We start from the raw sequence: 72089 nt of genomic DNA, 5'->3' as shown, positions 1-72089 counted from the left end.
GGAGTTAGTGGGCACACTTTCATGAGGAAGCATGAGACAAAGTAGGAACCTTGCTCTGTCGACAGAAGTTTAAAACAGTTGGTGGGCATGAAATAACATAAATAAAAGGGAGATCAACAGATAGAAATGGAGGTTTAGTGTAATTGGAAAACCTAGAAGTCAGGGAGCAGTTGCAGCAGTTAGTCAGCAGTAGGCCAGAAATTTACAGGGGCGAGGGACGTCAACAACAACATAACTGCTTAGTTTTTAGATTCTCTTTCATCATTACGAGTAATTGAGATTGTAATTTAGGAGTAATAGTTATCATTGTAATCTGCACTTGTTAAGTGAGCATAGGTGATTTCAGTGTGAAATTATTTCTGTTTATTTAATGTACCTGATTACCATCCGTTGATATAGTACTTTCAACTTGATTTCTTGTTTGCCTTGCTGTCTTTGATCCAAAGAAGTCCTCATTCTTTTTTAAGGCATAAGAACTGAAACCATAATTGCTTGATTATTCTAGTTTAAGTTGTTCAATTTGAATTGTTGTTTGGTTGCTGTCGATCCAGCCCCAGCATAATTTTTACTAACAGTTTCAAAGAACAGCAAGTTGAAAATCTGCCATAGAAAACAGAAGAACATAATGGGTTTGAACGATACGGTTTTCAGAAGAACCTGTTAGTTTAATGATAAAGCTACTCCTAAATTATGCAATAATTATAAACTTCTTAACTTGTGTTGTTGATGATGTTGTCCTATCTTCAGCCAACATCATGGGTTTTGATATTCGTATACTCTTTTTGTGACCCATTATTGCATAATCTCACGCTTCTACACCATAACTGCCACTGTAACTGCCCCCTGACTTTGAATATTCAAACTCTGCCAAATATTGAATCTTCCCTCTCGACCTTCCTTTCCACCATTGTGGCGCATGTCCCTCATCATTATGAGAAAAAAATCGACAGAATATTGTCCACTAAATACAAGCACGATCCTTGCTAATTGGGCCACTGAACCACAACACTTAGCCACTCACTGTAACTGCCCCCTAACTTTGAATCTTCAAACTCATTCAAATATTGAACTTTCCCTATAATTTAATCAATAAATTCAATGTGGGGTAAACTTATTAATATTTCAAATACCCTTTTTCTGGATTGTAATGACTTAAACACAGTTGTTGTCCTACATTTTACGTAACCACAATACACAACTTATTTATATTGAAAACAAAATATACATTTCGGGTTTATAATCATAAAAATGAAAACTGCTCTTTTTTTTTATATAAAAAAGTTGACTCATATTTTCAGCTAAATTATGATTGGTTAGCTTTAAAAAATTTCTCTTTGTACCTATTTTTCCCGGATCCTGCCAACAGCTGCTCCATTCAATTGAGGACACATGGCAAGTCCACTTGAAGACAAGGGTTATCAACTAACATTGAATCTTGCATGCCACCTGACTTACATGGTGGAGTAGTTACTAGCAGTGATCACAGATTTAGTGGCCAGCTTCCAAGAGGAAACATGAATGAATTGGGAGTCTGTATCTGTCGAGGAAATGATAAAAGGACTTGGGGACAAGTGGCAACTTCAAGGATATGCACTTCGACAGGTACAAGTAAAGGTTTTATGTGGTTTGAAGACATGGAAATGATGGTGCAATTACAAAAGTTACACAGCAGCAGTTGCAGATTCGGCATATCATGGGGCTGTAGGAAACAAGAGCTATAAAGGACAGAAGGTTTGTAGAGAGAGAGGACATGAACAACAACACAACAACTTACTTTCTACATTGTAACTTCTGAGTAGTTTTTTCCCTTGTCATTTGTACTTTGTCACTAGGTGAACTTTCGTGATGTCAACCTCAAATCAACAAAGGTTTATCTTTTATGATTTGTTACCATCAGCTCATATCAGAAAGTTCATTTTACTTGTTTACTTTGTTACCATCGGTTCATCGAAAGAAGTCTTCATTCTTTTCAGGCCTTCGAACCAATACCATAATTGCTTGATTGTTCTTCTTTATACTGTCAACTTTGAATTACTGCTTGATTGCTGTCGATATAGGCCCACTATAATTTTACAAACAATAAACCCATCACTTTCATAGTTAACATGAAATTATTTCACAACTCCTGTTCGTAATTCGTAATTCATATAGCAATCGGCATAGAGATAAAGTAAACGAGTTCGTTGGGTTACTTTCTCCAAGTAATACCCAAAAATTAACTGATACTTGGATTATATACAAAATGCATGTTTTGGGGATGTAATTTTGTAAAACCACATGGACAAAATTCATATTTTACTCAAAAGACGAAATATAATAATAATTTACCGAAACAAGTCATAACAAATCAATACGAAGCCAAACATATCATTAGTTAATAAACCACACCGCAGCAACCCTTTAGTTAGATCCAACCAACTATAGAACAGAAACAAGAAACCTGCAATAGGAATCGTGGAATACAGACATAAGCCAATTTCTAACCCAGAACAATACACAAACAACAGACACCCATATATATCTCACCTTTATTTAGTTCTGAAAATGAAAAGTCACTGCAAACACAAATGACAAAATCACTCTAAATAATATGGGAAATTACTATTCCTGGCCTTGTACATAAGTAACATTGTGCCATTTCCTGGCCTTGTACGTAAGCAATTATTTACACGTTACATACAGCAATCCGTGCAAAATGAAAACTACATACATATCTACCCTGTTCTTGGCAATGATGTGTTTTCACTAGCTAGTACTGTGTACTTAATAAATTAAGGGAACAAGTAAATCATACAAATTATACAATTACCTGATTCACCTCATCAATTGTGGTCGAATCATTTTTGCAAACTTGTGCTTCGACATTACCGTATTGGCCCACAGGCTGTTTGGAATCAGTAGAAACATCGAAAAATAGATGTCGTTGCTTACTGTGTGGTGTACTTGGATCCACCAACCCAGTTTTGCAGCGAATGGGCAATGAGTCCGCATTGTACTCACGGTCAGTGATGTAGGTTGTATCTACATCTGAGTTACTACCCACTGTTCGGCTAAACCGAACCTTAGGGCACGTTCGCTTCGTGTGCTTAATGCATTTGCAATTCCCACATTTTCTTGGTCTTCGACAGTTGGACGAGGCCCATCCCGGGTTCCTTTTTGTCTTCACAAGATCTGGATCTTCTACTCCAAATTGTCATGGGATTGATGTTTCCCTTTGTCTCCATCCCCATCGTTGAGATTCCTCTCATATAACTCTTTCATTCGGTTCATCATCGGAAGACATGCATCCCTAACCTCTTTGAAACCTTCCATTGATTGGGAGGCATAGAAACACATTTCATCGTAGGAAGAACTCAATATCCCATAGCAGGCCATCTGTGTTGTTGTGCTATCAATTGAGGGTGGACGCCATTACTGGCCATCCTTACTTGCAGCCCTTGTCCATCTATGCAGCACACAAGTTGGGGGAATTTACATTAAATTTTTTACTTTCATAACACATATCATGTGATAGTAAGGTAGCCCCAACGACTCAAACTTCATGCAAGAACATCTCATTGCGGCATCCACTAGATTGTGTGTTACTATCCACGATCTATCCTTCACCTTGTACTTATGAATATAGTAGCATTTCTGACCATCCGGCAAAGGGAACATGTCCTTCACATTCAACTTCCCCTCTTCTAAGATTTCATCTTGGAACATTCTAAATATATTTCGGGTGAATAGCTCAGCTCCATGTCTCTCTATATCTCGCAATGGAGTAATCAATACCGGAAAAGTGTTATTTGTTTCAGCATCATCTCCAGCCTCGTTATACCTTATCCTTGCAAGTGCTCGATCATAATGCCTAACAAATTCATATAGCTTTAATTTGTGTTGGAGGAAGGGATTGAAATAAGCATTCATACTCTTCGAGCGCTGAGTGCTCTTCATCCCAGCAAAGTAATGTCCACGCATACATGCCTCAACCCACATATGAGGCTTCTCATATGTTTCCAACACCCAGCTGTTGTTTTAAAGTCCAAATTTTTCAACCATTCTCGTCCAGCCATCCTCAAACTTGCCTCATCCGTTTCCATCTCCATGCACTGCTTGAAAGCATGTGCAAAGCCATTTTTGTGAACATTTGAAACAGGATTTTTCGTAAGATGCCAATTACATACTCGATGTCTCGCGTCTGGAAATACTCTTCTAATTGCCTCTCGCATCGCCTTATCCCCATCTGTCAGTATGGACACAGGTGCTTTATTGCCTATCACCTCCATAAATGTTTCCAAAACCCACATGTATGTATCAATTGTCTCATTACCTAGCAAAGCACATGCAAATATCATGGTCGTGAAGTGGTTAATCACACCAGCCAACATGACAAAAGGTTTCTTGTACGCATTGGTTCTATAAGTTAAGTCAAATATCAACACATCACCAAACTTTGTGTAATCAGCCCGTGATTTTGAATCTGCCCAGAACAGATTTTGTAACTTGTTACCCTTACACATATCATACTTGTAAAAAAAACGTGGGTCAACATCAAGTTCTGTACATAGGTAAACCAACGCATCCTGCGCATCACCATCCTCAACTTCTGCTCTACGTTCGGCTTGAATATGGTTGTGCAGATCCGTACGGAAGAAACCAACATTTCATAAGACCCAAATTGATTTACCATATAGTCCATGATTTGGCTAGTCTTCACATCGACGTTGTGCATAGCCATTGCTTGAGCTTTGTTAGCACTGTTTAAACCGCGATGTGACCTCAGATACATCACACAGTGTTGTTCCACCAATTCATGGTTGTAGTCTGCGACGAAGTGAGTCACAACATACTTTCCCCCTTCACCAGCCTTTGGATCGTACTGTATGCGAAATTGTGCTTTGCAACCTACTCTTGTTAGTGCCTTGGGAGCTCTACTCTTCTCAGCAACACAGTCCAAGTATTTTGGTAATCTCTAACCTTCCATTGAACACAACCATAGCCTACTATCAACCTTTCCCTATTTATTTGTGTTAAATCTGGATTTTCGTATACTAAATTCAATGGCTTTAGCATACGCGTTATAGAAAGCTTCTCCATCTTCAACCGAATCAAATTTTTGTTCCAGAACAACACATTCAACATCACCAACTATGTCATTACGATGAGCATCATCAACCATTTCTTGTTTCACATTGGCTCCGCCATCTTCAACGTTTATGTTGGTTGCTTCTTCATTGCTCGGACCAGTTTCGCAACCATGACAAGGTTCCGCCTGACTTTTATTGATCAAACAAATGTCATTTGCTTCATTTGGAACATCATAATCAACACCTTCACTTTTAACTTCCGTTGGGGCCATATTGTACATGACATTAGTACAAACAATTACTTGATGACCAGAAAATGTTAACAAAAACACAAACATAACATTTTAACACGGTTGGATTGTTTGTGCAAACACAAACACTCAATTGAGAAAGAGAGATTAGTTGCCGATAGAGGGGTTTCCGTTTGAGTGAAGCATGGAGTGGTTGAAGTTAGGATGGGGGTTTAGTTAAAGGAAAATCACTAAAGTGAAGAGGCCAGAGAGAGAGAGAGAGAGACAGTGAGAGGGAGACAGCTCCATACCTCATATCTAGTTGCAGAGAACGCCTTCACTTCAGCAATGGAACCAACAGAGCCTTGTAGTTCCATTATTATTGGAAATCAACCGTTATACTATTCCCTACAGAGCTTCGTCAATGGAACCCGGCAAGAGCTTCTCGCTGTTAATGGAAATCAAGGGTTACACACTCAACCTTACACAGAGAAGAGAAGAGAGAGAGAGAGAGAAAGAGAGAGAGAGAGAGAGGGAGAGAGAGTGAGTGGGATGCAATCATGCAAATACGAGGATTAACCGGTTGCCCCAGTTTCAACTTTTTTACAATTAAACAATTCAATAGTCTTGATCAATTATTATAATCTAATGGCTAAAAATTGGGTTGCATATGGTGTGCAACTTAGAGAGGTTGCACACTTAAATAGTGCCCTTTTTTTTATTATATTGTGTTTCGCATGGTAAAAATTCATCTAACATGAGAAGTCAATGTTGATTTATTAATTTGATTCGACACTCATTAGTGGGAAAGAGCGATAGCCTCAGCATAAAAAATACTTAAATTTGAGTGTGTATGATAATCAAAAGAAAAATTATTCATTATCGTGTGTGATATAAAATCTACACTAATAATAATCAAAAAAAAAAATTATTCATTACCGTGTGTGACAAAAAGTCTACAAAGATGTTAGGCCACAATATCCCTATAGATTGTTTTGGCAACATAGTCAAAAGTCAATTTTTAGTTTTTAATTTGTTTTTAATCATATCACCTATCACATTTTTTATCAATTAAAAGATAAAAAAGTTTTTAATTTTTTTTTAATAAACTTCTCAAAACATCCCTATATAAATAAATAAATAAAAAAAATTAACTGCCGTGGGCCAACCAACTTGTATTATAATGATCATTATAATAATGATCATTATGGTACCATATTTCTGGATCAATTAGAACCCAGCTATATTATGCCTCATGAACAACATGCCTTAAAGGGTGAGAAGACAGATGAAAAGAGAATGTACGGTGTAATAAGGGGAATAAATTGGTAATAAAGTCACGAGGTGATTGTGGAAATTGGATTCATATCGCTTTAATATTTTAATGAAATTTATATTTTTATTCTATTATCAAATCATATTAAAAATTTTCCATCAAAATTAATAAATTATTAAGGAATTATTATTTTTACATCATTATTGTCCAAATTTTAATATAAATTTTATATATTTAAAAAAATTTCTAACAAATAATTAAAGCCGATTGTAAATTGCCACACAAAAGTCACCCAAGCACTTTTTTTAAACGCACACACTAAAGCCGTGTTGTGATTTCGGCCGACTCGTGCATTGCAAGCTATTTTAAGTCTCTTCTCTTTTAATAATGTCGCTTTATAGAGAGTTCTCCCTTTAATCTCTTTCTCGCGATAATATCAAAAAGCCGTCTTTCTTGAGTTATGGATTCTTAGGAGTTGGGCTCAATTGGCATGGACTTTAGCCTTTCGGTTGGGTATGGCAAGCCCAACGAATGAAGTAATGACAACGTGATGTCATTCGGCTCCGACAAACTATGCAAAAACTTCACGACAGCCTAACATGCCATTTCCGTTTCTTGTTTTCTATTATTTATTTTTTTTTAAATTGATTCAAAAAAATTGTTTGATATATTATTTTTATTTGGGAGTTTTTTTGATAAATTTATTTTCTAAGAGTTTTATTTCATCCAACCCATATTCTTTTTTACTATTCCATTAGGTCCAATTTGACATAAGAAGAACAAAATACAATTTTCATCTACTTATGTTCCATTTAGTTCACATTATTTTCTTATGTTTCAATAAGTCCTATGGGTGACATAATTACCAAAATACCCTTAATGTGAATGTTCACACCGTCAATATAAATGTTTATATCGTCAATGTGTAGGGGCCCGGCTCATGTCGATCCTCGTGGGTGCCCGAAAAAATTCGAGTTGGGCCGGGCCGGCCCACAAGCCAAAAAAATAGGTCCGACTCGGCCCGTTGATAATATGAATATTCACATTGACAAGTTAACATTCACATTGATAGGAATGTAAAATTGGCCTGCGACCCGTGGGCGGCCCGAAACCAGCCCGTCGCCCGGGCCGGCCCGTTCACAATATGAATATTCACATTGACATATTAACATTAACATTAACATTGACAAGAGTGTAAAATTGGCCCATGACCTGTGGACAGCCCGAAGCCCCGGGCCCGGCCCGACCCGTTGACAATGTGAATATTCACATTGATAGGAGTGTAAAATTAGCCCGCGGCCTGTGGCCGGCCCGAAACCCGCCTGCTGCTCGTGGGCTGCCCTGGGCGGGCTCGGTCCGACCCGTTGATAATGCACATATTCACATTGACATGTTAACATTCACATTGATAAGAGTATAAAATTAGCCCGCGCCCCGTGGTTGCCCAAAACTAGCCCACGGCCCGTGGGCGGCCCGGGGCGGGCCCGACCCGGCTTGTTGACAATGTGAATATTCACATTGACATATTAACATTCACATTGATAAGAGTGTAAAATTGACTCGCGTTCTATGGGCGGCCCGGGGCGAGCCCGATCCGGCCCGTTGACAATGTGAATATTCACATTGACATATTAACATTCACATTGATAGGAGTGTAAAATTGGCCCGTGGCCCGTGGGCGGCCCGAAGCCCGCTCGCTGCCTAGGGCGGGCCTGGCCCGGCTCTTTGACAATGTGAATATTCACATTGACATATTAACATTAACATTGATAAAAGTGTAAAATTAGCCCGTCACCCGTGGGCAGCCCGAAGCCCGGCCCCGGGCCGATGCGGGCCCGGCCCGTTAACAACGTGAATATTCACATTGACATGTTAACATTCACATTGATAAGAGTGTAACATTAGCCCGTGCCCCGTGGCGGCCCGAAACCCGCCCACGGCCGTGGACGGCCCGAGGCGGGCCCAGCTCGGCCTGTTGACAATGTGAATATTCACATTGACATGTTAACATTCACATTGATAAGAGTGTAAAATTGACTCGCGTCCCATGGGCTGTCCGAAACCCGTGGGCGGCCTAGGGTGGCACGGGTTTGGGTTCGGGCCTACCCCGGGTCGCGGGCGAGCTTCGGGTAGCGTACAAGCTTTACACTCCTATCAATGTTAATGTTAACATGTCAATGTGAATATTCACATTGACATGGGTCGAGCCAAGCCTGCCTTGGGCTGCGATCGGGTTTCGGGCCGCCCACGGGCTACGAGCTAATTTTACACTCCTATCAATGTAAATGTTAACATGTTAATGTGAATATTCACATTGCCAATGGGCCGGGCCCGCCCTGGCCCGAGGTCGGACTTCGGGCTGCCCACGGGTCACGGGCCAATTGTACACTCTTATCAATTTGAATGTTAACATGTCAATGTGAATATTAACATTGTCAACAGGCCGGGCCGGGCCCGCCCCGGGCCTCCCACGGGCAGTAGACGGGTTTCGGGCAGTCATGGGGCGCGGGCTAATTTTACACTCCTATCAATGTGCATGTTAACATGTTAATGTGAATATTCACATTGTCACGGGTCGGGCCAAGCCTGCCTCGGGCTGCGGTCGGGCTTCGGGCCACTCACGGGCTGCGGGCTAATTTTACACTCTTATCAATGTGAATGTTAACATGTCAATGTGAATATTCGCATTATCAGCGGCGCGGGCTTTTGGCCGTCCATGGGCTGCGGACCAATTTTATACTCTTATCAATGTGAATGTTAACATGTCAATGTGAATATTCACATTGTTAACGGGCCGGATCGGGCCTGCCCCGGGCCGCCCATGGGCCGCGGGCGGGTTTCGCGCCGCCACGGGACGGGGGCCAATTTTACACTCCTATTAATGTGAATGTTAACATGTCAATATGAATATTCACATTGTCAACGGGCCGGGCCGGGCCGAGTCGGGCCTGCCCTAGGCTGCTGTCTAGTTTTATACTCTTATCAATGTAAATGTTAACATGTCAATGTGAACATTCACATTGTCAACAGGTCGGGTCAGCCCCGCCCACGCGCCGTGGACGGGTTTCGGGCTGCTACGAGGCGCGGGCTAATTTTACACTCCTATCAATGTGAATGTTAACATGTCAATGTGAATATTCACATTGTCAACGGGCCGGGCCGGGCCTGCCCCGGGCTGCGGGCGGGCTTTTGGCCGCCCATGTGCCGCGGCCCAATTTTATACTCTTATCAATGTGAATGTTAACATGTCAATATGAATATTCACATTGTCAACGGGCCGGATCGGGCCCGCCCCGGGCCGTCCATGGGCTGCGGGCGGATTTCACGCCGCCACGGGACGGGGGCCAATTTTACACTCTCATTAATGTGAATATTCACATTGTCAACGGGCCGGACCCGCCCTGGCTCGCGGGCGGGTTTCGGGTCGCCCACGGGCCAATTTACATTCCTACAAATGTCAATTTTAAAATATGAATGTTCACATTATTAAATTGCTAATCGTTGAAAAAATATTTATAAGGGTATCAAAATTAAATATAAGGGCATAAGCGTCCAAAAAAATAGTGTAAATCAAGAAAATGGATTTTATGGAATAAAACTATACATACATGGGACTAAATGGGTTAAAAAATTCCTTCATGGACTTCTTGGGTTAAAACACTTCTAAATTGGACTTATCAATAAAAATCCCTTTTTATTTTCATAAAAGTAAAATAAATTTTTTAAAAATTTAGAAACATGAAAGAAAAGTATTTTATTATTTTATTTAAAAAATAAGTTTTCAATTTCTTCCTTCCGCTTCACAAGCATAGTCAAGAATTTAATTTATTTTTAAGATATTACTAAATTTAAATATGAATTAAGAGTTCATTTGGATAAATGAGAATTTTAAATTCAAAAATTTGAGATTAAGTTTTATACAAATATTGGGGAGTAACTATTTTATAGGTGAATTAGAAATTTTTTTAAAAAAAAAAAGATAAGTTGAGATAAAAATGATATATTTTAGTAGAGAAATTCTATAAAACATACCGTAAAAAAAGTGTCTATTATATGTCGTAATTATGATTTTCGTGGTCTTTAGTTATAACATATTATAGTGTTAGATATAATTTAGTTATAACTTCTTATGGTTGTTATTTTAGCTATGACTATATATCAAGTAATAGTTAGTTATGACTCATTCTGATATTAGTTTCTATTATAATTTTTTTATTATTTTTATTTTTTATAATTGAAGTTGTGTTACTTGATTATAATTTATATAGTGGTCATTTTAGTTATGAATGAAAAGAAACACATAGAGGATAAACTTTACATGTCAAATATAACTAACAATCCAATAAATTTCATATTTTCATTGAAATTAATTATGTTTGCATGTTAATAATGATAGACATCGCCATTATGTTGAAATTTTTATAGATAATAATATTACTTATCATAATGTCTTTATTTTCAATCAAAATAATCGTTATTGTTCTCATAATTTTAAAAATGTCATTAACATTTCACTTTAAATAATATTTTTTATAATTTTTTTATTTAAAATATTTTATTTATTTATTTTTTTAAAAAAATCTCAAAACCCAAGGGGGCATGTAACCCCCCACGGCCTTATGTGCCTTTGCCACTGTTCACAACTATCCACTCACCAGTTCCAGCCAACATCCAGTGTCCTCAAGAGACTCTCTGATAAATTTTGGTGAGTCTCTAAATACTCTTCTACAACTTTTAGTCACTCTCTTGTGACTTTCAATCAACATTCTGTAAATTTTAATGACCTTTAACAACACTCTGAACTCTCAATTAGTGATTTTAATCATCTTTCAACGACACTCGAGACAATCCTTTGTCTCATGCTACCATTTCCGACAACTTACTAAATATATATATTTTTCCTTTTGTTTTCATTTATATTTAAATATTTATTTATTCCATATATATTTTATTTTTTATATTGAAAATATTATCATTTAAATTATTGATCCGACAACCAAGATATCTAAGCCGTCATCTATGTAACAGAAAATAGTTAGTTATTATATATATGGGTTTGATTGAAATTAAATTTTGCGTACAAAGCATGCAAAAGCTCCATGAACAAGAGGATTTAAAAATGAATGAATAAATAAATAAAAGAATTTAGAGAATATCCAGGTCCAAGTATGATGGGAGCACACGAACTAACGTGGTTGCTGTTGCGTTCCTTTTATGTGTCTGTGTGTGTTTGGTGATGCATTCATATGATTGCCCAAGTGTAGGTATGAGTTTGCTCTATATTAGGAAGTGAGACCATGCCCAAAAAAGCATTTTGATTATGACATACAACTCTTAACTAATTTTATGAATGAGGAGGTAATTCTTTAGAATTTGCACATATATATATGTATTTTAGAAGATTGAGCAAGTTAGGTGTGCAATTACAATTGTTAATATAGAGATCGTAGATGGGTGAGAATGAAGAGAGAGAGATTATGTATTAAAATTTATAAAATAAAAAAGTAAGTATAGTTTTTCTTTTTTCTTTTTTAGACAGGGAAAATAAAATATAGTTTAACCCTATTAGATGTGATTTGAAAAGGATAAAATAGTTTATTAAAATGATAAATTAGTACTGAAATAATCTTTGGCATAATTTGATAAAGAGTAATACTATACAAATAAAAAATTTATATATAATTTTTATACATAATAATGTGGCTCATTATGAATCTTTCACTTGAAACAAAACACCATTGAAGATTGATTTATTTACAATAACGTCATTGTCACATAATTCCTGTCAAATTTTTTGTATGAATTTTATATTTATTTAGAATTTTCCTTTGATAAAGCAACATATGCCTTATTGTAAGATAGGCCAAAGTTGAAATACAATTAATTGGACTAGTTCTATTGGCCAATCATGTATACTTCTGTCCGGGAGGTTAATGGATGAGCAAAGACTGATACTTCTCCTCTGTTATGAGCATTTTTGTTGTATTGTTCATTTTTTTTTCTTACTATGAGACTCTTTCTTATGTTGGTTAATTGTTGGGTTTTCTTTAATCATTAGATCATGATTATTCATATGTAATTATTTTCATATTGTAAATAATCTCTTACCATTTGACCCATAAAAAAAGAGTCAAAATACAATTTCATAAAGAAAATCAAGCATGTGAAATAACACCTGTTTTTTTTTAATACTAAAATAGTTGAATTGTTCTAATAATATGACTAATTCTACAAGTAATTCCAATTTGACACATTAGTTAAAGTAGAAAAGATCTTTAATTCAAAGAAGTTAGCATGTTTGTTTGTTGAAATCCTGATTAATGTTATTTAAGGCAATAACCATCCACTATTTGGATGCAAGGTATTGAACCACAATCAGTATGAGGGAAATGGAAGTTAGATCAATCATATATTGGTGAATGTATTCAATGACATGTACTTTTATTTCTCTAAGTACATGGATTTTGTATTCTTAATCTTGACAAGTAATGGATTTCAAATTGATTGATAAATGCAATTAGAAGGAAATTCAAGCAGCAAAAACCAATAAAATGTTCAATTAATATAATATTTAAAAGATAAATTACATTAAACTCTACTGAGATTTGAAAAAAATATAATAAGTAAAATTCTTGTTATATTAAAAAATTCTTGTTTAATAATATAACTCAATCAAATAAATATTTCTTTCAGTTTATTTATTTATTTTTACGGACTAATTCAAAATTGAAGTATGATTTAAATTTAGAAAAATTAAAAAAATCAAATATAATATTAAAAATTCCAAAAACAAGTTGGAAGTAGTTAGAGTTGGTTTGACAATGACATTCTTAGGGCCTGTTTGGTAACCATTTCATCTTCAGTTTATATTTACAAAAATTTTAAAAACTGTCATAAAAACTTGTTTGATAATTTTTTTGGTTTATAAATGGTTGTCTCAGTTTATAAATTTGAGGAAAAAATGTAAATTCAAAAAATGAGTTTACGTTTTCAGTTTTCAAATTTTTTTTCAATTAATTTTTTTTTTCAAATAATTTATTTTCAATTATTTTTTTTTCAAATTTTTTTTTCAATTAATTTTTTTTTCAATTATTTTTTTTCAAATATTTTTTTCCCAATTAAATTTTTTTCAATTACTTTTTTAATTAATTTTTTAAATTTTTTTTCAATTAATTTTATTTTCAATTATTTTTTTTAATTAATTTTTTTTTCAAATATTTTTTTCCCAATTAATTTTTTTTCAATTATTTTTTTAATTGATTTTTTTCATTTTTTTCCCAATTAAATTTTTTTCAACTATTTTTTAATTAATTTTTTTCAATTATAATGTGTATGACCCCATTGTCATAAATAATAAAAATAAATATAAATATTTTAGGCTTGAACCAACATATTTTTTAGTTTATATTTTTAAATTTTTTTAAACATTTTGTTCAAACCAAACGTATTTATAATTTATATTTTTCTAAAAATAAACAAAAATTAATTTATAAATTTTTTATAAATATAAATAAAAAATATAAACCTTATTAAATGCTACCTTAGTAATTTTTTTTGTTATTTAAAACAGATAGTGAATTTGTTTAATATAAAATTTAACTTTTGAACTACTAGACCTATAAAAAATAAAAATAAAAATACTAACTAAAGGAACAAAATTCAGAAAATATCGCGAGACATTGAAATCACGGGGTTTAAGAACGGAAATATGCTTGGGTCCGAAGCAAAAATCGAACGTTCTCATCGGATTCCCATAGAGCCCATGGACGGTTTTCCAATGCAACATGGAACACCACAGTGCCCTAGTCCCACACCCATTCCCAGAAGTCAAGAAATACCACCGAATTGTGAAAAATTATTGGTTAATGGTAGGATACACGTGATCATACTATACATCAATCACAATTTATTATATTCTTTCAAATTTTTTAATCATCAAATATAAATTTGTAAACTTTATTCTTTTTACTAATTTCAATACTATTAAGATATAACATGTCAGTGTCTCAATACCAAGAAATAACTTCTTTCAAACTGTTCGTTCTCTACATAACTAATGTCATAAATTTTTGTTTGGTTGTAAATTTCATAATTAATTTTAAAATGATAATAATAATTTGACAAAAATAAATTAATTAGTACTTTGTAGGGGTGGGCGCGGGTCGGTTACGGCCACGAAACCTCCAATCCGCTATCCGTCCGCCAGATTGGCGGATTGGAGAAAATCAATCCGCATCCGTCCGCCAATCCGGCGGATGTGGATTGGGCGGATTGGCAGTTTGGCGGATGGATGCGAATCGGTTTGGCGGTTTAAAATTTTATAAATTTTCAACATAATTCAACTTGTGCACTTTCTCAAAAAAAAAAAAAAAACAAAAAAAAAGAAAGAAAATATTACAGTCAATGACTTAAAAAAGTATTACAATCACTGTATGCCTTATCTAAAGAAAAAAGTTTAAAACTTTAGAATATCACGATCACTGAATGCATCATCCACATATTATAATCACAGCATGATTCATCTACATAAAGTATTACAATCTGTGGTTCTTAAAATATAATAACAATTCAAACTACCAAAACCATGAACAGAACAGTAGTAGAGATTGTATGTCTCTGTATTGTTACATCTACATATGTTTTTGAAAACAAAAACCAACAAGCATATATCATATTTTCTATTTATTATTTTTAGATTTAGATTTAAAAACCAAAAAATATAGATAAATAATACGTTTATTTTTTTCAATTCAAAAAATATATTCAAGTTGAAAACTTTTTTTCAACAGAATATTTAAATTCTTTTTCAATTGAAAACACAAACATAATATTTAAACAAATTGAAAACACAAAATCTTATAAATTACTAGGGGTGCTCGTGGTTTGGCGGTTTGGCGGTTCGGTTGCGGCCAAATAAATCTCAAATCCGCCATCCGTCCGCCAAATTGGCGGATTGGAGAAAATCAATCCGCAACCGTCCGCTCGTCATCACGCATCCATCCAAAATGCGGCGGATCGGTTCGGTTCGGTCGGTTTTGGCAGATCGGTATATCCGCTGCTCACCCCTAGTACTTTGTCATATAAAAATAAATTAATAATAATTTTTATCATATAAAAATGATAAATGATTTTCATTTATTACTTTGTTCACTAAATTAGTATTTATTTATCTTTTAATTTAAAAAATAGATTTTAAAAACCAAATAGAGATTAATCTTATAAAATATAATTTGGAAAATTAGGATTAAGTTGAAATTAAACATTTTATGAATAAATTAATTCAATAGAGAATAGTTTCGAGAGAAAAAATGTAGGCTAACATTACTCTTGGTATTTTTTTTTTATAACTAAGAGTGAAATTTTTTAACATAACAAGTTAACACAAAATGAACAAAACACAGTCGAAAAATAACATGACATGATGCTGTAACATAAAAAAATAAAATAGGTAAAGTTATTGTAAAGTAATAATGATATAAATTTAAAATGATATGACATGATCCTTAACACCTGATTAGGGACTCATAAATTTTGATAAAATTCAGGGCCTATATGACCATCTTTGTAGTCTTACATAAGAGCAGATCCTATTTTAGATTTAGGATTTTCAAAGGTAAGAAGAAGAAAAGAAGAAACCTACATGGTGGTATGGAGTGGATGACTTTTAGATATAGATTTTTAGACGGGGAAGAAAAAAAATTAAAGTGATGAGGTGGTTCATAGTAAAGAACAGAAGGTCTGAGTGATGTAGAAGGTGAAGAATAGAGGAGGGATTGCAATGGCTCTTACCCAAGGGGAGGGGAAGTAGTGGTGAAGGGAATGACACTAAAGCTAAGTTTGGTATTTTTAAAAAGGGTAATGCTAGGGACACCAAATTTTCTACCAAATAAATGACCAAATGTCTCACATGAGTGTGGGGTCCGTAATTTTGTGGACCCCACACCCATGTGAGACATTTGGTCATTTATTTGGTAGAAAATTTGGGACCTCTAGCATTTTCCTTTTAAAAAAATTTAAAAAGTCAAAAAGTCACTATCCTATTTAAGTTACATCATCTTATTTAAGTCACATCATCTCTCTATCATATCATTTCAAACCCAATCCATACCCAACCTATATTTTATAAAAAGTCAAAAAGTGCACTTATTTAGAACACCCCAAACAATCCCTAAGAAGGGAGTGGAGTGGTGCCACCGATACAAGTACAATTGGCTGTGGTGAAGAGAGGATGGTTTCATTTTCATAGTTAATTTTTGGGAGCAGCTTGCATTCAGTTTTTAATCGGATTAGACGGTGTTATTTGATCTGTAAGAGTCCATCATGGGTTTTGTTTTGATAATTCGAACTGTTCAATGTGTATAACTCGTCGAATACTATATGATTGCAAAAAATTAGGTTGATCAGATATCGATAATTATGTGATCAAATCAGTTTGTATAAAAAAATGAACGGTGAATAATTAACGGTTGACAAAAAAACTGAAAAGATGAGATAACTATCGATATCCGATAAACCTGATTTTTTATAGGCATATAGTACTCGACAAGTTTTACATATTAAATGGTTCGGATTATAAAAAAAAAAGACCCATGGTGGGCCCCGACGAGCTAAAAAATACTGTCAAGTCCAATTAGGGACAGAAAGCAAACTGCTCCCTTAATTTTTTGTTTTTTTAGAATAAAAAATTATTTTTACAAAAAAAAAAACATGTGAAAATGATGATTTTTTTTAACACCAAATTAATTTGTATTTTTTTGAACTTTACTGTTCTAGAAAACTAAACCAAACGGATGAAAAAGATGTGTAATAGAATTTTCAATCTTTAATATTTTCTTCCATTAAATTTAAATTTGATTAAACAGTGATAAAAAAAATTATTTCCAATATTTTTATCAACTATTTATTAAATCAACAAATGATTATTTATTTTGATCAATTTGAAAATTTATCAAATATTTTATTAAATTTGAAAAAGATTTTGTAAAAAATTTAATAAAAAAATTGAAGTAATATCAAAGTTAATTTTTTATTCAAACATAAAATCAAATTAAATTGAAAAAAATAATAAAAATTTGGAAATATATACTTTTAAAAAATAAAATAAAATCATTGCGTAAATGGAAGGCACCACCTAGTAACTCTATTCAAATCATCATCAACACAGATCAACACTCGCTGGCTCCGACGAAAACCGCGTTTCATTATTTATTTACCGTCTTAACCGTGATGACGGAGATACAGAGAAATACAGAGAGGGAGAGAGGTGAAAACAATTTGACGACACAAGACGTGACGGAAGGTTTTCTCTGTGCAACTTGGACTAACGTATTCCCAAAACAGACAACACAACCGCAAACCAAACAGCGAACAGAGAAACAAAAAAGAAAGAAACACAAACGTAAACGGAGACTCCTTTCCTTTATCTCCCCCCCTCTTCATTATCCCTTCTCTCAATCGATCCCTTTCTCTCTCTATATCTACACCTCCCCCAATATATATATATATACCCCGGTTCGCCGGCGAACATTACATCGGTTTTCCGACCGAAACCCTAACACCATTTCAATTGTAAATCTTTAAATTATTTTTTAAATTAAAAAAAAATTCTTTTCTTGTGAAAAAATATTTTTTTGTATTTTAGGTTTGATTTTGGTTTGGTTTTGTTTGATTTGGTAGATAGTACACGGAAAAGAAGGTTTGAAATTTGTTGTTTCTGGACGTGTATTCACTTGTTTGTTATTGTAAGGGAACAAATTTTTTTTAAAAAAAAATAAAATTTGGAGATAGAACACGACGGGGAATTGAAGCGTTTTTGTTCTGATTCGGAGTTTCAGTTCGTGCGTTTTGGGGGTTTGCGAAGTTTTTTGATTTTTTTTTCTAGGTGTTGGGTGGAGATGGAGACACCTGTGAACTGAGGCTTGTGAATTTTCTAGGGCTTTTTCTTGTTCTTCTTTGTGGGGAGGGCATATAAAGGGACACAGTTTATGGTTATGATCGGTGTTAGAGAGAGTTTGGAGAATCAGAGGGTTTTGATTTCTGGGTTCTCTGTGTTGTTGTTTGGGTTCTGCTGTCGTTGCGGATGAGGAATGATGGCAAGAAACCGCAGGGACTTGTGCCGCGGCCTGGACGGACCAACGGGCTTATCCCGACTTCGTTTCGTGCTCTCTCCAGTTACTTGAGGATCGTCTCGTCCGGTGCTTCCACTGTTGCTTCCACTGTGAAGTCGGCAGCATCGGCTGCTTCGGCCATTGTGGACAGGGATAATAATGATGCCAGCCACGATCAGGTCCGAGTTTAAATTGATTTCATATCTATTATCAATACAGTGATGTATATGGCAACTTTATTTTTAGATAATGATTGAAATGAAACTAGTGTAATTTTCTCCTGAAATGATGATCCTATGCAATTATTGTTTCATGGGTTGAATCTTGAATAAGTATGTGGCCATTAGTTTCTGCTTTCAATTCTTTAATCATCTTAATTAGTTGTAAAGATTATATACCTATTAAATTATGGTAAAATTCTGTTATTGATCTGGTACCGCTAGAAAAATAGAGTAAGAATATTATAGGTTAGCAACCTAGATTATGAGGATATGAACCTGGATTATTACATGGTGGATATGTAATACAATACATGGAAGTTGTTAAGAATGGTAAGACATTGCATAGGAGTTCCATAACTGAAAACTAGAGAGCCAAGAAATAATCTATGGCATTTGATTATTGTTATATAACCTAGTACAATAGATTAAGAAAAGTGAAGATCGAAATTATGCAAAATGATCGTTTCTGGATGAAATTGCTGTGCATGCAAGTTTTGTTTGTTTTTGTTGGGCAACCTTCATTCAGTCCAATTGTTTGTCAAGAAGGTTAAGTCTTAATACTTCAGGGTTTTTGCAGGATGATTGACCAATTGATGATTTTCTTCTTACAATTGCAAGAGCACTTACACGTGCTTTGTTAAATATTGGTCAATTTTGTTGTATTATTCTGTTTGTTCGAGTTATTTGAGGATCTAATTTATGATATTTCTAAGTGCACTTTTCATGTGTTTATATAAACAGTCCACTGGACTTCGAGATGCATGCATTTGAGTTGACTTGTTGAGACTTTATTAGATTTTGAAGTGGACTTACCTTGTTTTTCTTGATAAGAGGACAAATATGAAGATACCTGCGGTTTAGTTGAGTTGTCGAGATATATTTATTAGGTTTGCACGTGGTTTTACCACCTGCTTGATTTGATAATTGGACAAAATTTCAATACACAAGCACTTTGATTGTGCTATCGAGATAAATGCAGAACTTTTGCACGTGGAGATACTATGTGTTTGTTCTGATAATCCGACAAGTTTTCTGCTGGTTGACTCACTGGAGATTCATCATATTTGTTAGTGGACTTTGCCACGTATATGTTTCAATAATCAGACAATTTTAGAGGTGTGTCATTTGTTGCTAGTGAGCTGTTTGGTTCTTGTAATTGGACACCTTTGACTCTTCTACCGTTGGTTTTTTAATCTTTTATTTATTATTATGTTTTTGGATGTCACATGAAGTGGGTGATTTTAGTTTGTTCTGTTGACACTGTATTGTTTTGTTAAGTTTATTGTTTTTTTCTTTTGGCCACAAGGTCTCAACCTTTCAAGTGACTTTCTTTGCATAGTTCTCAACTCATTAGTTCTCATACAAAGCATATGACCATAAGGCTTGTATACAACTTTCTTTTAAATTTACCCTTTAAAATCTATATATGAAAGCAAAAGAGGATTCACAAATAAATTCTTACACCAAAAATGAATAATTAAGCAATAAAGACATTTTGCGATTTCGTATTCCACTGTGGTGTTGAATGGACTGTTAATGGCGATGCACAGAGAAGTTATAGGTATGGGTATGCTTTACATTTGGAATAGATGATCTATCCCAAGGGTTCTTCACCTTGTACTTTCACGTCTACATTGAGTATACATCATCTCTGTGCATGTCCACATGCATGGGCAACAATATTTATGAGTGGTTTATTATAGTTAAAGTGCAAGCAGTCTTTCTCTCTTTGAGAATTAATTCTTCTGAGGTTCATTTTCACTATAAATTCATGTATTTGAGATCTAGGAGGGGAGATGACTTATTTGGTTCTTCATTTTTACAAATAAAAGGTGCTCTGGGCTGGGTTTGACAAGTTAGAATGCAAGGGGGGCATCACCAGGCAAGTTCTCTTGCTGGGCTATCGGTCTGGTTTTCAAGTTTGGGATGTTGAAGAAGCAGATAACGTGCGTGACCTTGTTTCCAGACATGATGGTCCAGTTTCATTTATGCAAATGTTACCTAAACCAATAGCATCAAAGATAATTGGCGACAAATTTGTAGATAGTCGCCCACTACTGGCTGTTCGCACAGATGTCCTTTCTGGAGTTCGGGATACAATAGCAACTCCATATAATGGGAGCACCTCAAATTGCCATGATCCACTGAATGGTGGTCTTATGCCAACTGTTGTTTCGTTTTATTCCTTGAGATCTCAATCTTATGTACATGAGCTTAAGTTCAGATCAGTTGTTTATTCAGTGAGGTGCAGCGCCCGAGTTGTTGCCGTCTTACAAGCAGCTCAGGTACATTCAATCATATACTTTTCAAGCATTCATATCTTCTCTCATATCAGAGCATGAAAGTGGAGTTTTGTGTGCTACAGATACACTGTTTTGATGCTGCTACGTTAGAGAGGGAGTATACTCTCCTTACAAATCCAATAGTTACTGGGTGTTCTGGATATGGAGGTATAGGCTATGGACCTCTTGCAGTGGGACCCAGATGGTTGGCTTACAGTGGAAGTCCAGTTGCAGTTTCAAATGCTGGGCGTGTCTGTCCACAACATCTTACCCCGTCTGCAAGTTTTTCTGGTTCTTCTTCAAATGGGAGCCTCGTTGCACACTATGCAAAAGAGTCAAGCAAGCAACTTGCTGCTGGGATTGTGACCCTAGGGGACATGGGATATAAGAAGCTGTCAAGATACTATTCTGAGCTCTTACCTGATAGCAACAATTCTGCCCAATCAGGGAGTCCTGGCCTTAAAATCAATGGGACTGTCAATGGCCATTTTCCAGATGCAGAAAATGTTGGAATGGTATATATTCTTTTTCTCAAGTTTGTTTCCACTTGTGTTGTGGTTGTAACCATTTTTAGCTGCTCTCTCTCTCTCTCTCTCTCTCTCTCTCTCACACACACACACACACACACACACGATAATGTCTTATCATGAATGCGGCTTTTCTAGCCTTGCTTCAGTCAAAACACAGTTCTGCTTTATAGAAATTTTGAGTGTTACATTTATTTGTTTCTGCCCTTATTTGAATTGGCGTCTTAGGATGAATATTTATCTCAATTATTGATCAGCACCTGATTTTCTCTGAGTTGTGCTGTTTTGGCTTTCTTGTGATGAAGTTACCTGTGAAGGGAACTGATTCTAACTTGATCCATTTGTCTCAATACATGTATCATTGTGGGAATTTACATTTTAAAGTCTTTTTGTTCTTACTATAACCTTCATTTTTCAGGTCATTGTCAGAGATATTGTCAGTAAAGCTGTTATCACCCAATTTAGGGCACATAAAAGTCCCATTTCATCGTTATGTTTTGATCCTAGTGGGATGCTTTTGGTGACGGCTTCAGTTCAGGGCCATAACATAAATGTATTCCGAATAATGCCTGGACTATCGGGAAATTCATCTGGATCAGATTTTGGTGCATCTTATGTACATCTTTATAGGCTACAACGTGGTTTTACAAATGCAGTAAGGCATTATATTTGTTTCATCTTTTGGCTTTAATGTGGAATTTCTAGCAAATATAAATTTTCTAATCTTTATTATTATTATTATTATTATTATTTTCTAGGTTATACAGGACATCTGTTTCAGTTATGACAGCCACTGGATTATGATAAGTTCCTCAAGAGGGACAAGCCATCTGTTTGCTGTATCTCCTTCAGGGGGTTTAGTTAATTTTCAGTCTTTTGATGCTTGTTTTACGGATAAAAATTGTGGATCAGGTGTTATGACTAAGCCTGCTGTACATTGGCCACCAAATTCAAGTTCACAGATGTTTAATCAACAGAACCTTTGTGCATCTGGTCCTCCTGTTACCCTTTCTGTTGTTAGCAGAATAAGGAGTGGAAACAATGGTTGGAGAAGCACCGTAACTGGTGCTGCGGCCGCTGCAACAGGGAGGATGAATTCACTTTCTGGGGCTATCGCTTCTGCTTTTCACAATTGCAAGGGCAATGATTTGCGTGCAGGTGCAAGCTCCTTGAAGGCAAAGTACCATCTCCTGGTTTTCTCTCCTTCTGGCTGTATGATACAATATGCGTTGCGGGCATCTTCTGGGCTTGATTCTGCCGCAGTTGTGTCTGGATTAGTTTCGTCTTATGACTCGGCTCCTGAAAGTGACGCAAGATTATTAGTTGAAGCAATCCAAAAGTGGAATATTTGTCAGAAACAGAGTCGAAGAGACAGAGAAGATAATACTGACATCTATGGTGAAAATGGATATTCAGACAGTAGTAAAATATTTCCTGAAGTAATAAAAAGGGAAAATAGTGGCTACCTTGAGGCTAGGGGTTCAGTTGGGAAAGTAAATATCAGTCCTGAGGACAGACATCATCTATTTATTTCTGAAGCTGAATTGCAGATGCATCAACCGCGGGTCGCATTGTGGGCAAAACCTGAGGTATTCTTCATGATGTGCAGAGAAGACTTCAATTTGTATTTGTTTTGCAAAATATGCATGTTTATTGGTGTGACAAGTGTGAATTAGTTCTTGTATTTTTAGCAGATATACTTCCAGTCTATGATAATGGATGACATCAAAATAGATGTGGATGATGCATCTGGAGGGGAAATTGAGATTGAGAGGATTCCTACTCGCATGATTGAAGCAAGGTCAAAAGATTTAGTTCCAGTTTTTGACTATCTTCAAACTCCCAAATTCCAGCAGGCGAGGTGTGCTGAGTTTCTTTTATTCCTTTTTATTCAGTAATTTCATTTTGTTTATTTTACCTGTGTTTTCGCTTTGTTGTTACTGTTTTTTGCACTTTTGTTGTTTAGTATGCCATTCTACGTGTTTCTGAAATAACATATTCCTTTTCCTTCTTTCTTTCTAGGACTCCTGCTTCAACTAGCAATACTAATAATGGGCGTCTGCTGCGTCAGACATCTGGGATGTCTGAAAATGGCAGGCTTTCGTGCAGGAGCAGCTCCGGCTCTCTCGACTCATATACTGATGGTGGTGTTACAGTCACTGAATTTCACAGAGCCATTGAAGAAACTAGGTGGGGAGGTTCGCATATGCCCACAGAAACAACCAAGGGCTTTGTAAATAATGACAGCCCAAAATCAAACACTCAGTTTGGGATTGTAAATAATAGAGAGAGCTCAATGATGGAGGCCCAAACTAAGTTTGTAAATAACAACATAGGCGGCCGAAAAATGGGGAATCAATTCAAAGATGAAGACGATGAGTTTGATTAGAGGTAAACTTCTACATTTCATGGCTTATACTGTTTGTAGGATCTAAGTTATTTGGTTTCTGGTCTTTTTCGATTGTTATGAGTTAATTGTATTTTAATATTTCACAGGTGCGCAGCTACTACTCTTTTGTTATCCCAGAAGGTTGCTTTAACAGTGTTAAAATTGTGGGTGCAAGTGTAGAGGAGTGAGTGAGTGAGGTGAAGTATGCTTGACCACAATGCAGAATTGTGGATAGTATGTTGTTCGGGTATGATCTTCTTCTGTTGACTCAGTAAATAACAGACACAATATATATAATGTTCCAATAATCAGCTGTAATATGTAAATAATAGCGTCACCTTCCAACTCTTTATTGCCGTTATTCTATTAATTTGAATTTTATTTGTTACTACTATCTTTGTGCACTTTAATTGGGAGGTGTTAAAAATTTCAATAGTTTCATATTTGGGTGCATTCTTTGTCAAGTTGCGTGGTCCATGTGGATTTAAGCACAAATTTAATGGTTGTATGTTTTTGTATTTATTTTTCTTTTGTGGGAACTTATATATAGTATTAAAAGGAGACAATTTCCAACAGAAAAAAAAAAAAATGTAAAAAGAGAAAGGAGATGATTTATTAATGCTTTCAACTCAGAGTTTTGGACAAGCAATGAATTAGAAAATAGGAAAGAAAAATTATTGGAAAGAGTTTTAGGTCAGGTTACTGTAGTATATCTGAAGTGGATTTGACCTTTTTTTTTTATTATATCCTTTTGTCATTCTTTTTACTATTTCAAGAATGAATATTTAGATTAAGGTATGTGGTTTTGATGTTTGTGTATGGCACGTTATAGCATTGCTTTTAACCAGTTAAAATAGTTGTAAATTAGAGTTTGGACCATGACGGATGATTAATTGGTAGATTCATTTAAGAGTGGTCCTTATTGTCTGGGGAATTTTTAGAGAAAAGTTAGAGATCATGAAAATGATCATGAAAGATTTATGATCCTTTGATTACCTTGATTAGTGTGTGGTGCTTTATTCTAAGTGTAATCCAAGGGTCACAAAATTTTTATGATTATTTTCATGAAATGTTTTTCATGATACCTAGCATTGTTGAAATTTTTACTCCTATTTTTAGTGAAAACTACCCTAATTTTTTATTTTAACTATGTTAGTTTTTCCAAAATGTTTTTGTTTTTCTTAGGGAAGTAAAATGAAATTCTTTTGAGCAGCTGTAAAATTTCTCGAATTAAGCGCTGGTGACATTTAAAGAAGTGAAGGACCACAAAAGGAAACAAACAATCACAAATCAAAAGATCATGTCATGCACAACCAGAGTTTTGAATTGCCTAGGGACTGAGTTTGGTCTATTCAATTATTCCTGTAACTTCCAATTCCAACACTTTTATCTTTTCTCATATCCTTCATAGGCTTTGCAATGAATCCTTCAACCTGTTGCTTAAGGAGGTTCTGTGCCTAGTGTTGCCAGTGGTGAAATAGAATACAGTTTTAACGGGCGTATTAGGATTTAGGATCTCAAAAATCCAGAGGAACTTCATGTTCCATTTTCCAAACAAAGCAAGTTTGCCTCCGTTTGGGAAGTGAGTTGGCTTTTTGGTTTTTTGACTATTTTAGCCTGGGCTATTTTAGCCTGGTTTGGGAAGGACTTTTTGACTTTTTTGACTTTTTTTGTGAGAGAGGATTGTAATGATTATGGGTTGGATTTGATGTTTTGTTTTTTGTGGCTAAAATAGCCTATTTTGTTTTTTGTGGCTATTTTAGCCAAAAAAACCTGACTTTTTTCTTCCCAAACGGAGCCAAAGAAATGAAAGCATCACAAGCACATGGTCACAATGCCCAATCACAAAAGCAACCAAAACTATCATATATAAAATAACATAAAATAAAAATAAGAGTAAGAGATAAGTAATCAAACAACTGAACAATCACACAAACACAAGAGCCCCAAGTCATAGACAAATACAATTGTCCGACCTGGGGAAATTCTACACAAGGGCAACTACAATATTCACTCAAAGTATTTACCTAAAATTCAATGTGTTACAAGAACTTGCAGAAAAGTAAACTAGAGAAAGTTAAACCTGCACTGAGCTTCAAAAGTGTGGTCTTTTGAGTAGACAAATGCCCAGCTCCATTCTATTTATTCTTGGCTTGCTAGTTACTACCAAGCAGCACAACAAATCTTGAAAGCCTGCACCATCTTCAGCGCTAACAGGGAATGAAATACTGCTGTAGACTTGATTCAGTATCTTCGTCATCCCACTCCAAATGGTTCCACCATTGCAATTTACCTGTTATTTCTTTTATGGTATTCGCATTTTGGATATTGAATGGCAACTTCTTGATTAGATTGCAATTGATCACTTCAAGTTTCTCTAGATGATGCCATGACTGGTGTTTCCCGCACAGGGTTGTTAATTTAGGAAGGTTTTCCAATTTCATTATCCGTAGGTTTGGAGCAAAGCAATTTGGAACCAATGTCTGGCTGGAAGTAGCATGCTCAACAAGCTCCTCTAACAACTTCTCAGATGACTGGCTTGAACTAGCATTCTCAAAGAGCTCCACAAATGCCTCACAAGAGCCAACTGCAACGAATTCTAGATTTTCTAAAGTCAGAACAAAACAAGTAGAAGAGAAAAGATATTTTAAGCGGTTGCAATTGAACACTTTTATTATTCTGAGTCTAGAAAACCTCAGATGGAGATGGTGAACTAGTTCTGAAACGGACTCTAAAATCTCACGACTAAGAGTAAGTTCCTCAAGATTCGGTAATAGGTCAATTTCAGGACCAATTACTCTTGCTGGTTGAAATTTTAGGTCACAATCTGCAATAGTTAGTGATTTCAAACCCCACTAAAATGATACTTTTCAGGCAAGTTCTTAGGCATCTTTTCCAAATTTGAATCTTTCACCAACCACTTCATCCGTTTCTCATATTGAGTAGCCCGACCAGACCACTTCGCTTCTGCTGCTTTTGCATTAGTTGGACCAATGAGACTATGGAATCTTTTTAATCTTTCTATCCAAGAAACATCGTTGAATGCAAGGTTATAGCAATTCAAGTTAATGAATAGAGATCATTCAAGGCATCGTAGCTCATCAAATGGCGTCCGTCCACTTCCTACATCTCCCATTGTATCCCAAGTGTAGAAACTATTTGTCATGTCTATAATTTCTAAATTTGATAACTGGGATATAATTCCATTAGGAATAAATGTCAAGCGAGTTACTGATAGATCTAACAACCTGAGATTGGTTAAATTTTCAATTCCTTCTGGTAATAACTCGAGATCAGTGAAAGAGCAATCAAGCACTTCCAACAAACGAAGATTTCCAACCGGGGGTAATTTCTTGAGTACCAACATCTTCGTAGTATAAGAGCCCGAAGTTTACTCAGCTGGAGAAGGGAAAGAGGTAGTGTACGGATGCGAGTTTCACTAAGATTCAAGACATTAAGTGCTTGAAAGCCAAGGAGGAATCCTTCTGGAACTGTCTGGAGAGGAAAATTATGTTGCAGAAGTAAACTTGATACCATTGGAAATTGTATTGTGGAGTCAGGCAGTGCTCTTATGTTGTTGCGCATGAAAGAAACTCGCTTGAAGGATTCTGACAATGTACCCTCTGAAATTTGATTCAAACCAGTTTCAGACTGAACTAGAGACCGATTATTACATCCATCCTTTGAGGAGGATGCAATCCATAGGGCAACATCATGAACTACGTCATGCATCTTCACTGTATCCATATTAGCACCTTTTTCCAATAGGCAAGAATCCTTGAGATTTTCAACCAAAGCAATTCCTCTATTCAGTGAATCCTCGTAGTTTTGTACTTCACCTACCAAACCTTCCGCAATCCAGCATTGCACAAGTTCATTTACTTCAATTGAACAATCCTCTGGATATAACGAGCAATACAAGAAACAAGATTTGATATCCATACATTGGAAAAATAAGGAATCATAACTCCACTTGAGGGGTCTGTACACCTTATTCTCAATTCCTTTGATGCGAGGTACCGACCTTTGCAAAGCATACAAAGCATCCTTCCACAAAGCAGCCTTAGTTGTCTTCCCCCTCATGGAAGCCCCAACAGCGATGATGGCTAGGGGCAATCCACTACATTCTCTGCTAACTTCCCTTGCAATCGGTTGGATACACGGTAGACTGGCTACCATCCCGACATTTTGAGTAAACAGTTGCCAAGATTCTTCCTCGTTTAGAACATCCACTTTAACATCTAGATCCGTCTTCATTTGTCGGCACACATCCAAAGACCGAGTGGTCAATATTATCTTGTTTCCACTACAGGAAATATGAGTTTTGACGACGTTCATTTAATGGCGTTTTATTAAACGCCGTATTTTATAATATTCGACGGCGTTTTTTAAACGTCACTTTTTTAAAATATTAAAACGGTACCGTTTCAATAACAGAAGGCGTCTTAAAGCGCCTTCAAATGTCGTCTCTCTTTCTCCCTTAAATGGGCGAGCCTCTGGAGCCCTAATCTCTCACTCACTCATTTTGTAGCCCTAATCTTTTACTCACTCACTCTCTCGTTCGCTCTCTCTCTCAACCCTCTCAATGGAACGATTCATCTCAATGGATCAATTCATCTCAGAATGATACAATCTCGGTGATTCATCTTGGCTATTTCGATTTTGATTTCGAAGTTCATCTTATTTGGAATCCTCACGGCTTCAAATCTCGCCTCTCTCAACCCTCTCTAAGCCCTTATCATTCTCACAGATTCATCTTTGAGATTCAGAGCTATTTCGATTTTGAATCTCCACCGCCAGCACCGTCTGCACCAGCTCGATTTCTCTGATTTCGATTTCATCTGAATCTCTGATTTCGATTTCGATTTCGAAGCTCCACCGCCACCACCATCTGCACCAGCGAGGTATCGATTTCTCTGTCTCTCACAAGCTCTTCCTTCGTCTCTCTCGATTTGGTTATTGAAATTGAAATTGTAACCAAGAACTATGAAATTGAAATTGATCGATCTGTGATTCCAGTTAAAAGAAAAAATCGATACGTGACTCAAGATTATAATTTTTATTTATTTATTTATTTTTTCAATTGTTGTTTCTTCTTTTGTTTTCTTTCTCGTTTCTTTTTTGGGGGTTGGTGTTTTGATATTTTTGTGGATTTTGTTCTTTAGGGTTTTCAATCGCTGTGAGAAGATAAGCGTCATAATTTTGAATAAAGAGGTACCCTCTCTCTCTCTCTCTCTCTCTCTCTCTTCCATGATCATCAGTGTTTTGTATGTATTTTGTTTGTGCATGTGAAATTTGTGTATATGTCAAGGATTGGATACATTTTTTTCTGTTGTATGTTTGATTTAGTGAACATTCAATATTTGAAGCATGTAATTTTGGTCAAAGATTGGCTATTCCTTTTCTTTTTTATCTTTTTTTTTCCTTTTCTTGGTGTTCTTGAATTGTCTCAAAGAGAGTCATTTGCAGATTTAATGGCTTAAATTGATGCCCCTTCCACCTTCGAAGTTTTTTTTTGGAATGGCCTTCCATTTTTGAAGTTGATCAAACATCCATATTACAATTCAAAGGATTCTGAAGAGTGAAGAGTAATGATGTGGAGATGATCTTTGTTTATGAAATGAGTCAATTAACTCATATAAGGCCACTATAGGACATCAATAATCAAACCTATTTGGATATTTGTCCTGTTTTAAGTTATTTGGGCAATGACTTTATGTTACAGGACAATCTTTTGTTTGTATGTTGTAATGGCTAGTGCAATTTGATGCATCAAATTCCATTTTCTTATTTAAACGTTTTTTTAAAGGAGCTTGTGTTGTGATCCCATCATCCCACATCAAAACACAGAGGCCTTGTGAATATAGGTCTGTTTGGACACCCCCCCTTGCAAGCCGATTTTCGTGGGTAAGTTCTACCCATAGGGTTTGTATCACTTTGTCCAAGGTGTCAACACATCTTTACATCTCTCGTACATATGAGAGAGGGAGAGAGAGAGGGGATGAGGAGGAGGAGGAGTTGATTTGTGTCTGAACACATCCTTTTCTGATCTGTTATGTTGAAAAAGTTGAAAGATCTCTGAATATACACTTATCCATTTACAATCCCATATACACTTTCCTTTTCCAGATTTTCTTTAGCTTGAGGTACAGATCTCCAATCTCTTCACTTTCTCTACCTTCAAATCTTGTGTGTAATATTTGGATTTATTTGTGTATTACATGTTTGTTTATATGCCAAGCTCAAGTTGAAGTTCTCTCTTTATTGTTCTTTGTTAGATTTCTATTTTTTGCCCCCTTTTTTTTCCTAGGTTTTGGAGTGAGAAATTTTGGGCAAGTTTTTGTTTTTGTTTTTTTTCCTTGATTTCTGAGCTGGGTTATATTTATTTTTATTTTTATTTTTATTTTTTGGGTAAAAATTTTATTTTTAAAAAAATTTCGTTTTGTGGTTCTTGCAGATCTCTATAGAAGCTAAGGAGCTTTGATCAGCTCTGTCTTATTCATCACTCTATTTTTTCAGGGCAGGTTAGTTTTGTTTTGTTTTTTTTTTTTTTGATGCATAAGATAGGTTTGCTTGCATACATATATACATATATTCCATACATATTGTTTGCTAAAACATGCTAATAGAGTCAATTCATTTTCAGACTAGCACAATACATTGCATGATTAAAAAGGAGTGCCAAAGAAAATAATTATTTCTGAAGGGAAAATAGTACTAAAGTAAATGAACTATGTAAGAAGCAGACCCACATTTTGAAGTTTCAATGGCCACATGTTGAACTCTCATACTACGAAATTAGTACTATTTAATTCAAGTCTACTGTCTGTGGTTCAAATTACCTCAAAGTTTAGTGTCTCCTGTTCTCTTTATATCCATGTGTGACAATAATTCAAGACATATAATAAATATTTAATTAACAAAACCATATTTGATGTCTTGAACTGTTACAGGTTTGTACTCTTTCAAGCCCACTCATATGTGCTCTCTACTTTAGTCAAGCAGTATGAGTTTTAATTGTTGAAACTAAGCTCTTCACTGTTAACATGTTATAATGAAAAGATAAGTGATTTCTAAAATGGGTTTAGGCGGTGTTTTTTTAACGGCGTTTTTTTAAACGCCACGTTTATTAATATTTAACGACGTTTTATAAATACGTTGCATATTCCTGTTCTCTTTATATCCATGTGTTATTTCCAGGCCTCGCTGAATTGCTCTCTTTGTTGAGCCCTATCCCTTTGCGTGAGTATCTAATTCTAATTTTGGATTAGTTTATACGAGAATCTTTGTGTATCTATTGTTTTGTTAATCCAAAGTTGAATCTATGGTATGGATTAGATTTGGAATAAAGCTGTAAAGTTTGTAACATTTTGTGCAAAAATCTTGGTGGGATCTATAGATTAGGATTGCTTAAATTGGATTTGTTTCTTATAATGAAAGTCTGGCAATGTGCTCTAGTATGGGGTTTAGTTATAATTTGTTTGTTTCTCCAATTACATTGGTAGCTTAAGGTCATTTAACAGTAAATTGTAGCCGTGTACGTGACTTGGTTAGCTTTCTAACTTAGCTGTTGTTTGATGTGTGGAGTTATAACATCAACTATAACTCTGATAGGTCTTTTGTAGCTTGACTTGGTTTCATTAACCTCTCTCCTGTTTTCTGTTGAATTTGCAGTTACGTGTCCGGGTATAAAAATCGATTCCAGAATTTTATTAGATATCTACGAGAAATAGGAGATGAGGTAAATTCCAGGGGTTCTGGTATTTTATACACAAATATATCCTTCATTTTCAGTGGACTGCTAATGTTACATTATTTTCTAGATGTAGTGATCATGTGACAATGGCTTATCTGGACCTGTTCCAGACAATGGCTCGTTTTCACTATTCACTCCCATCAGGTTTCTTGTTAGAGAGAATGTTGTTCTGTAGTGTCCTTGTCCTTGAATGATTGATGTAAAATGCTATGCTAATTTTTTGTGTACCTTCTGCAGTTTTGCCAGTTTTTCCACCATCAACAATCTCTTCTCCAAGTAATGTCTGTTATTATGGCTGATATTGCTATTTATTGTTTGGCTCAATGAATTTTGCTGTGGTTTTTCTTCCCATTTGGTCATCATGGACAAAGAAAACTTTTCTATGCTACTATTATTTTCTAGAAGCAGTCTATTAACTGCACAGATCCATAATTAAGAATTTAGTTTGCCAATGTTACCCCAAAAGTTGTGTGAGTTAATGCCTACTAGCTATATTTGAAGTACCTAATAGTTAATAGGATTTAAAGTATGAGGTCCAATGTTTGGTCTAGGAAGAGCTATAAATTGAGTTATAACTGCTTAATCCGCTCTTACATTAGGGAAAAGAAAAAAAAACTATCCATGGAACATTTGAACAGCTTGTGAATGCTCACAAAAGTTCAATTCCCGTCGTGGATCCTACAATTAATCAAAATAAAAGTGAAATTCAGTCACAATACATGGATAGAATGGAAGAGACTAGAGGGTCCTACCTTACTAAAGAAAATAGTGAGGGGGATATTTCTGTCAAAGGTCTGCCAGGAATACAACTGACAGAAGAAGAAGAGAAGGAAATTGGCAATGTTGGATGGAAGCCATTTTTGGATTACATCCTCGTCTCAAAGGGATCGTTGATGCTTTCTTCAGTTATAATTACTCAGATTGGTTTTGTTGCTCTTCAAGCTGTTTCAAGTTATTGGCTAGCTTTCGGCATTCAAATTCCTAAAATTAGTAGTGGCATCTTAATTGGAGTATACACTATAATTTCGACAATAAGTACCTTCTTTGTATATCTAAGGTCTTTATCCGCTGCTTTTCTAGTATTAAAAGCTTCCAAGGCTTTCTTTTCAGATCTCACTAATTCTATTTTCAATGCTCCTATGCTCTTCTTTGATTCCACCCCAGTTGAACGAATTTTGACCCGAGTAAGATTTTATTCTTCTTCAATCAATTCTAAAGTAACCATAGTATTTGTGTATCGTAGTGAAGTGTGATGTATTGCTTAGCTAGTTACTGATATGCACTTTTATATACATGCTTGTTATATGTAGGCTTCATCAGATTTATGTGTGGTGGATTTCGACATACCTTTCTCATTTGCCTTTGTGGTTGCTCCTTTAATTGAATCGGGTAACAATCATTGGCATTATGGCGTCAGTCACGTGGCAAGTTCTCTTTGTAGCATTCTTTGCTACAGTGGCTTCAAAATATGTTCAGGTGAGTTTCATTTTCCAACTTAATAGTAATATTTTTCTTATTTTCATCGATGAAAGGAAAATTTTAATTAAGAAAATTCTTTATTGACTCAAGGGATATTATCAAGCCTCTGCAAGGGAACTAATGAGAATCAATGGAACAACAAAAGCACCTGTCATGAATTATGCAGCCGAGACCTCACTTGGAGTGGTAACTATAAGAGCATTTAACATGGCAAACAGGTTCTTCCAAAGCTACCTAAAGCTTATAGACAATGATGCAAAACTTTTCTTTTACTCCAATGCAACCATGGAGTGGTTAATTTTGAAAGTAGAAGCACTTCAAAATCTAACTTTATTCATTGCTATTTTTCGCTTGGTTTTACTTCCCAAGGGTTATGTTGATCCAGGTATATCCATGGTTCAGTGGAATAATTCATTTATTGCTTAGAAATTTTCTTTTAGATTCTTAAAACATGTCTATTTTTGCAGGGCTTGTTGGACTCTCTCTTTCTTATGCTTTGGCTTTGACAAGCACCCAAGTGTTCATGATTCGATGGTATAGCAGCTTGGCTAATTATGTTATTTCAGTGGAACGAATCAAACAGTTTATGCACATACCTCCAGAGCCTCCAGCAATTGTGAAAGATAGAAGGCCACCATCTTCATGGCCTTCTGAAGGGAGGATAGAGTTACAGGATCTAAGGGTAAGGGAACTTATTATTGCTTCCACCTGTTTATATAGATGATATTCAAGCATATTCATCAAAAAACAATCAATTAATCTTGTGAGTGGCTACTGGCTAGAACTTTTTGGACTACGGAACCAATGAAATTTCACGCGCAATCTAAAAACATATAAATCCTTTCATATGGATTGGGGTGTTGATCTTCTTTAAACAAACTTTCATGTTCCTCTCTTCATTTTCTTTAATGTATATTGTTCGAGTTGCTCAGTCTTGTCTAATTGTTGCAGAGAAGATGGGCTGAGATAGAAATGGAATGGTGAACTTCAAGGAATTTCTTTTTGCTTTCACCCATTGGGTTGGTATTGATGATATCGAGGCTGATGAAGAAGGGAAAGAGAATGTCTGAATTCAAAATTTTAAAGCATTGTTAACTGCCTATCAACAGTGATTATGACCTACACAGCTTAAGCTTCTCAGATCTGTCAAAACCGCAACAAGTTGAATATATAAACATGCAGGATCAAATCACAATTCTTCCCTAAAGTTTGTATTGTAAATAGTCTTAAATTGAATGGATATTGGATATGAAATTGAATTAATGGTGATTGGATATTAAATTGAATGGAAAAGTGAATTAATGTTCTATTTTGAATGGGAGTTATTATTTCATATTAGTGTTATTTTTTAGTTTTATTGCAGGTATTTTTTTAGTTTAATCACATAAAAATAGCACAATTTAAAAAAAAAAAAAAAGAGGCTATCGCGGCGTTTCTAAAAACGTCGCTAAATATCAAGCCAACGGTTAGATTTTTTTAAAAAGAGATACGACGACGTTTTAAAAACGTCACTAAATACTATGGTGATGCCATGTTACTGTTAGAACTTTTAGCGGCATTTAAAAACGCCGCCTATAGTGATATAGCGACGATTCTAAAGCGTCATAAACTTATAGCGACGGCCGCATCTTCGACGTTTGGTGCAAAATGCCACAAAATGATTTGACGGCGTTTTTTAAACGCCTCTAAAACCTCTATTTCTAGCAGTGTTTCCATAGGGAATTCTGGTTGCGGTTGTGGTTGTGGGACACCTAAATCATCCAAATCAATTGCCTCCCAGACATCATTTAGGGGTCGTTTGGGGTGTCCTAAATAAGTGTACTTTTTGTCTTTTTGGACTAAAAAGTTAAGGGAAAAAATATGGATGTTTGGGTTAACTTTTTGACTTTTCATAAAAAAATGTGTAATAAAAAATTGTAAAAATTGATTTGTAGAGGAAAATTAGGATTGGGAATTGTGCAGCCGTAATTGTTGACTTTTGGTGAATAGTGTTAACTTTTTAATTTTTTGAGTAACTTTTTAACTTTTTGGCTTTTTTTACGTACCTCAAACTTGGCCTTAGAATGAGGAGGAATCTTTTCTCCATTTTAAGTCGTTCATGAAGTCGGCTTGCTGTACTCTTCATACTTTCTCCTGCTTTTACCTCCAAATTCAGTCGGTTCAGAAGTTGTGTTTGGAGCCTTTCCAAGTTGAATTCCTTGGAGACAGTGACGCATATAATGATGCTGAAAGGTTGAGCAGCAGCAGGAGCAGTCTCAAGCTTGTTGTTCAAGTTGTTTACCAGAGCAGTCTTGCCAACTCCTCCCATACCCCAAACCCCAATCCGACTTGCACCACCACCACCACTAGCAACATCATCATTCAACAAATTCATAACTTTCATTAGATTTTCATAAGCAGTTGACTGACCTGTGATTGAAGGCCCCGGGATGTGCTCGACTTTTTTCAATTGGTAGTTTTCAACCACCATACCTGAAGGAAAACTGGCAGCTTCTATGAGTCTTTTAACCTCGATGAGGTTCTTTTCTACACCCAATACACAAGGAAAGCAGCAACTTGGAGCTGGAAAATGTATACCTTTATTTTTGCGGTTCGATTCTATACTTGCTTCTATTGAATTCACTTCATTCTTTATGTCTTCAAGCTCTTCAAGCCACTTGATCACTGCTGGTGCCACCATATGGCCACTTCTCTCTGCTGCCTGTCACAAGCCCGCGGGGGGGCCTCGCTACAGCTCGGACTCTCAATGTTTGTCACGGTTCTTAATCTGAACCAAAGAGTCCAAATCTGGCAAGTCGTTTTGAGAAAACTGATTTTTGAAAAAGTAGTGCCAAACATGGACTGTTTTGCCAGATACAGAGTCGCCACCTAAATATTTTATTTTGGGAAATTTAGGAAACCCTGACTCGGTGCCAAAAGGCCACGTGTCCGTTATCACCAAAGCTGCTTCGGCTCGGGAACTTGGGTACGATTGGGGAAGGTCACTTCGTGAGCACCCCCGCTCGCCCGGTCAAAGACCGGCCTCTACTAACCATGATATCGATTTTTGAAAACATTGTGAGTTCTTAAACCGGTTTATTAGCCTAGGTTACTATGTGATGTACACAGTACATAAGTATAGACCAGGTCGCCTGGATTGGAACAAAACACTTTTTGTTTGTTTTTGAAAATGGTTTGCTACCCGCAGGTAGGCTTGAAAACATTTGGTGACTTATTCCAATTTAAGTAACCCAACCTTCACCCACAGGCATTCAGGCAGTTATATCAGATAAGCACATAGCCTCATGGTAAGTATGCTATCATGGCATTCACTCACACACATGCAAGGATGCTAAAGCATAAAACTCACCGGGTACTCCAAGCCAAAATAGATACTTATTAGAAATCATGCATGAATCCTAAGTATACAGAAATGCCTAATGCAACACATGCAAAATGCAACTATAGTAGGCTCGGCTATTCTAAACATGGCGTATGGAATGCTACAACTATCATGTATTCAACTTGGAATTGAAAATACAATACAGTTAGTATGATGCGCCGAGCCCGATGCATGCAAAACAGATGGATGAATGCAAACATGCTATCATACTGTATGCTAATTTAAACATGCCCTAATCTAACCAACAAAAGCGGATAAATAAAAGGGAGAAAGACGTGGGATTGGAAGACATGCATCACACTCACCCACACTTATTACAGTTGCGCCCTCACTCGGAGGGTCCGAATAAATAATACAGTCTAAATATTACAGTCCCGAATAAAAGAATATTACAGATTTCTAATTAATTAATGAATTAACTAAGAAAGCAGATAAAACTGGCGTGCGAGCCAGGGACTGTCTTGCTTCTGATGGATGATGCATGTCCGTGTTGTCTTGCGCGGAAATCCACCGGAATGCCCCAATTAGCCTCTGTTTACACCTGTTCTTGAAATGCGTGCTGAGCCCAGAAAAATTGTTGATTCTTCGTTTTGCTGCAACAGAGAGCAGGAAAGGGGCATAGCAATGTATCTGCACAGATATATGCATGTCTCGATCCTCGTGCCACCAATCACGCATACCGAGGCATGATGGCCGAGGAATCGAAATGCACAACTCAATATAGGATGAATGCACATGAAACTACAGCTAAAACCTAACTCCATCATGGGTAATCCGGAGTGTCGGTGACTGGGGAATTGAGACACATTCCGTCACTCGGAGTACGAAATGTACCTCGTTTCCCGTGCCCGAGCTAATTCCTATTCCGGACATGATGCAATATGCATGATATGCATGAAATGCAACTAATATACAATCCTAACATACATAATGCTATGGAATGATAGGCCTCGAAATACGTGCACTCGGGCACGCAAACCGAGAAAATGACGGAATGCAATGAAAATGAGATGCCTCGAAGTACGTGCACATGGGCACGCAAACCGAGGCGATGACAGAATGATGAAAATGAGATGCCTCGAAGTACGTGCACACGGGCACGCAAATCGAGGCGATGACAGATACAATGAAAATGACATGCCTCGAAGTACGTGCACACGGGCATGCAAACCGAGGCAATGACAGATACAATGAAAATGACATGCCTCGAAGTACGTGCACACGGGCACGCAAACCGAGGCGATGACAGATACAATGAAAATGACATGCCTCGAAGTACGTGCACACGGGCACGCAAACCAAGGCGATGACAGATACAATGAAAATGACATGGAAATGACAAATGGGCTTATACCAACATGAGTGAGCCTCAGCCACACTCACATCGGATGCCGTCGGATAAAAATAGAGTGCCTCGAAATGCGTGCACACGGGCACGCAAACCGAGGCGATGCTAAAATGACATGAAAATGACAAATGGGCTTATACCAACATGAGTGAGCCTCAGCCACACTCACATCGGATGCCGTCGGATAAAAATGGAGTGCCTCGAAATGCGTGCACACGGGCACGCAAACCGAGGCGATGATGGAATGCGATGAAACATGGCAAAAATGATATGCAAGCATGCTAATGGAATTTCAGCAACAAAATATGGGGAAAACAGTCCCGAAATGAAGCGAAATGATATGAAATGCAAGGAAATGTCCCGAAATGCAACATTAGGCACCCGAAATGGCCTATAGCCATGCTAAATATGCACAACATGGACATGCAATGCAAAGACAGAAGCTAGAAAGCCCCAAGATAACCACTTTTCCAGTTATAGACATGGCCAAACAACAAATATAGGTATGGCAAAAATAGCATACAAGAATAGGGGCCAAGATAGGGGTAATGAAGCAAGTGGTATAAGCTAAACCCAAACTGAAAAATTTCCTTCTACAACACTGAAGATGGACCAAAAATATGAACATTTACAGTATATGGCAGCCTCAAAATCAGTATACAAATATGCTAAAAATGGGATGCAAAACAAGGCCCAAAAGGTGCTATAACATGAAGTATATAAAATAATCACCAAACAGGAAAAAAGTGTGAATGAAACATGAAGTATAGGCCAAAACAAGGCCACTTTCAGTTCGGACCAAGGTCCAAAAACAGAAGCCAAGAGGGCTATCAACTTATGCAAAAAATGGGGCCAAATAAGGGATTGAACTACAAGTGATACATGGAGACACCAAACAATGTTGAGCCCTTCTCCAATGTTGAAGAGGGGCTCAAAATAAGCCCTATATCAGTTTACAACATGCTCGAAAATAAATTGCTTATGGGTCAAAAATAGCATGCAAATCTATGACATACAAGATGGTCAATGAAGCAAGTGTATTATGGAGGGCTCAAACAGGGTTGAGCCCTTAATGAGAAGTGAAGATGAGCTCAAAATATGGCCCTTTTCAGTTAGGGCCGGAGCTTGAAACAAAAAGCAAGAGGGGCTTAGAAATGGAACAAGATAAAGGGTCAAAAGGGTAAAAGTGTAACTTACCCTTGAAGATTCGAGATTTTGTTGCTTCTTGGGTTGATTTGCAGCTTCTTTAGCCTTCAAGAATCTTCCCTTGCTGCTGGAAATGAGATGGTGGTGGTAGAGCTTGGTGGTGTAGAAGGAATGAAGGTTAAGAAGTTAGGGTTTTTTGGAGAATTGAGAAGGATGACAATGGAGTTTAGGGTTTGTGCTTGGAGAGGAATTTTTCTAACCCTCAAGAAGGAGACCCTCAGCTGGCTATAAGGTCAAGAAAGGGGTGTAAAAGGGGGGTGAATTGGAGAGCATAACTCTCTCCCAAAATATCCCCCGGATACAGAAAATATCTGGGGGATATTGCCCAACAGCTGGAAAGGGTACAGTGAGGAGAATACGGCCGGCCTCATACTTTTGCTGGAGGTGGCCGGCCGGCCACACCCCCTAGCCGGCCGGCTAGGGGTCAAAAGGGTCAACGAGCTTTTCTGGCCGGCCAGATATTGGGGAGGTAGCCCTATGTGTGTACAACACAACCATGTAATTGAAATTCCAAGAAAGTGGGCCCAAGGGGTTCAACAATGGCTCGGAAAGAGGGGGTCAAAAGGGTCAAGTTGACTTACTGGCCGGCCATGAACTTTTAGGGGCCTCTCAGGTGTGTACATCACAGATATGTGGTTCAAAGTTCAAGAAAAAAGGTCCAAGGGGTTCAACATTAGCCCGGAAGAAAGGGGTCAAAAGGGTCAGGTGACCTTAATGGCCGGCCACCAACTTTTAGTGGCCTCCCAGATGTGTAGATCACAGATATGTGGTTGAAAGTTGGCAACACTACCCCTAAGGTATTCAACATTAGCCCGGAAGTTGCAAAAACGGGCGCCGGGAGGCCCCGGAGGAGAGATAACTGGTTGCTGCAACAATTGCTGGCCTCCCACCCTTCAGTGACCTTCCTTGTGATAAAACAGAGGTACCTTCCAAAAATGAACGAAAACCGTTGCAAAACGAACGTTCCGGGGCCAAAACACGCAGTTCGGGGTCCCGAAAATGGGCTGTTAAGCACCGAAAATGGTATTCGACCTCGAAGTGGGTTTCTCAGCCCCCAGTGTCCCTCAAAAGGGAGAAAATAAGATGTATGCCAAAAATCAGAGCAATAGGAGATGGTTAAGCGGTCCCGAACCGAGGCACACGGCCTGACGGCTCCGAAAACCGGGAACCGGACTCCGAAATGGGCAAAATGGCCTACGGCCACCAAATGTAGCCTACGGACATTGAGAAATGGTCTACGAGACCTCTCCCTCCCTTCAGGAAAAGAAACAGAGAAAACCGAGTCTAGTTCGCAAACCGAGACAAGGCACAGAAAAGGGTTCGGAAGTCCGGAGGTAGGGCTTACGGCCGCGACTCTGAAACTTCTGAACGAGCACATTATGCAACATCACCAAGCGCTCAATCGGTGACGTCTGAGTCTTAAGGTCGGTCAAAAATGGGGTGTCTACAGTTGCCCCTCTTTGACAGAACTCGGAAGTCACAAGTGACGGGAGTGAATGTCAAAGCCCCGAGACGACCTATTTTTGACAAGGCCGAAGACTCAGACAAACATACAAGATAGACAGAGATGTGCCCGCAGGCATGCCCGCAGGCAGGGGGCAAAATGCAAATGATATGCAAGAAGCCGAAGGTAACCCAATGATTATGCAAATGCAGCAAGCTGTAATGAAGCAAGTATTCGCAAATAGATGCAACAGTTTTAAGCAAGAATGCAAAGCAACAACTACATTTCATGCAGTTAAGAATGCGGAGGATTATTCAATCTCCGCCATGTCTCACACGGAGAAGATACGATACCTGCGCGATTCGTCTGGTCGCGCCAGCCTCAATTGAACCGTACATACAATATCGTGCCTGCAAAAGAGAGAAATTGCAACAAGTACAATATGCTAACAACAAATATTTAACGCGATTCCGAAAGTTTCGACACACGCGGCGTCGGTGAGTGTATGCATCGCAATGCAAGAGTGGAACATGCGCGACAACGCATGCTCAAACACAGAGGTATACAAATAACAAGAAATGTACATGACAATGTGAGTATGCCCATGAGAATGCAAGATATGTGCATGAAAGTACAAAACGAGTATGAATCAGGGTGTTCATTCGTCGTGAAACAACGAGTACGGAAACGCGTGTTTCGGCGAAGGTAACTCGATCACGGCCTCCGATCTGCTTCTTTGAAAGGTTACAACTCATTCAAAAAGGATACACTTTGATTTTGATGAATGATGATGAGACACATGTCAGAACTTGAAACCGAAGTCCCGACGGAGCAATTTTGCGACCGGAAGTGTACTTTTCTTGAACTTTTTCAGGTCCCGGGAACTCCGATCTTCCTCAAAATTTGCAGAGAGCTAGGTGAGCATGTGGGGAGCATGGCCGGCCACTTATCTTCCCAAGGGGGGGTGTCCAACCGGTTTCCACAAAAGCTAATGGCTGGCCGGCCATTTCTGCAAAAAGCAGATGGCTGGCCAGCTAGAAATAGGGGCCGGCCGGCCATGCCCTTTTTCCGGGGGCATTTTGGTCTTTTTGCCTCCTTTTTGATGCTCTTTCAAACCAAGGCTTGAGGCCTATAAATGGCAGCCGAACCTCACTTCATTTCTTGCCTCTTTCAACACTTTTCTCTCCAGTTTTGAGTTTTACGCGCGTTTTCCAACGCCTCGCGCAAATTGTTTTCGTAAAAACACTTAGTTTTAAACACTTTGGAGCGATTAAATTCCGGCTTCGGAGCTTCTCTTTGCATTTTCACCACTTGAGGTAAGTTCATCTTAATATTTAGAATATTTTCTCGGGAGTTGACTTTTGTTGACTTTTTTATTTCCCGAGAGTTGACTTTTGTTGACTTTTTCCAATTTTGCTCATTTTGCTCATTTTTGCTTCCCTTTTGCAGATTCTTGAACATGGCGGGCAATTCTTCCCACGGTGGAGGCTTTTCAGGTGCCGGTGATGACTTCGATCCCATGACCTTACCCCCGAGGACTCGCCCTTTCATTCCCGGGAGGTACCGTCCGGCAGCGCACGTCCTCCCTCGTGCCGTTTTCCGTCATTTTACCAGTTTTGACGAGAGAGCACCCACGGATCTGCTTCTCAGAGAGCCGGAGCAGCATCTCTCTCACGAGGCCCGAGAGGTATTTACCTCATCTTCTGTATTTTACATTTCGCACCCTCACCATGCTTAAACATTTAGCTTGTGACATAGTACTTTCCTTACATCTTTGAACATGTAGTTTCAACATTCAAATTTCTGAACACTCGGTTCATTAATTAATTGCGAACACACAGCCCACATTAGAACACACAGCTCAAACACTGATTTGTCGAACACACAGCCCACATTTTAAATTTTCTGAACACGCAGCCCAGATAGATAGTGAACACGCAGCCCACAAATAACTGAAAATTGAACACGCAGCCCAAATTCGAAAGTGAACACACAGCCCACATTTTAAATTTTCTGAACACGCAGCCCAGATAGATAGTGAACACGCAGCCCACAGTTTAACTGAAAGTTGAACACGCAGCCCAAATTTCAAATTTTCTGAACACGCAGCCCAGGTAGATAGTGAACACGCAGCCCACAAGTTAACTGAAAGTTGAACACGCAGCCCAAAATTCAAATTTTCTGAACACGCAGCCCAGGTAGATAGTGAACACGCAGCCCACAAGTTAACTGAAAGTTGAACACGCAGCCCAAATTTCAAATTTTTCTGAACACGCAGCCCAGGTAGATAGTGAACACGCAGCCCACAAATAACTGAAAATTGAACACGCAGCCCAAAATTCAAAATTTTCTGAACACGCAGCCCAGGTAGATAGTGAACACGCAGCCCACAAATTAACTGAAAGTTGAACACGCAGCCCAAATTTCAAATTTTTCTGAACACGCAGCCCAGGTAGATAGTGAACACGCAGCCCACAAATAACTGAAAATTGAACACGCAGCCCAAAATTCAAAATTTTCTGAACACGCAGCCCAGGTAGATAGTGAACACGCAGCCCACAAATTAACTGAAAGTTGAACACGCAGCCCAAATTTCAAATTTTCTGAACACGCAGCCCAGGTAGATAGTGAACACGCAGCCCACAAGTTAACTGAAAGTTGAACACGCAGCCCAAATTTCAAATTTTTCTGAACACGCAGCCCAGGTAGAAAGTGAACACGCAGCTCACAAATAACTGAAAATTGAACACGCAGCCCAAAATTCAAAATTTTCTGAACACGCAGCCCAGGTAGATAGTGAACACGCAGCCCACAAATTAACTGAAAGTTGAACACGCAGCCCAAATTTCAAATTTTCTGAACACGCAGCCCAGGTAGATAGTGAACACGCAGCCCACAAATTAACTGAAAGTTGAACACGCAGCCCAAATTTCAAATTTTCTGAACACGCAGCCCAGGTAGATAGTGAACACGCAGCCCACAAGTTAACTGAAAGTTGAACACGCAGCCCAAATTTCAAATTTTCCTGAACACGCAGCCCAGGTAGATAGAATTTGCATGTAGCTTATTTTACTTCATCGGCACACAGCCCATTTCATCTTATTGGCACACAGCCCATTTATTTCATTATTGACACATATATTCATTCTGAATGCAGGGTGGTTCCCGCAGTGTGTGAGGATATGGTTCCACCATGGCGCGGGATTGGTATGCTGAGCTCCCGGAGGGCGTCAGAGACTTAGTAGACTTGGCGGGGTTTGGCCCCTTCTGTGTCGGGTTGTCACGCTGTCCTGCCAGGAGGACCTTGATGGCAGCTCTGGTAGAGAGATGGTGGGACACCACCAATTCCTTTCATTTCTCTGCTACCGGGGACATGACCATGACCCCTTTTGACTTTGCTGTATTGACCGGCCTTGATGTCGGAGGTTGGCCCATCCCCTATGATGAGGATATGGGCGAGTGGGAGGCCGCCTGGATGTATTTGTTGGGGGCTCGCCCACCTGTTGATAGGGTTTCAGGGAGAGTCAGATACACTTGGTTCTCTTCCCATTTTCGGCGGGCTGAGATGGTGCCCGAGACTCCCGAGGAGACAGAGCAGTATGCCCGTGGTTTCCTGATGTTCCTCTTCGGGACTACCTTGTTCGCCGACAGAGGGAACACCATTGGGCTATACCTGTTGAGCGCTCTGGTTGACCTATCACAGGTCAGTAGATATGATTGGGGTGGCGCTGGCCTGGCTACCCTCTACTTTTACATGAGCGCGACCTCCCGCGGGCGGGGCGATTTGCTTGGTGGCTACTGGAGAGCTTGGGAGGTATTTTCTGTCCCCTCGATTTACATTTCTGCTCTTCATTACTTGTACATTGCACACACAGCGCACTTTTACAGTCTGCATTTTGCTCTCAGCATTTCGTACTTATATTCTGCACTGCTTTTCTCAGCTATGGGCTTATGTATACTTCCCATCGTTAGCCCCAGAGCTGGAGGTGGTGGGGATTCCCGTGACCCCATATTCATTGATATTTGAGGGCCCGCACCGGGCGAGGCCTCGAGAGACCCTGGTTCGCCTGCGACAGTACTTCGACACTGTGCGACACTCAGAGGTACTTCAGAACTTTCAGTTCTTTTCATTTTCATCTTTGACTTGCTCTGTATATTCTTGATTTCTGATTGGTTTATGCATTTATCATCCGCAGATTACTTGGCAGCCTTGGGCACCCTTGGGTGATGATCTCCTACTTCAGTATACCGGAGCGTCAGGCATCTCCCGGTATAGGGTCCTGCTCGAAGGGCCAGTTGGCAGAGTCTGGTTCCTGGGGGAGCGCTTTCTGCGCCAGGTACGGGGGTATCTTTCTCAGGATGTTCCCGCGGTACCTCCAGCTAGTATGCGGACTGCCGACAGGCTCTCTTTCTCAGAGGTAGTCGGCGCCATGCTGGGCAGCGATGCTTTGCTATATGTTGCGGAGGGGGACTACGCCACCTATCGTCACATATATTTGATGCCTCCTTTGACAGAAGCTCGTATCCCGATGATGAGACCTGCCGGTATGTCATCCTCGGACCAGGCTCAGGCTCGAGCTACAGACATCCCTTCTTCTAGCAGGGCTGGCACATCTAGAGGTGGGAGTAGACCGTTTCCTCCGACTCCGTCGATTCATCCTCATCTCGGATGGCCAGATATGCCTACTGAGTTGATGGCGTGGCAGTATGGAACTAGCTCTCCGATTCCGATTCCACTAGAGCCTCCGATGCCCAGTGATCGATACGCCATTGATCCGGACTCACCGCCGGTATGCTCCACTTTTGTCATTCATCATTTAGATGTTTAGACACTCTTCTGTTTACTGATGATTATGAGCTCATTTTTGCAGCCATCGCGAGGGTACATAGAGGAGGTGGTTGGGCTGGTGGCCACACTCGAGGGCATGGTCCTGCGCAGAGAGGCACAGTTGTCCGTCGCAGGCATTCAGGTACCCTTCAGTTTTCTGGCATTTATCATACTTCTGATGACATGCTGATTTCCACTGCATCGATTGACTATTTGTGTAGAGCACATCTGACACACACCCCATTTGTACACTGTATTTACATGCACCCACTTCATGTAGCTTTTGCTTGTATCTGCGTCTGATGTACATATTTGGACTGATGCATTTGAATTGAACTCTTTGTTTTCAGATGCCTTCATGGTCCGGTCAGCCGCAGACTAGGCCACCTGGGCCTCATTGGGGAGCTGGGCCATCTGGGCCTTATCAGGGAGCTGGGCCATCCGGGCCTACCCGTGGAGCCGGGCCATCTAGGCCTTATCGAGGAGCTCGAGGAGGGCCTGTCCGCAGACGCAGGGCCCATGTTGTGGAGGTGGAGCCTGATGAGGAGGAGGAGGAGGCTACCGACCGTCAGTTCGAGACATCTGTTGAGGAGGGAGGCTCTGGTTTTGGCTCGGGGAACAGAGGCGGGGCTGAGGAGGATCCTGAGGATGACAGCTCCGACTCTGATGGTGGTGTGGAGGTTGTCCCACAAAAGAGGACCAGGCGTGCTTCTCGTTCCCGTTCCCGAGGATTTTGATGCTGCTATTTCCTGCTTTATTTTTCTTTTTGCTAGTAGTTTGTAGCACTTTGCACATTGTTAGGCAGTTTTATTTTTGTAAAACTTGTACCTTTATTTGTTGTAAAGCATGATGAAATGAAATAGCTTTTGGAAAGGTGTTTGTATTTTGAACTTTTAGCATCGTATCGCATCATTTACTTTGCACAAAAAAGAAATTGAATGGTAATGCGCATTGTGTAATCACCAAGTCAGGTAGTGAACCGACGCAACAAACTAAACAACTCAACTTACTAAGATATAACAGAATCTTTAGCAAGTTTACAACTCGATAAGCAAAAAGCAATAACGCAAATAAACAAGACTTTAACAAAAATTGCTTAAACAGAGAGCAATGACTCGAATACAAAACACGTCCGCTCGACGGACAACTCGATAAGCAAAATGCAACAACTCGATAAGCAAAACTCAACAACCACAAAGTGTACTTCTGACGATCTGGGCATCGGAACGCGTCCGAAATAGAGGGAGATAAAGGCCTTTGGTTTCCCCGTTGCATGGAAATGTTTGGAACTCTCCCTGAAAGGGTAAAACTGGGCCAAGAAGATACACTGTAGCATTGCCAACCATCCCTGGGAGCCGGCCGGCCATTTCTGTGGAGAGAGGTAGCTGGCCAGCCATTTCTGCAAAAAGTAAATGGCTGGCCAACCAGAAAAAGTAGCTGGCCGGCCATTCAGTCCTGCAGCCGCCAGATTTTCGACACGTGTCCGCGTGAATAGTGTTTTTCCTTCTATAAAAGCCTCAACTCCGGGAACATTCATTTCATCTTAGTTTTAGACAAAGATGGAGGCGTTTCTTGCAGAAAATGTCACATCTTGGATTTCTTCTTTAGATGGCTCGGAAAAATTGAATTTCCGGGGTTTCGGCTTGAATGCACTATTCACGCTGAGCCGTACTCCGCTACAGCTTCCTTTTCTCCGTGCAGCGGCAAGGTTCTGGAATCCAGTGACGCATGTTTTTAGCTTTGGCGGCCAAGAAATGTGTCCCACTTTCGAAGATTTTCAGGTTTTGATGGAGTCTGAGTGCTTTGAATTGATCTTGCCTCAGCTCCGTTTTGGTCACGCCCAGGCTTTAGGGCGGATGTGTGGGCTCACGGCGCATGACGCTCGATCTCTGATTTGCAGTGGGGAACTGGACATCCTCGGCTTGATCCATCGTTTTTCCGACGCTGGTGACCGCAGCAATCATTATTGGCAGGGCTTCCGGCAATACGCCCTCTGCTTATGTTTGTTGTCTCACTTTCTGCTTTCCTCGAGCTCCGGCGGGGCTAGCATTCGCCTGATTGAAGTCGCTCAAGGTTTGAGAGAAGGAAAGAGCTGTATTGCCATGACCTTGGCCGAGACGTTGATGGGTTTAGATGCTTTCCATTGCCGGGAAACAACCAGATTTGCTGGGAGTCCACTACTGTTGCAGGTAATGTTTCCCACCCGACCTCACATATATATTTGCTCACATCACTCGGCCTTCAGGCTCGGTTTTTCTCACAAAACCCTTGTCTCACTTTTCTCTCATCGTACATCTCTCTATTCTTTAATCTCTCATTTTTTCATCCCTCCCCCCAGGTATGGTTAATGGATAAGTTGCAGGTTGTGGACTCTTGCCCAGCTTATTCAGCTCGAGGCTACTTCTTTCGGCAGCGCCTTGTCAATGCTCCTGACGAAAGGTGGTGGTTCGATTGGATGTGCAATTTGTCCGCAGACGGCATTGCTTGGCGTTGTCCTTGGCTCAACCTCCCGGCAATGAGCTATAGCATGTCCCGGCTGATTGGGATCCAATTGGTTGGTCTAACCCACTGCGTATTCTATTTTCCGTTCCGGTTCCTGCGTCAGTTTGGCCATGATCAGACCTGCCCACCGGAGGGGATTGAGTACCCAGCCGCTTTCCCGATCCGGGGTGCACAGCTTGCCCGATATGCCACGGCATGGAGGACTAGAGAGCTTCTGGCCCCTGCTTCGACTTTCAGTTGCACTTTGTCCGATGAGTGCTTGGATTGGCTTAATGAGGAGGCGCAGGTTGGGCCCAGCTTGGCATCAGATGCTCCGTCCAGCTCTGGGAGGGGACACAGAGATACTTGATTCAACTATGCCCCGAATTTATTGCTTATTTAGCATTTTCAAGTTTTCTTTATGAATGTACTAAAATAAGCAACCTCGATTGTAATGCAAGAGCAGGAGAACTCTATTTTGAAATCAATGAAATTGAAAGTTATGGTACTGAAAATTTTCCGCTTTTGGTCCAAAAATGGTCTAAGTCGTAAAAAGATTGATTTGAACAAAGTCAACTTTTATTAAAACTTTTCAAAACTATTTTCGATGTGGATCAGAACTGGACATGCCGAAAATCTGTCACTGAGATGCACAACCCCAGATCCCTGCAACTGGAAAGTTGCCCCTAGTCTGAAGAACAAAGCGGCACTTCAAAGCAACGGAAAGTTGCTCCTTGTCTGAGTAACTTTGCACCGTCGCGGCAACGGAAAGTTGCCCCTAGTTTGAACAGCACTGTACCGGAGATCATGATAAATGCTGATGGATAAAGATGACTGAGATGATTACCATGGACAGAGTTGATCGGGGAAGAGTTTATGGCTGAACTTCGAGGCGAAGTTGCCTACGTATCCCGAAGATGGGAATCAAGCCTTACGTAGTTCAGGCTCGGGTTCACTCGAGTATTTTCACTCTCCTTTTGCGCTCTAACTTTTGCCAAGGCCGCCCTTTGCGGGTTTTCAACCTTGCGAGCTTAGTTTTTATATTTTCTAATTTTTTTGTGCTCTGAATTTTGCCTAGGTCGCCCTTTCGGGTTTTCGGCCTAGCGAGCCTCTCAAGGATAGTATTTCTTCAACTTGTCCATATTGATCGGTTGTGAGAACTCCAAGCCATCTAGGTCCATCAGAACCACAGCTCGACCTGACCAGATAGCTTTGATGATGTAAGGACCAGTCCAATTGGGTCTGAACTTGCCCCTTGGGTCGTGGATGGGAGCTCGGTTGTCTTTGAGCACCAAATCTCCTTCTTTCAGATTCCTAGACTTAACCTTCTTGTTGAAAGCCCGGGCAATTCTGCGTTGATAGCCTTGGATGTGGTACAGTGCTTTCAGTCTTCTTTCATCAAAGAGCATGAGTTCTTCGAATCTGCTTTGCTGCCAATCTGTTTCGGCTATCTGGCATTCAGCCAATACTCGTAATGATGGGACCTCAATCTCAATGGGTAGAACAGCCTCCATTCCATAGACCAATGAATATGGAGTTGCTCCAGTAGAAGTTCTGATTGAAGTCCTGTAGCCCCACAAAGCAAATGGCAGCTTGTCTGGCCAATCTCGATAGGTTTCCACCATCTTCTGTAGTATATGCTTGATATTCTTGTTGGCGGCCTCAACCGCTCCGTTGGTCTGTGGCCTGTATGTAGATGACTTATGAAAAGCCACATTGTATTTCTCCAACAAGTCTATCACTTATTTCTTGAAGTGGGAACCATTATCTGAAATTATTTCGTTTGGCACCCCGTAGCGACAGATGATGTTGTTCCTGATGAACTTTGCGACATGCGACGCCTTCAACACTGCGTATGATTGGGCCTCGACCCACTTTGTAAAATAATCTATCGCTACTAGGATAAACTCATGCCCGTTTGACCCCTTCGGGGTAACAGCTCCGATCACATCAATTCCCCAGACTGAAAAAGGCCATGGCGAAGTCATGTTGTACAGCTTTGACGGCGGGATGTTCATGCGATTTGCATGGATTTGACATTTGTGGCATCGCCGAACAAAACCAATGCAATCCTCCTCCATGGTTGACCAGTAGTAGCCCTGTCTGAGGATCTTTCTGGCCAGCATTACTCCATTCATGTGTGCACCGCACTCCCCCCCATGGATGGCTTCCATCAGGCGTTTTGACTCTTCAGCTTCTACACAGAGCTTATGCATTCCCAGATGACCCCTTTTGTACAAATTTCCCCCGCAGATAACGAATTGAGCAGCCATTCTTCTGACAGCCCTCTTATCCTTGGCATTTGCCCCTAGTGGATATGTCTCCTTTTCCAAGAAGTTCCAGATGTCGTAGTACCAGGGGTTGCCGTCTTGAACCTCATCTATGGCGGAAATCGACTCGTATGCTGGCGCAAACTTCTGATCAATAATGACTGGACGCATCCGGACTCCGGACGGGATGTCTATCATAGAAGATAGAGTTGCTAATGAATCTGCAAACCTGTTGTTCTCTCTTACGAGGTGGGTGAAATTTAGCTTCTCAAACCGAGGAATTAACAGATCCAAGGTTTGGTGGTAGGTTATCATCCTTTCCTCCTTGACCTTCCAATCTCCTTTTGCTTGAGACACAACAAGGTTCGAGTCCCCAATGACGTCCACTCGTCTTGCCCCTAGTTCCAGGGCTGCTTCCAGGCCAGCAATACATGCCTCATACTCTGCTTCATTGTTGGAAACTTTGAACCGGAGCTTGAATGCTAAAGGGATACGGGAATCATCAGGCGCTATCAGCAACACCCCTATCCCATACCCATACTGGTTTGACGCTCTGTCAAAGTACATTGTCCAAGTTTCATCTTCGACGTGCAGAATGGCTTCATCTGGGAATAGATACTCAAACGCTTCATCCCCCTCAACCGGGTGGTCGGCAAGGAACTCCGCTACCGCTCTGCCTTTTACTGACTTGCGCGTTACATACTTCAAATCAAATTCGGAGAGCAACAGCAGCCAGCGAGCCAGCCTACCCGTAAGTGCTGGTTTCTCGAAGAGATATTTGATAGGATCCAAACACGAAACCAACATTACTGAGTGGGCTAACAGGTAGTGCCGCAGCTTCCTGGTTGCCCATACCAAGGCCAAACAAGCCTTCTCCAGCGGCGTATAGCGGGTCTCGTAATCTAGCATCTTTTTGCTCAGATAGTAGATGGCTCTTTCCACTTTGTCTTCTGACTCCTGCGCAAGCATGCAGCCCATGGTAGTCTCAGTTACCGAAAGGTACAGTATCAACGGTCTCCCCGGCTCTGGCGGTGACAACACGGGTGGGTTCTGTAGATACTCCTTGATCTGCTCAAAAGCTACTTGACATCGGTCGTCCCACTGGAATTTCTTTCCTTTCTTCAGGAGACCAAAAAGTGGTTCACAAGTCAAGGTTAATTTAGAAATAAACCGTCTTATGAATTGCACTTTACCCAGAAAGCCTCGCACCTCCTTTTCAGTCCTTGGTGGTGGCATTTCTAAGATGGCCTTGATTTTGGAAGGGTCGACCTCAATGCCCCTTTGTGTGATCAGAAACCTAGCATCTTCCCTGCTGTAACACCAAACGTGCATTTCTGGGGATTCAGTCGCAGCCGAAACTCTTTGATCCGTTGAAAGAATTTTTGTAAGGCGGTGTAGTGGCCCTCTCTATCTTTGGACTTGACAATCATGTCGTCCACATACACCTCGACCTCCTTATGGATCATATCATGCAATATTGTAGTCGCTGCCCGTTGATACGTAGCTCCAGCATTTTTCAACCCGAATGGCATCACTCTATAACAATATGTCCCCCACGGGGTAGTGAACGCAGTCTTCTCCCGGTCTTCGGGTGCCATCACTATCTGATTATAGCCTGAGAAACCATCCATAAACGAAAGCAAGGCGTGTCCTGCCGTGAAATCCACCAATTCGTCGATGTGCGGCAAGGGGAAGTCGTCCTTCGGACTGGCCCTGTTCAAATCTCTAAAGTCTACACAGACCCGAATCCTGCCGTCCTTCTTTGGCACCGGAACTATGTTGGCCAACCAAGTTGGATATTCAGATACTAGCAGGAATCCTGCGTCAATTTGCTTGGTGACCTCTTCCTTAATCTTGAGGGCCCAGTCCGGGCGAATCCTTCTGAGCTTCTGTTTGACAGGACGGGCCTCTGGATCAAGAGGGATCCGGTGCTGTACAATCTCAGGATCGATTCCAGGCATGTCTTCATAGGACCACGCGAAAACATCTTTGAAATCTTTTAATAAAGCGACTAAGCGCTCGCGCTCCTCTGAAGACAACGTGGACCCGATCTGGACCAGCCGCGGGTCCTTCTCAGTACCAACATTCACAGTAGTGATTTCATCCATTAAAGGTTTAACAAATCTTTCCTGCTCTTGATTGATTAATCGTTGCAAAACTGGGGGAATTTCTTCCTCGCTGTTTTCATCAAAATTTTGAAAATCCTGATTTAAGCAATAAATCAAAGGCACAGAAAAATACTCAGAAACCACATCCGTATCATTCTCATTAAATACTTCCAAGCCGTCAGATTCCTCTGTTACAACAGACTCAAAGGAAAATGAAAAAGACGACCTAGACAGGACTGTGGCATCTGGGTTATCACCCCCAAGAATACCGGACTCAGACTCAGCCGAGCTGGAATCTGATTCCGACGCAGAAGATTCGGTAGAATCAGATTCCGGCTCGCTACCTGACCCGGAACTACTAGATAAAAAGCCTTCTTCATACTGCCAGATGAGAGAAGGTGCGATAGATGCATCTAAGATCGGCGCTGGAAAGCCCGCAGCTATTTCATCTCCAATCACAGAAACCGAAGAGTTATCCCCCAAGCACTCTTGGCCGATCGGAGGATCTGATAGTAGACTCGCCAGTGCTACCCCCATTTCCAGCTCTGTACTCTCAAGATCCACTGTTTCACATTGCTCAACCTCAGTTGGTGGGTCTGTCTGCGCTTCGGCAACATCATCCCCAGATAATTGTATGTCGAAGAAGATTTCAAAACCAGGCACGCGCTTCCCCTCCGCGTTTTGCCATGGCTCCGGGAAGCCGCAGAATGGAAAATCTTCCCCCTCCCGGACGAAACGTCCGTTTAGGGTACCCCAAATGGGCCTGTGCATTAACTCAAATGGCTTCCCAGCCCTCTTTGCCTTGGCTCTTCCGGCCATTTCTTTTCCTTTCCTCAACCAGTCCTCTTTGGTGGGCAGATAACCCAGTCCAAAGGTGTGAGGGTTGTGTGGCACTTCGGCCAACACTGAGACGCCTTTCCGGCCACTTCTCCCTAATCCCATCCCAGGGGTATGTTTTAGCTTGTTCATGAGGTAGATAGATTGTGCGCTGACATACATGCCCTCATTCGCAGCCATGACATTCTGCACCACTTGAGCCTCGGCCAAAGTGAACCCCGACAAAAACACATCCTCCGTGCCGTGCTCGATCTCCAAGACAGGTGTAGACACTTCCGGCGGCGGATGGATTGATGAATTCCCAAAAACGATCGCTACCCCTTTCCCGTGAGGGTATTTCAGCATTTGATGTAGGGTGGAAGAGACTGCTTTGACCTGGTGCAACCACGGTCGCCCCAATAGTAAGTTAAAGGTTGCGGGAACGTCCAGGATATGAAATTCGATGCTGTGTTGTCCTGGACCAACCTTAGTTTGAATTTTAACAGTCCCCATCACTTCTCTGCTGGTATTGTCATATGCCCTGATCACTTGGGTGGTTGGGATGAAGTCCGCGGGTTTTAACCCGATTGCATATGCCGTTCTGGTCGGGCAGACATTAATCGCAGACCCGGTATCAACAAGCACCACCGGTATCCACTTATCCCTACATTCCACAGAAATATAGAGCGGTTTGTTATGGTTTGTGCCCTCAGGCGGTAGCTCCTTGTCCGAAAAGGTTAATGCCGGGGAACCTCCTCCCGGAAAAACCAGCCCAACCAGCTGTTCAGGCGTGGTGTCTATGGAAAGTTTCGACTTGTCCATGGCAGATAGGACAGCTTCTCTGTGCACTCGTGATGCCATTAGCAGTCCCCAGATGGAGATGTCTGCTTGTATCTTCTTTAACTGTTTCAACACAGCCTCGTCTTCGATCTGCTTCTCCTTCTGTCTCTCCGCTTCTCTGTCTTTCCCGGATGCCTCGGGTTGGTCCAGGTGTGGGGGTTTGAAGTACCGCCCACTTCTTGTCATGTGGTCCACTTCATCTAGATACCAAGTATCATCCGGCTGGCCATTTCCCCAGTCTTCATCGGTGTGGGCAAGACACAAGTCGTCATCTTCCCACCACATTCCGCTGGCAGCCAACAAACATCTGTCCGGCTCCAGTCTATTCGCACTCTCAGTGCTCTCTGTCCAAATGCTCGCAGCATTGTCTGTCTTTGTGCACATAGCACTTTCGGTCCCCTCAGGGCCCTTCGCCCTTCTGGCTCTCTCAGTTTCCTCGAACTTTCCTTGTTCCAACTGCGTCAGTACAGCTGTTTGTTCAATAGTTCCCACATCCGTAATACCCATGTCCTGAGCGGAATTCTTAACACCGGCGCTCTCCGGCGATACAACTTGATTTTCGGCCGTTCTGGCCACAACTGATATTTCTGCCCCTGCCGGGCTCTGTTCTGGTTGGGCTTCCCCCACTGCATTTGGTTGATCTTCAAGCCATCCAGTGGCCTCCTCTGATCCCTCATAATCATTCCAGTTAATGGACGCATCCTCCAGCTCCTGATCATCGAGAAATTGCAAGTTAGCAAAGTCCTCCTCTACGGTTGTCGGCTCATCTGCCCATAGCCCAGATCCATCCCCTCGGATCATGCATAGTTCTCCTGTCTTGGGAAATTCTACACTTAGCCCAATTCGGCTCGTTGATAGGATGTACTTGCTTGGATCATAAGCTCCCTCAGCAAAATTCTGTCCAGTCCCAGATTCAACAGACTCATTCTCTCCTAAAATCTGCCCTGCCCTGTCTTCGACAGTCACCACCACCGGTTCCGGTTGGGTTTTGGAGATGTCCACCATGCACAAAAGGTCAGTGCAATCGGGGAGGAGCACCTTCGGCTTGGGTAGGTGGGTGGGCGTAATATAGATGCTAGGATCGTAAGACACGACCCCAGTCTGGATGAAGTTAATTCTGTTAGGAGGGGGAGGTTGGTTATGTGGTGGGAGAGGGTTGGTTGTGACATTAGGTTTATCAGGAGGCGCGATCACCTGTTTGTCAATAAGATCTTGGACCTCATGACGTAATCTGTAACAACGGTCGGTATCATGACCGTGTTGTTGGTGGTATGCGCAGTACTTTGACGGGTCATAAGAGGGGGGGAGTGGATTTGGTAATGGCTTTGGTTCCAGGGGTTTCAAATGATTTTTCCTGATCAATATCCCCAGAACCTTGGACAGGGGCATGTATAGTTGGGTGAAAGTTCTTTGGCCCCGAGGTTGGAATCGGTTGTTTTGTGAGTTACTTCCGGACGCGCCGGAGAATGGTGTGGCAGTCATGGGCCTTGGAGGGGGAGGGGGAGTGGTGGTGACCATACCAACTTCCGAGGCTCTCGTGTTTGCAGCGCCACTCGGGCCCGCGTTGTTGTTGCGGTTGAAGGTCCTCCTCGATTGTTCTCTGTCCTGGTCAAACAGCCCTTGTTTCATAGCATCTTCTATTTGGACCCCCATATCATGTAAGTCCGCAAAAGTGGGGAAGGGGACTACGATCATTCTTTGCATCAACTTGGGGTGGAGATTGCGCACAATCATCCGAATCTGATCTTTGTCAGTGGGCCTTAGAGTCATCGTTGACGCCTTTGCCCTCCATCGGATCACAAAGTCCGAGAAAGATTCCTTAGGCTCTTGCCTTGTCGTTTCAAGATCACGGGTTGTGATCTCGATTTGAGTGTTGTATGAATATTGCGTGACAAAGGCTTCAGCCATCTCATCCCAATTCTTCTTCACCTCATCTTGCAATCTTGCGTACCAATGGGAGGCCACACCCGACAGGGTTCGGCCGAATAATGAGAGCTTCTGTGGTCGCGTAAGGCCCATTGGCCGCAAGACATCCGCAAACAGTCGGATATGGACCATGGGGTCGCCGGTTCCGTCAAAACGGTCGATTTGTGGCATTTTGAACCTATCGGGGAGTGTTACGGCCTCCTCGGTATATCCATCTCCGATATCCGGCATAGCCTTAGCCCCTTGGGATTTTTTGAAAAGCTTCTCCAGTTTGCTCAATTTCAGAGCTGTTTGATCAACCTCGACCTCGGATGGAGAGTCCGGGTGATTGGATGTGTGGACCTTGGACAGTTGTGGTGGAATCGGGGGCGGGACAGGCCCCGTTGGAAGACTCGTGTCCTCTTGCAGAATTTGGACAGCCGGTACAGTATTCTGGGTGTTAGGAGGGACGTCCTGAATAACAGGAGCCTTCTCAGGTAATGGGGCTCCTGCTGGAGGAGGAATCTGGTGTGAAGCAGATGCTGTACTCTGTTGTTGCAGTCTAGTAATCAGTTCAGCCTGCTGAGTCATAATTTCAGCTTGCTGCTTAGCGAGTTCATCTCGGCGGACGGCATCTTGTTGCATAGCCCGCATGGTTTCCTGCATCTGGCGTATCATATCCTCAACCCCTGTCGGTGCCGTCATATTGTTTCGATTTGTCTGAACTACCGGTAGATCTGTCTCAATGGGGACCTCAATCAAATTGTCCACTGATGAAGGATACCACTGTTCAGGTGCTCTCTGTTCAGATGTACTGCGTTTTCTCTGCTTCCTTCTTGTAGTAGGGCGTAGAGAATGGAACACTGGCTGTCCGTCGATTAGATCCTCAGATCGATGGAGTCGACGACCTCGTGTCCAAGGTGCTTGGGGAATGCCTGTTGGGTTGGAAGCAATCGTGCTAAAATTGACCTAGCAAAAGATAAATAAAGCGAAAAGGAAATAAATAAACAGATAAACGGACAGCATAATAGCTTTAAAATAAAATGCAAGACACACAGTCGGGCATAATCAACACACAGTCAAAAAGCTGAATAAACACTGTCCTCGAACACTGATTATTATCCCTGTATCACTGTTCCCTGAAACAGAATCTAATATCCGCAGATAACTAATCCTCAAATACTGGCTGATGCCCGCAGGCCTGATACCCAAACTTATGTACTGAACTGATGCCCACAGGCTTGATACTGACAATTCTGAACTGATGCCCGCAGGCTTGATACTCAAATTCGTATACTGATCTGATGCCCGTAGGCCTGATGCTGACAATTCTGAACTGATGCCCGCAGGCCTGATGCCCAAACTCATATACTGATACATGCATTCCTGTAGAGACGCACTCTAAAGCACATAACAGATAAGTGAGAGCCAAAACACCCCTATGTTGGGGTAGGGTTTCCCTGTCCTATTTTGTCAGGAGCTAGGGTTTCACTATGCACACAGCGGTTTCAAACAACCTATAAACGGGTAAGCAACCTGTCCTAATTTAGAATGGTCACTATGGATCCGAATATGCACTAGGTCGAATGGTCAAAAAGGGTGCCCCGGTAAAACCGGGGTTTGTGTTCCCATACTGGCAGAGCCCACAACCGGTCAGCCTTATGGTCATGCCTTGACAAGACAAGCCTCCGGCAAACCGTTCAGGAATAGCAGATGGCAAACACGGTGTCCTAGGCGCACCAATGCAAATGCAATGCAAAGAAACACACAAGTGTAGTCAAAAATAGATATCATGAGTTCGAGTCAAGTTCTCTAAATCCCCAGCAGAGTCGCCAGAAACTGTAACAAGCCCGCGGGGGGGCCTCGCTACAGCTCGGACTCTCAATGTTTGTCGCGGTTCTTAATCTGAACCAAAGAGTCCAAATCTGGCAAGTCATTTTGAGAAAACTGATTTTTGAAAAAGTAGTGCCAAACATGGACTGCTTTGCCAGATACAGAGTCGCCACCTAAATATTTTATTTTGGGAAATTTAGGAAACCCTGACTCGGTGCCAAAAGGCCACGTGTCCGTCATCACCAAAGCTGCTTCGGCTCGGGAACTTGGGTACGATTGGGGAAGGTCACTTCGTGAGCACCCCCGCTCGCCCGGTCAAAGACCGGCCTCTACTAACCATGATATCGATTTTTGAAAACATTGTGAGTTCTTAAACCGGTTTATTAGCCTAGGTTACTATGTGATGTACACAGTACATAAGTATAGACCAGGTCGCCTAGATTGGAACAAAACACTTTTTGTTTGTTTTTGAAAATGGTTTGCTACCCGCAGGTAGGCTTGAAAACATTTGGTGACTTATTCCAATTTAAGTAACCCAACCTTCACCCACAGGCATTCAGGCAGTTATATCAGATAAGCACATAGCCTCATGGTAAGTATGCTATCATGGCATTGACTCACACACATGCAAGGATGCTAAAGCATAAAACTCACCGGGTACTCCAAGCCAAAATAGATACTTATTAGAAATCATGCATGAATCCTAAGTATACAGAAATGCCTAATGCAACACATGCAAAATGCAACTATAGCAGGCTCGGCTATTCTAAACATGGCGTATGGAATGCTACAACTATCATGTATTCAACTTGGAATTGAAAATACAATGCAGTTAGTATGATGCGCCGAGCCCGATGCATGCAAAACAGATGGATGAATGCAAACATGCTATCATACTGTATGCTAATTTAAACATGCCCTAATCTAACCAACAAAAGCGGATAAATAAAAGGGAGAAAGACGTGGGATTGGAAGACATGCATCACACTCACCCACACTTATTACAGTTGCGCCCTCACTCGGAGGGTCCGAATAAATAATACAGTCTAAATATTACAGTCCCGAATAAAAGAATATTACAGATTTCTAATTAATTAATGAATTAACTAAGAAAGCAGATAAAACTGGCGTGCGAGCCAGGGACTGTCTTGCTTCTGATGGATGATGCATGTCCGTGTTGTCTTGCGCGGAAATCCACCGGAATGCCCCAATTAGCCTCTGTTTACACCTGTTCTTGAAATGCGTGCTGAGCCCAGAAAAATTGCTGATTCTTCGTTTTGCTGCAACAGAGAGCAGGAAAGGGGCATAACAATGTATCTGCACAGATATATGCATGTCTCGATCCTCGTGCCACCAATCACGCATACCGAGGCATGATGGCCGAGGAATCGAAATGCACAACTCAATATAGGATGAATGCACATGAAACTACAGCTAAAACCTAACTCCATCATGGGTAATTCGGAGTGTCGGTGACTGGGGAATTGAGACACATTCCGTCACTCGGAGTACGAAATGTACCTCGTTTCCCGTGCCCGGGCTAATTCCTATTCCGGACATGATGCAATATGCATGATATGCATGAAATGCAACTAATATACAATCCTAACATACATAATGCTATGGAATGATAGGCCTCGAAATACGTGCACTCGGGCACGCAAACTGAGAAAATGACGGAATGCAATGAAAATGAGATGCCTCGAAGTACGTGCACATGGGCACGCAAACCGAGGCGATGACAGAATGATGAAAATGAGATGCCTCGAAGTACGTGCACACGGGCACGCAAACCGAGGCGATGACAGATACAATGAAAATGACATGCCTCGAAGTACGTGCACACGGGCACGCAAACCGAGGCGATGACAGATACAATGAAAATGACATGCCTCGAAGTACGTGCACACGGGCACGCAAACCGAGGCGATGACAGATACAATGAAAATGACATGCCTCGAAGTACGTGCACACGGGCACGCAAACCGAGGCGATGACAGATACAATGAAAATGACATGGAAATGACAAATGGGCTTATACCAACATGAGTGAGCCTCAGCCACACTCACATCGGATGCCGTCGGATAAAAATAGAGTGCCTCGAAATGCGTGCACACGGGCACGCAAACCGAGGCGATGCTAAAATGACATGAAAATGACAAATGGGCTTATACCAACATGAGTGAGCCTCAGCCACACTCACATCGGATGCCGTCGGATAAAAATGGAGTGCCTCGAAATGCGTGCACACGGGCACGCAAACCGAGGCGATGCTAAAATGACATGATAATGACAAATGGGCTTATACCAACATGAGTGAGCCTCAGCCACACTCACATCGGATGCCGTCGGATAAAAATGGAGTGCCTCGAAATGCGTACATACGGACACGCAAACCGAGGCGATGCTAAAATGACATGAAAATGACAAATGGGCAACATGAGTGAGCCTCAGCCACACTCACATCGGATGCCGTCGGATAAAAATGGAGTGCCTCGAAATGCGTGCACACGGGCACGCAAACCGAGGTGATGATGGAATGCGATGAAACATGGCAAAAATGATATGCAAGCATGCTAATGGAATTTCAGCAACAAAATATGGGGAAAACAGTCCCGAAATGAAGCGAAATGATATGAAATGCAAGGAAATGTCCCGAAATGCAACATTAGGCACCCGAAATGGCCTATAGCCATGCTAAATATGCACAACATGGACATGCAATGCAAAGACAGAATCTAGACAGCCCCAAGATAACCACTTTTCCAGTTATAGACATGGCCAAACAGCAAATATAGGTATGGCAAAAATAGCATACAAGAATAGGGGCCAAGATAGGGGTAATGAAGCAAGTGGTATAAGCTAAACCCAAACTGAAAAATTTCCTTCTACAACACTGAAGATGGACCAAAAATATGAACATTTACAGTATATGGCAGCCTCAAAATCAGTATACAAATATGCTAAAAATGGGATGCAAAACAAGGCCCAAAAGGTGCTATAACATGAAGTATATAAAATAATCACCAAACAGGAAAAAAGTGTGAATGAAACATGAAGTATATGCCAAAACAAGGCCACTTTCAGTTCGGACCAAGGTCCAAAAACAGAAGCCAAGAGGGCTATCAACTTATGCAAAAATGGGGCCAAATAAGGGATTGAACTACAAGTGATACATGGAGACACCAAACAATGTTGAGCCCTTCTCAAATGTTGAAGAGGGGCTCAAAATAAGCCCTATATCAGTTTACAACATGCTCGAAAATAAATTGCTTATGGGTCAAAAATAGCATGCAAATCTATGACATACAAGATGGTCAATGAAGCAAGTGTATTATGGAGGGCTCAAACAGGGTTTAGCCCTTAATGAGAAGTGAAGATGAGCTCAAAATATGGCCCTTTTCAGTTAGGGCCGGAGCTTGAAACAAAAAGCAAGAGGGGCTTAGAAATGGAACAAGATAAAGGGTCAAAAGGGTAAAAGTGTAACTTACCCTTGAAGATTCGAGATTTTGTTGCTTCTTGGGTTGATTTGCAGCTTCTTTAGCCTTCAAGAATCTTCCCTTGCTGCTGGAAATGAGATGGTGGTGGTAGAGCTTGGTGGTGTAGAAGGAATGAAGGTTAAGAAGTTAGGGTTTTTTGGAGAATTGAGAAGGATGACAATGGAGTTTAGGGTTTGTGCTTGGAGAGGAATTTTTCTAACCCTCAAGAAGGAGACCCTCAGCTGGCTATAAGGTCAAGAAAGGGGTGTAAAAGGGGGGTGAATTGGAGAGCATAACTCTCTCCCAAAATATCCCCCGGATACAGAAAATATCTGGGGGATATTGCCCAACAGCTGGAAAGGGTACAGTGAGGAGAATACGGCCGGCCTCATACTTTTGCTGGAGGTGGCCGGCCGGCCACACCCCCTAGCCGGCCGGCTAGGGGTCAAAAGGGTCAACGAGCTTTTCTGGCCGGCCAGATATTGGGGAGGTAGCCCTATGTGTGTACAACACAACCATGTAATTGAAATTCCAAGAAAGTGGGCCCAAGGGGTTCAACAATGGCTCGGAAAGAGGGGGTCAAAAGGGTCAAGTTGACTTACTGGCCGGCCATGAACTTTTAGGGGCCTCTCAGGTGTGTACATCACAGATATGTGGTTCAAAGTTCAAGAAAAAAGGTCCAAGGGGTTCAACATTAGCCCGGAAGAAAGGGGTCAAAAGGGTCAGGTGACCTTAATGGCCGGCCACCAACTTTTAGTGGCCTCCCAGATGTGTAGATCACAGATATGTGGTTGAAAGTTGGCAACACTACCCCTAAGGTATTCAACATTAGCCCGGAAGTTGCAAAAACGGGCGCCGGGAGGCCCCGGAGGAGAGATAACTGGTTGCTGCAACAATTGCTGGCCTCCCACCCTTCAGTGACCTTCCTTGTGATAAAACAGAGGTACCTGCCAAAAATGAACGAAAACCGTTGCAAAACGAACGTTCCGGGGCCAAAACACGCAGTTCGGGGTCCCGAAAATGGGCTGTTAAGCACCGAAAATGGTATTCGACCTCGAAGTGGGTTTCTCAGCCCCCAGTGTCCCTCAAAAGGGAGAAAATAAGATGTATGCCAAAAATCAGAGCAATAGGAGATGGTTAAGCGGTCCCGAACCGAGGCACACGGCCTGACGGCTCCGAAAACCGGGAACCGGACTCCGAAATGGGCAAAATGGCCTACGGCCACCAAATGTAGCCTACGGACATTGAGAAATGGTCTACGAGACCTCTCCCTCCCTTCAGGAAAAGAAACAGAGAAAACCGAGTCTGGTTCGCAAACCGAGACAAGGCACAGAAAAGGGTTCGGAAGTCCGGAGGTAGGGCTTACGGCCGCGACTCTGAAACTTCTGAACGAGCACATTATGCAACATCACCAAGCGCTCAATCGGTGACGTCTGAGTCTTAAGGTCGGTCAAAAATGGGGTGTCTACACTGCCTCGATCTGTCCTTTCACGTTGTGTTGGTTCATTTTAATATCATTCATTTATTTATTTAGTTATTCATTTTGTTCATGATTCTTCATTGGTTCTTATTTATGAATTTTATCTTGTTCATGAATGGAGATTCATTACTTTGGTTTTGTTCATGAATTAATATTAATTATAATTCATGAACTTGGCTGTGAATTCTCCCTTTTCTCTAGGTTCATGGCCATTATTATTGTTGATGTATTTTGTAATGTCCTTGAGGCCTATAAATAGTTTCCTCTTCTAATCTTTTCTTTAACAACAAATCAACACATCAACTATTTTTCTATACTTGAGAGATTACTAGCAAAGAAGGGTGTTTTTCTTGGTAGAGCTTTGGGTTCACCATCTTGTGCAGAGTTGGCTTGAACCATACAACAAGTGGTCAGGCTGTTGTATTCTGGAGGGGACAGGTCATAGTTTTGTGACTGCTGCATCGGTATTTTGGGTTCTTCCAACCGCAATGGGCTTGATCTCCTTAAGGAAAACGAGATATCCGTGTCTCAACCTGATCTATTTGTATCTCTTTTTCTTTGCATTATTTATCAATAAAATATATTTTTTCTGATATTTCATCAACAATTTTAAGGAGATCAAACCATGAATCAAGTACTAGAAAAAACCAATGATGGAATTGGAGATCTCAACAAGCCTTTCAAGTTCAAGAGAGTTCATTTTAAGAGGTGAAAAGGAAAAGTACTTTTTTACCATTGTCTTTTGAAAGTTGCATATGCTCTTATCAAGAAGAACCCAAACAAAATCCCAACCGAGGAAATGAATGATGAAGACTACGAGGCACGTGAAGCAAAAGCGGCTTCCTATAATAAAGATAAGTATAAATGTCGCTTTTATCTCTTAAATTTTGCTGATCAATTTTATGATTACTATGACACCACTTATACTTTGTCTTCTATTAATTTTTTGGCATGCTCATTTGTGTCATATTAACAGTAAATATATGGGAATCATGAGTAGTTTAAGATTAATTCCTAAAGTGACAAAAAAATTTAAGAAATGTGAAGTTTGCAGTAAAGCAAAAATTACCAAGAGGCCTCATAAAAGTGTTGAAAAAAATACCGAATTGCTAGAATTATTCCATAATGATTTGTGTGAGTTTGAAGGAATTTTAACTCGGGGTGGTAACCAATATTTTATCATTTTTATTGATGATTTTTCAAAATACACAAATGTATATTTATTAAAAAATAAAAGTGATGCTTTTGAGAAATTTAAAGAATTCCTTATTGAAGTGGAAAATCAATTCGGTAAAAAGATTAAGAGAATTAGAAGTGATAGAGGCCGGGAGTATGAATCTCTTGGATTCAACTCTTTTGTTTAGTCATTGGGAATTATTCATGAGACTACTCCACCATATTCACCTTCATCTAATGGCGTAGCTGAAAGAAAAAATAGAACATTAATTGATTTGACGAATACTATGCTTATTGATTCAAGTGCTCCCTCAAATTTTTGGGGCGAGGCTGTTTTGACAGCTTGCCATGTGATAAATAGAGTGCCACATAAAAAGACTAAAATTGTACCTTATGAGTTGTGGTGGGGGTGTAAACCAAATCAAAGTTATTTGAGGGTTTTGGATTGTTTAGCTTTTGTGAGACTTGCAGATCCTAAACGACCTAAATTGGGTGAACGAGCTACCACCTGTGCTTTTCTTGGGTATGCGTTGCATAGTACAGCTTATAGATTTTTTGATATGGAAAATAATATTATTTTTGAATCAGGTGATACTGTTTTTCATGAAAATAAATTTCCATTCAAATCTAGAAATAGTGGGGGTCAAATAATTTCTGAAAATATTTTATCCATGCCTAGCTCTTCTACTCATTCTCAAGTTTTTCAAGAACAATAAAATTTTCAAATCCAACCAAGGAGGAGTAAACGAGCCAGAGTTGAAAATGAGTTTGGCCCTGACTATTATCTTTACAATGTGGAAGAAATTTCTCTTACAGTGCAAGAAGCTTTATCATCACCTGATGCTATTTTCTGGAAAGAGACTGTAAATGATGAGATAGATTCACTACTTTCAAATAAAACATGGAGCTAGTGGATTTACCTATAGGTTGTAAAACTATTGGATGTAAATGGGTCCTTCGTAAAAAATTTAAACTGGATGGAACTATAGATAAATATAAAGCGAGGCTTGTCGCTAAAGGTTTTAAGCAACAAGTTGATCTTGATTTCTTTGATATTTTTTCTCCGGTTACTAGAATTACATTCATTAGACTGTTGATAGTTGTGGCTGCAATTCATGATTTAAAAATTCATTAAATGGATGTGAAAACAACATTTTTAAATGGAGATCTAGATGAGGAGATTTACATGGACCAACCTGAAAGCTTTGTGGAGCCTGGCCAAGAAAGCAAGGTGTGTAAGGTAACTAAATCTCTTTATGGTTTAAAACAAGCTCCTAAACAGTGGCATGAGAAATTTGATTCCTACATGCTTGAGAATGGCTATAAGACTAATGAATGTGATAAGTGCATATATTATAAAACTTGTGAGAATGCACATGTGATTGTTAGCCTATATGTGGATGATCTACTTATCTTTGACTCTAATTTGCTTATTATAAATGAGACTAAAAATATGCTTAATAGCCACTTTGATATGAAAGATCTTGGTGAAATCAATTTTATTTTGGGAATTAAAATTACCAAGACTAATGATGGTATTTTTCTTGATCAGTCGCATTATGTTGAGAAAATTTTAAAGAAATATAATTTTCTAGACTGTAAACATGTTGCTACTCCTTTTTAAGCAAGCATACATTTATCTATTGTAACAAATGAAAAAGAAGTGATTAATCAAAAGGAATATGCTAGCATGATTGGTAGTTTGAGATATGCTACTGACTATACTAGACCTGACATTGCATATGCTGTTGGAGTACTTAGCAAATTTACTAGCAAGCCAAGTCAAGATCATTGGCTAGCCATGGGAAGAATTATGAGATATTTATCTGGTACCAAAAATTATGGTTTGTTTTATCACAAGTATCTCACGGTACTTGAGGGATATAGCGATGCCGATTGGAACACTTTGTCAGGTGATTCTCTCTCTACCTCGGATTTTATTTTTACCTTGGGTGGTGGTGCTATATGTTGGAAGTCTAAAAAATGGACTATAATTGCTAATTCTACAATGGAAGCTGAGCTTATAGCGTTAGCTTCAGCATGTGAGGAAGCGAATTGGTTAAGAGATTTCTTACATGAAATTCCTTTTTGGGAAAAACCAATTCCTCCTGTGTTAATTCGTTGTGATAGCACTGCTGCTATTGGTAGAGTGAACAACCATTTTTATAATGGTAAATCCAGACCTATTCGAAGGAAACACAATAATGTGAGATCCTATTTGAGTAATGGCATCATAACTGTGAATTATGTAAGATCTTGTGATAATCTTGCTGATCCGTTAACCAGGGCCTTGGCAAGAGATAGGGTCTGGAATACATCGAGGGGGATGAGTTTGAAGCCTATAAAATCAAAAATCATGTATGAGAATACCCAACCTAGGGACCAGAGATCCTGTAACTAGGTTCAATGAGAAGAACGAATCATATGGTGGTTGTCAAAAATGCACTCCTTAATATTTTGTTATCCATCCTTATGATGTAAGTGCATTTGTCCTGTAATGTTAGAGTGTTGAGTTTTTATATTCTTAATGAAATTCTGTAGTTTTTATTGAGTGAGGTGTGTCAATTACAGGAACATCCTTGATAGATTTCACCTATGTGAGTATGAAAGTGGGGCCGCTTTCTATGAGAACAAGGCTTATTCTCAAATATGCTCATGAAAACTGGGATAAGCATAAGGCCGTATTGTGCTGGCTATTAAAGCTCATGTCAGCACCTGAATTATTATGTGTGAGCAGTAATACTTTATTTCTCCTAAGCAGTCATAGTTCAAGTCTGAGACCACTACTGGCTCTGGAGTAGAGGTTGCTGTTTCACTAATGAAGGCTCAGTCCAGAGCACACCTTCATGATGCATACTAATCTATCTTTGTTTGGTAATCTCTCTTGTCCTTGTTGATATTAAAATGAGTGGGGGATTGTTGGTTCATTTTAATACCATTTATTTATTTATTTATTCATTTTGTTCATGAATCTTCCTTGGTTCTTATTCATGAATTTTATCTTGTTCATGAATGGAGATTCATTGCTTTGGTTTTGTTCATGAATTAATATTAATTATAATTCATGAACTTGGTGGTGAATTCATGTTTGGTATATTCTCCCTTTTTTCTAGGTTCATGGCCATTATTATTGTTGATGTATTTTGTAATGTCCCTGGCCATTATTATTGTTGATGTATTTTGTAATGTCCCTGAGGCCTATAAATAGTTCCCTCTTCTACTCTTTTCTTTAACAACAAATCAACGCATCAACTATTTTTCTATACTTGAGAGATTACTAGCAAAGAAGGGTGTTTTTCTTGGTGGAGCTTTGGGTTCACCATCTTGTGACTTGAACCATACGACAAGTGGTCAGGCAGTTGTATCCTGGAGGAGACAGGTCATAGTTTTGTGACTGCTAAATCGGTATTTTGGGTTCTTCCAACCGCAGTGGGCTTGATCTCCTTAAATAAAACGAGATATCCGTGTCTCAGCCTGATCTATTTGTATCTCTTTTTCTTTGCATTATTTATCAATAAAATATATTTTTTCCGGTATTTCACCAACACGTTGTTTTGGAGATTTGTTAGATTTCCCATTTCCTTGTTGAGTTTTTCCAGGTTTGATTGGAATCTGATAATACTCTTGATCTTTAGGATAGATAAAGCCAAATAATTTTTTACCAACTGCTAAGAGTCCTCCGGCCATAGAAGATAACACTGCATCCATAATAGCTGGTGAGATGCAAACACAAATCAGATGCAGGAATAATACCACACCCTATTTTTTAAGGGTTATCATAAAGCTCAAGAACAACGGTTTTTTAAATTTCTGGTCGACTTATTGGGTGTTGTAAATTAAATGGAATGGAAGGGGGGTAGGTGCCGTGACAGCACAACGGTATCGTTTTGTTTATTATATTAAAAAAAAAAAAAGAAAAAAAAAAGGGGGTTAAAACACGCCACGGTCTCTTGCCTTAGGTGGAAAGAGTGTAGAACAACACTTTTAAGTTGACTTCAGGAAAATAAGGGAGAAGCTGTAAACAATACAAAAAAAAAATAATAATAATTGAAACACCCCACCGTTATCTGTCGAGTTCAATTGTAGTAAATGAATTTAGGTGAAAAAAATAGAAATAAAATTCACATTTGTTATAAGAAATAAAAGGTTTAATTAGTTGGAAAAAATAAGTAAAAAAATTGTATAGAAATTGAATTTTGTAATATTTTTATTTGTCTCAAAATCATTTTTTTGTAAAAATAAATTTAGAATAAATTGCACCGATAGTTCTTATATTTTGTTTTTGTGTCATTTTGATTTATGTAATTTTAATTGATATAATTTTGACTAATATTTTTTATTTTGTCCCAATTTGATTCAATTCATTATAATTGTTAATTTTTTGTAATAAAAAGTGCGCATATGAGCGACATGTATCACGTAAGGGAAAATTTATAAACTTTATCAATTTACTAAGTTAACATCAACTAACTTAATAACTATTTTTCATCCAAAATCCTAACGCCATTATCAATTAGACCAAATTAATAAAAAATCAAAAAATTAATGGCCAAACTTAAGTAAATTGAAAGTATAGAGACCACTACGACACAATGGACAAAATTTAAGGACTACTGATGTAATTAACTCTAAATTTTAAAAGAAAACCAAGGTTGAAATAAGAGTTATTTGAAACAAATAGTACTTCAATTATACAACATGTAACAACCATATAACATAAAAAGTATATATAGGTACTATATATATAGCTGAAACAACTAAATTAAATCAAAATAAAAAAATAAAGTTAAATTCAAATTGTGAACCAACTAACAAATTCAATATTCAATATCATTTCAAATCTAATTCCTTCTCATACCAAATCATTCAAAATTCAAATTCCAAAATCATTAAAATAAGTAAAAATAATAATATGATCCAACTCTATATTTTTGAAAAGTAAAAAATTACAATAATGATAAGGCAATAGTTACATATTAATCAAATGTCATCTCTTCCAATTTTGTAAGAATGGTGTTGTGAATTGCTAAAGAAATTAAAAAATTTATCCTTGTGGAAACTTGATGAAGGCTCTGTGAACTATATTATCAATGCACTAGATTCAATTGTCAAAATAAATAAATAATAAATAAAAAGATATTAAAAATATTTATACAAGCATGAGACGCAATTTCTACCTATTAAACTAAACAATTAAATGCTTTTAATTCTTACTTTATAATTATTTTCCTTTGAATTTGAACGGCAATATTAGGTATCATGAAAAATCTTTCATGAAAATAATCATAAAAGTTTTATGACTCTTAAATTACACTTAGAATAAAGCACCACATACTAATTAAGGTAATTTAAAGATTATAAATTTTTCATGATTATTTTCATGAAAATTTTTTTATGATCCCCTACCTAAATAAGACCTATGAAAAGTAATTTAAGTTCATGAGAGACTTTTCTTTTTTTTTGTGTGTTGCCTATTTATTTATTTATTTTGGGAGAGCAAGACCAGAGCCATTTCCTTATCTTTTCGTCGATGTTTCCCCATCCTACGAATTGACCAAGTCTAAGAAAAACGAGTAAAATGACCGGAGTCATCATCAATTATCAATCACGTTATTAATACCCCCAAAAGTCATCATTCAAAAATTTTGAGTGAGCTTTTCTGTAAGGGTTGGACTTCTATCTACTCCGTGATTATAAGAGGGTATTGTTAGAGTTAGAGGGGTTTATTATATGTTTCGTTTTGATAATTTAAATTATTTAATATGTAAAATTTATTAAATACTATATGGTTGTAAAAAAATATGTAAAACTCATCGAGTACTATATAGTTGTAAAAAATTATGTTGATCAGATATCGATAGCTATTTCATCAAATCAGATTTTTATTAACCGTTTATTTTTTTACCGTTCTTTTTTTTAATATAAAACTGATTTGATCACGTAACTATCGATATTCGATTAACGTAATTTTTTACAATCATATAATATTCGACGAGTTCTACACATTGAACGGTTCAAATTATCAAAACGGGACCCATGGGGCCTAACAGTACCCTCAAGTTCGATCACAGATCGAAAGGAAGCCAATCCCTTTCTATAATTTAGATTGAAGGTGTTATTTGGATATATAATACTTATCACGAGTCTTATTTTAATGACTTGAATAATTTATTTCGTAAGTCTTTTATCTACACAAAAAATTATTTCAAACTGATAACCATAGAATATTTAATTTATCATATTTGTCACAAAAAATGATCAATTTTTAAAAACACACTTGTCGTTTATCTTTTTAAACATAAATGTAATAAATTAAATAGGTTACGATCATCATATCAATTTTTATATATATATATATATATATAATATACACGAAGAATTATATAAAATAAACAATTTGAATAGTCAAATCAATATTGGATTCCATGGGCCAAACTACACCCTCACTATACAGGGAATCCAACTCCAAAAATTAAATTAGGATAAATTACACTCATCTCCGTTGAGATTGAAAAAAAAATACTGTTAATCACACACTTTTGATTAGGGGTGCTCACGGTTCAGTTGCGGCCTAGGAACCTCTAATCCACCATCTATCCAAAACTAGGCGGATTGGAGCAAATTATTCCGCAACCGTCCGTTGGATTGGCGGATTGATGAATTGGCGAATTGATGCGAATCGATTTGACAGTTTACATTTTACGTATTTTCAACATAATAGAACCTGTCAACACAATTTTTTTTTGGGGATAACAATTCAATCTGCCTTATTAATAATGACTACAAATATGAATAATAATCCAACAAACCTTTATCTTAACAATGATTGCGAAAACCCAAAAGAGATTACTGGACATTTGTTTGAGAAAAGTTGTCCAAATTTCAAAAAGCAGAGAATACATACATGCATACATACCTAGGTGTGTATATCTATATTTGTGCATAGGTTAAAAAAGAAAAATAAATAAATAAATAAAAAGTAATAGAATAGTAGGTGAGTATTTCAAAAATAGAATTTGGTTGGGGTACTCGCAGTTCGGTTGCGCCCTGTGAACCTCCAATCCGCTATCCGTCCAAAACTAGACGGATGGAAGAAAATCAATCAATTTCCATTCGCTTATCATCACGCATCTGTCCAAAATATAGCGGATTAGTTGAGCACCCATACTTTTGATATAATTATACTGACTTTTCTTTTAGTATGGATGAAACGACCGAAATTAATGTCAATGATAAGTAGACATTGAAATAAATAAAAATAAATATACATTTTAGAAGGAGAAAGATAATAATATATATTTTTTATTCATACAACTAACGAATTATTAATAAAAAAAGACCTAGTGCTATGTAAAAATCTCAAAAATAAACTATATTTTCTTTAAGACTAATGTTATATCAAGAAAAAATTCATACATAATGAGGTGTCTCTGTTGATCTTTCACTTTAAAACAAAACACTATTAAAGGTAAATTTATTTACAATAATAACAATGGCAAATTATTGTTGTTAAATTTTTGGGCAAACTTCACTTTACCCCCTTGTGGTTTGGACCGGGTGCGGATTACCTCCCTAACATTCGGAAATCACCACATAACCCCCACGTGGTTTATGGACAAAAGTGCACGTCTAACTTTTGTTAACAACAATGTAAATTGACCTTTATACCCTTGTTTTCTTCATCCTTTCATCTAACTTATGTCCTTGCATTTTCTCTCTCTTATGGCAGCAACCATGGCATCAATCATCGCTGCCAATCACCACATCCATTCCTCTTTATTCTCATTCTCTTCTCTTCTCTTCCCATTCATTGCTTGTTGATTCACTAAACCCTTGTTGATTCACTAAGGCTTCCACAACTTACCAAGAGCCAATCAGAGCTTCCTCCACAAATGCTAAATTTATTTAAACAACCAAAGATGAAATCAGATGATCATCCTCTCCAAAATCATCCAACCCCTTAACCCATTTGCATTTTTTGAGTGCAGCCCTATCAATGATATCAACTAGGCCAAGTTGAAAGTACTAGCTTGATTTTTCCAGGTTGTTCTATATACAAGGTGGACATTTTTTTTTCATCATATACAAACCCAATTCAAATATACAAATCCAAACCCAATTCACTTAGCTGGTTTATTCAAACCCAATTTTGAATT

At 39.4% G+C, this 72089-nt stretch overlaps 2 protein-coding genes, 1 long non-coding RNA gene and 1 pseudogene across 5 annotated transcripts; 3 read left to right on the top strand and 1 right to left on the bottom strand.

The window, feature by feature from the left end:
• The first annotated feature begins 17726 nt into the window (after positions 1–17726).
• On the top strand, positions 17727–24495 carry LOC114294269 (autophagy-related protein 18f). 2 transcript variants are annotated; one of them, XM_028238388.2, is made up of 8 exons: positions 17727–18861; positions 20736–21188; positions 21269–21700; positions 22131–22367; positions 22471–23301; positions 23407–23573; positions 23735–24103; positions 24209–24495. In XM_028238388.2, the coding sequence occupies exons 1-7, from the start codon at positions 18655–18657 to the stop codon at positions 24099–24101; spliced, it is 2694 nt and encodes an 897-aa protein (XP_028094189.2). In that variant the 5' UTR covers positions 17727–18654; the 3' UTR covers positions 24102–24103; positions 24209–24495. The 2 variants fall into 2 exon arrangements, with proteins under 2 accessions (XP_028094189.2, XP_028094188.2); XM_028238387.2 differs by having other exon boundaries at positions 23404–23573.
• Positions 24496–26174: 1679 nt separating this feature from the next.
• On the bottom strand, positions 26175–67649 carry LOC114294262 (disease resistance protein At4g27190-like; annotated as a pseudogene). The gene is made up of 10 exons (XR_014339236.1): positions 67487–67649; positions 62752–62774; positions 35382–36037; positions 34323–34377; positions 33933–34044; positions 32086–32273; positions 29772–29788; positions 28914–29108; positions 27184–28407; positions 26175–26956 (listed from the first exon to the last, which is right to left on the bottom strand). The product of XR_014339236.1 is annotated as a disease resistance protein At4g27190-like (transcript).
• On the top strand, positions 33804–34645 carry LOC114294267 (uncharacterized). Its single transcript, XR_003640415.2, has 2 exons — positions 33804–34018; positions 34288–34645. It is a non-coding gene; the product is annotated as an uncharacterized LOC114294267 (long non-coding RNA).
• Positions 43901–45734, top strand: LOC145797455 (protein MAINTENANCE OF MERISTEMS-like). The gene is made up of 4 exons (XM_082884599.1): positions 43901–44530; positions 44658–44819; positions 44913–45506; positions 45588–45734. Exons 1-4 carry the CDS (start codon positions 43910–43912, stop codon positions 45732–45734), a joined length of 1524 nt encoding a protein of 507 aa, XP_082740725.1. The 5' UTR covers positions 43901–43909.
• Positions 67650–72089: the final 4440 nt, after the last annotated feature.

This window comes from Camellia sinensis, chromosome 8 (assembly GCF_055761805.1).
Source record: "Camellia sinensis isolate YWXY chromosome 8, ASM5576180v1, whole genome shotgun sequence".
Taxonomy (NCBI): Eukaryota; Viridiplantae; Streptophyta; class Magnoliopsida; order Ericales; family Theaceae; genus Camellia; species Camellia sinensis.
The sequence above is the reverse complement of the archived record's forward strand: the minus strand, read 5'-3'. Positions and strand labels throughout refer to the sequence as shown.

Coding starts and splice junctions, on each gene's coding strand:
- LOC145797455 (XM_082884599.1), top strand. CDS start 43,910: ATGGCGCGGGATTGGTATGCTGAGCTCCCGGAGGGCGTCAGAGACTTA. Junction 44,820..44,912: donor ACACTGTGCGACACTCAGAG/GTACTTCAGAAC, acceptor TATCATCCGCAG/ATTACTTGGCAGCCTTGGGC. Junction 45,507..45,587: donor TTGATCCGGACTCACCGCCG/GTATGCTCCACT, acceptor TCATTTTTGCAG/CCATCGCGAGGGTACATAGA.
- LOC114294269 (XM_028238387.2), top strand. CDS start 18,655: ATGAGGAATGATGGCAAGAAACCGCAGGGACTTGTGCCGCGGCCTGGA. Junction 21,701..22,130: donor ATGCAGAAAATGTTGGAATG/GTATATATTCTT, acceptor TTCATTTTTCAG/GTCATTGTCAGAGATATTGT. Junction 23,574..23,734: donor CCCAAATTCCAGCAGGCGAG/GTGTGCTGAGTT, acceptor CTTTCTTTCTAG/GACTCCTGCTTCAACTAGCA.